At 44.7% G+C, this 65,297-nt stretch overlaps 2 protein-coding genes across 2 annotated transcripts; both read left to right on the top strand.

The window, feature by feature from the left end:
• Positions 1-1,772: 1,772 nt before the first annotated feature.
• On the top strand, positions 1,773-35,701 carry LOC8026656 (equilibrative nucleoside transporter 1). Its single transcript, XM_042287609.1, has 11 exons — positions 1,773-2,065; positions 2,670-2,842; positions 3,958-4,055; positions 6,035-6,085; positions 7,202-7,287; positions 14,003-14,051; positions 15,764-15,861; positions 22,239-22,334; positions 27,692-27,800; positions 29,957-30,042; positions 30,953-35,701. Exons 1-11 carry the CDS (start codon positions 1,814-1,816, stop codon positions 31,277-31,279), a joined length of 1,425 nt encoding a protein of 474 aa, XP_042143543.1. The 5' UTR covers positions 1,773-1,813; the 3' UTR covers positions 31,280-35,701.
• Positions 35,702-36,841: 1,140 nt separating this feature from the next.
• On the top strand, positions 36,842-42,511 carry LOC115309559. Its single transcript, XM_040218740.3, has 2 exons — positions 36,842-37,960; positions 40,542-42,511. The coding sequence occupies exons 1-2, from the start codon at positions 37,505-37,507 to the stop codon at positions 40,746-40,748; spliced, it is 663 nt and encodes a 220-aa protein (XP_040074674.1). The 5' UTR covers positions 36,842-37,504; the 3' UTR covers positions 40,749-42,511.
• The last annotated feature ends 22,786 nt before the right edge of the window (positions 42,512-65,297 follow it).

The following is a 65,297-nucleotide window of genomic DNA, read 5'->3' on the forward strand; positions in this document are numbered from 1 at the left end:
GCATCAGCGAATGTATCCATGCTGACTGCCAGACAAAACACAGCACGCAAATGCCCACTGTACATTTATTTGAAGAAATCTGTCATCTTCTTTCAGCGGGTGCAAGACTAGTGCTGCTGCACAAACGATTCAATACCTAAGTATTAAAACCTTGAGACAAGGAAACAAAAAGGGGACAACACACCATCGTCTTCAGCTCGCCTGCGTTTTGACTATTATTTCAGTTTCGATACCGTTAGTGACCCAATTCTATGATCTTTTTGCGATCTTTCAGTATTGTTGCAACAGTCGGCGGGACGATGCCACATTCTTGGGAAACCTCTACTTGTTTCTTGCCTCCATCTGCTTCGCGAAGAATGTCAACCTTATCTTGTAGCGAAAATTGCTTCCGCTTCTTCTTGCCACACGTTTTTACGTGCGGCAAGAAATTGCGGGTTCACTTCGCGACACAAGGAAAGAAAACAGCAGCAACACGGTGATACAATGGACACAGCGATCTGAAAATAACCTTAGCCGGGTATACGCTGCATAGTCAAACAGGATGGATGAATACCCAGTGTCTAATGATGATGATAGTCGTCAGTTGGAGGCGCCCATACCACGAAATGACCGAATTTCGCACTATCAATTCGTAATAGTGAGGTGTTGCTCATACATGAGAGCGCATAAATTACATACATTATTATGAAATCTTCGTTATTTTGAATTTTATGGTATTGAATTATTTCTACATTGCTAGTATAGGCATTTGTAAAAACAATTTCGAAACTTTCATAATTTAGAAAAATTTGTTAAATTGGCGTTTGTTGTAACGAGATTTCAGTGTAATAATGAAATGACCAAGGGCATGACCAGTTTTCCTTTCGAGGGAAGGTGGCAACCACATATGAAGAAGTTAAGTATAATGTGAAAGATCTGAGAATGGAATTGAAGTTTATTTGAATTTTCAAGGGACAATCTTTGGCACATTCATTCATACTAAATAGACAACTTCTCTAGAAACAATAAAAGTGTTAAAACATAAAGGTATTCATAATTTTGTAGTATTTTAATGGCTCTGATACTTCTTCAAAGAGCAAAAGAGTGCTGAATCTAATGGTATAGTGAACACTGTGCAGAACTTATTCAATGTATGGAATATCCGTGCACCTCCTTTATTTATATATACTGGCATAGGACATGTGCATTTTTTCCCTGTTCAGTATTTTTGTGTATATAGTGTTAGAACGTTTCATGTGCTTTTTTCTTTCTGCATTGTAATAGACCACCGGAAGTGTGTGTTGCTATTGGCATGCATCACCAGTAAATTATCAAAAATTTCCCGTCCCGTGCCGTGTCCTGCAAATGAAAACTGTGACAGTTAAGATGCTACACACTGCTGCACAGCTACACTCCCGTTTAAATTTAGTGGACTTGCTTCCCGCTAATTTTAGCTGACAGGGATCATGTGGCACTGCGACGTCACGTGACACTAAATTCTCGCTTAGTTTAGCAGAAAAATTTCTCCGCTAGATTTAGTGGGAAAAGTGCGACTCTATGTTGACCATGTCACAATGTCACAACACTTTGATCCCCCAAAAATGTATTAAATTTTACTGCTACATTAGTGGGCCATGAGATACACAAAAATTACATGGGATCCACTGGCAAAACCTTGCCAAAACAACATTTTTGAACGGACAAATACTTTCTTTTATATGGTGGGATAATACTTGTAAAACCTCTGTAGAAACAGAGCTTTGGCAAAGATGCGCAGGCCCTCTGTTATTCTGCAGGACCCCCCTCGTGAGGAGCGGCTGTCGCAGGGACGGCCATGGGGGACAAGCAGACGGAACTGGCCCTCCGGCGGCTGGACGAGGGTCAGGGGCTGCTCCCGCAGCCGGGGGAAGGGGAGGCCGTGGCCACTCTCCCGCTCTCGCTGGGAGAGCGCCCAGAGAGCCTCGAGGCCCTCAGCCTGGGCCTGAAAGGGAGCCCCAAGGACAGCTACAACCTCCTGTACTTGATCCTGGTGCTCCACGGAGTCGGGACCCTTATGCCCTGGAACATGTTCATCAATGCCAAGTCGGTGAGGGCAGCTGTCGTTGCGCTTGTCTGGATGGGACTAAAACAGCTGGTTCACTCTGTTTCACAAATGGGACTGAAGGGCAGGTTTGCTCTCTTTTCCTAAAGATAGTGAAGGGCAGGTTTGCTTTTTTTCCCTATAGCGAGTCAAATGATGGGTTTGCTTTCTTTCCTGCAAGTGAGTGAAAACATAGGTTTACTATCTTCCCCAATTGAGAATGAAGGGCAGATTCATTCTCTCCTTTAAAGGGCCCCTGAAAAGAAACTCCTTTGCAGTAACTCTTCTTTGCAGGCGGGAGTGGGGGACAGGTTTACTCTTCTCGGTAAAGTAGTGAAATGGTAGGTTTACTCTTTTCCATAATGGTAGTGAAGGGTAGATCTGAAGTTAAAGCAAGGGTGCAGGCGAGCTGGTTGGAGATCTGTGTCGTGTTTGTCCTCCTTGTCTTCATTCTCCAGGGTTAAAATTGTGGGTAGATCTGTTCCATTTTTCTAAAAGGTGTAAAACAGTAGGATTACTCTTTCTCCAAAAGGGAGTGACAGGCAAACTCGCTCTCTCGCAAAACTCCCAAGTTTCTGGAGACTTCATGGCCTCTGCATTTTTTCCCCAGTACTTCACAGACTACAAGCTGGCTGTGAACATCAGCAGCAATGTCAGCTATGAGGACGACGAAGATAGCCTAGAGCTGAAGGAATACAGCATCAACTTCCTGGGCTACATCACGCTGGCCTCTCAGCTGCCCAACTTGCTCTGCAACTTCCTCAACCTCTTCCTGCAGTTCGGGTGAGCGCCACTGGCTTCTGGGGCAGGTGTAGAGCTGTGGATGATGTGTTAGGGGGGGTGATAATTGTTGAAAGTATCATTGAAGTTTTAGTATAGGCCAGAATCTCTTGCGAGCCCAGTCCAACTTCACGCCTGCTTGGGCATGAAATACGTTGCAGTATTGCAGGGAGGGGCAGCGAAGCACAACCAAGAAAAGAAAAAGATGTTTTTCGGGCAGAAGTGCGTTCAAACAGAAGCGAACTCGGAGTTCGTCCTGTCTGTGGCATGCACCGCGGGTTACTTAACATCATGTTATTGCACGACCCATGGTGTCACATCACCCATGGCATTTTGTAACACTGCCACGTTACAAGACATCACAGACACCGCAGCTGGACACCGTGGTCACTTCCCAAGACGCCAGGTGACGTGACACTGTGACGCGACGCGATGCAACACTGCCACGTAACATGACCTCATGTTACACCATGGCTTGATGCTGTGGCCGTCTTTGAGGTCGTCCTAGACGTCGTCCTTGATTTCGTCCTAGACATTCTCCCCGAGGTCATCCTAGGGATCGTCCTCGAGGTCGTTCTAGAAGTTGTCCTTGAGGTTGTCCTAGACGTCGTCCGTGAGGTCGTCAAAGATAACAGCTTCGCTGACCCTCCATCTTCACGTGAAGTGGAGGGGTCTACATCTTTTTATTTATTTCTAACATACTGCCAGCCGCAAAGCCAGAGCAGGTCGGTTGATACTATGTTAAAAGCAAATCCACTCAAAGCATTCAAAATATTATCAAGAAAGCACACTCTATCACTCTATTGTGCTATTCAGAACATTTGTGAATAGGCAGCTCTATTCATTGACACATTCAATAAAAATAGTTCCTAAAAGTGTCAATTTTAAAGCGATGAGTCATAATGAATTTGTTGCTTTCTAATCTTGTTGCATTATTCACAGTTTGCATACATAACGTTTTTGTGAATATCGAAAAGCAAAGATCCTGTAGCGAGTTCATATCCGACTCTGCATTGTCTTGGTACTTACAGGCAGAAAGTTTGCATCGGACTTCAGTACGGAGACAATCTGAGATAGATGGCGATTGAATGTGAATCTTCAATTCCGCTTTCTTTCAGGCAACGGAGTCTCACCCCACGGATTGTCATAAGCATTCTCGTAGAGGTGACCATCTTCATAGCTACCGTTGTCCTTGCGATGGTGGACTCGACGCACTGTGAGTTTTATTTTGTCGCGTTTCCTATATTTACCATGGCATAAGATGCACATAGGTAAGGACTCTCCGCATGGCAAATGTTACGACGCGATCGACCAGATAAAGTCCTTTTAACGCATGCTTGAGTAGTCTTATACTTTGTGTCACTAGTTGCGTGCAGTACAGGTGAAGGTAGCGCCAGGCAAGGTGAGAAAGCGCAAGCACTATAAAGGCTGGGAACGAGAATAGAAACCTCCTCTCCTTTCTAACATTCCTAGAGCTCCCCCTTTCTCCCCTCCCTCCATTGCCCTCCTCTCCCATCCCGCGTTCCTAGCGCTTGCCCTTTCTCTCTTTGCCTGGCGTTGCCTTTGCCTGCACTGCACACAACTAGTGAAATGGAGTATAGTCGATAGCGTCTCCGGTGTCCAAGCAATGCAATAAAAAAAAAGAAAAAAAAAAAAGAAACAAACAAGGCCCAAAAATGTCTCTCATTCCCAAGGCACCCAAGCGCGCGCTGTTCCCACTTGGAGTGTCTGCTCTGACCTTGACGGACACTGGCTTGAACACCGCGCCGTAGCTTTCTCTGCTTCACTGCGTTCATATAACTGTTATTGCCGCCGTTGAGGCACGAAACTAGGGTCAATGACGAAGCAGTGTCTAAGCAAACCGCGTAACACAAGCTCGAAGTTCTACATGACATGGCACACCTAGAAAACTACCTTAAAGACTGGCCTGTCTCCCGTAAAGAAGCATGGGAAACCAGACCCGCAACAGGTTTTACCATTAGCCACATATCGAGGAGCTATCTGGTGGTGCCGCTTGCAACCAAGGCGAGGAGAGGACTTTACCTGGCACCTGCGACGCGCCTGGTGTCGACCTCCTATTTTTTCCTTTTCGTTTGGCGGCATACTCGGTGACGCCTTCTATCCGCTAGCCCCGGCACACCTCTGGTCCGGGTATATTTTTCTCATTTTTATGGGTCATCCTTTCACCGTAAGAGTGAATTGTGTGTAAGAGTGGCGTAAGGAACCACTCTCCAAAAATAGTGCGTAGGTTTAATCTCGCAATTAGTGCGAAACCTGCCGTCTAGTTGGAACTGGAAGCGTCTGAGGGCCATTTGCACACTGGCGCCACCATGCTTCAACTTGCACGAGAACGAGTGAAAAGAATGAATGAATGAATATGTATCTTGCACCGTGATATTCACTGACATGGTGAAGAACGGCAGAGAGGAGCTTCAGTTGTCCCGCCCCCAGTGCCAGCTTCTTATCTTTGACAATGCTTCGGCGTCTTGTGCACCTTGAGTGCATGCGTGCAGCCAAAGCATGGTGGAAGGCATGGGGCACGTGCAGGGTATATTCGAAAGATGCACCACGCCATTCTCACTCTGTTGGTAACTACAAATTATTTGTTTGGTTTCTCATTGTCATTTTGCCAATAGTTTTCGAAGGCTATCTGTCATAGCAGGTTGTTGTGCAGTATTGACAAACTTGGCACACTGTTCAGAACATTCTGCTACAGTTACTTGAACACCATTCTCAGTAACACTTTGCACACTGTTTAGAACATTCTGCTACAGTTACTTGAACACCATTCTCAGTAACACAGATATCATTAGAATGTATGGTACCATTCCACCGATGTCGGCAAGACAAACTGTAGTTTTCATTGTTGACAAGTTTATTTTACCGAGATCAAGGCTGCAGGTACCCACATCGTTAGCTCTTGCCTTGACGAAATTAGGTTTGGGTGGACGTCGGCTCATAAAGAAATTTTGTTTCCCTTTAAACTTCTGATCCAGGTAATGTCACATACTCAAACTTTCATGTTCTATCGCCATCGTGAGCGTCGCATTCTTATGGAGTTTCAGCCTTTGCGCAATTTGTAGCTTATTCATGTGGGCCGAAAACCCGGGTTTCGTTTTCTTTTGAACCCGGTAGTACTATACTTAAAGGCGGACGAGGAATATTGGATCGTTAATTACTCCATCTATTTTGCAGGGCCAATCACCTTCTTCTACCTCACCATGGGACTAGTGGTGGTGTTGAACAGTGAGTCACTGATTCCGTTCCAGCTTCTCTTTTGGGGGTGAATATAGAGAGCCATAAAAGGGGGCCTCCTGAGCTTATTGATCATCATGTCGTTTAAGACCTGAGGCTGTGGTGCAGAAAAGTGAAAACTTTTAGTTGAAGGAACAGACACGGGAGGGAACGCCTCAAACTCAGCTCCGTGGAGTTTGAGACATTCCCTTAATCTGTGTCTGTTCCTTCGACTTCTGTGTCTGTTCCTTCTGCACTACAGTCTCGGATGTTGAACGACACGATTAGCTACCACCAGCTTACCTGCACACTCAGTCTTTTCACTTATTGGTCATGCAGTGTTGATGTGAAACGCGCTTTTTGCCGGAGTTCATCGTTTGACCGCGGTGCTTAGGATGATTTTCTATTGTTCAACATACAGGGAGCAGATGACTGGTAGCATTGTTCATCTGTGTTTGCTAAAATGCACTGTCAACAATTGGAAAGAGGGTGCTTGTAATTTGTTTAGAAATTGTAGGTTTCAGATCAAGACAACTTTAGAGCTCTCCCCAAAGAATCCCGGCATGAACTACAGTATTAGTTTCTAGCTTTTTAATTTCTATAGAAATGCTCGACAGCCGCTTCACTTTACTCAAGTGTGCCGTGTCTTACCAAGCTATGTACTATACCTAGGGTTCCGGGTTTTCAAATAAATCCGATAAAAACTGAAAAGCACTCGCCAGTAAAATTTTCTTGTATTCAGATTTATTAGAAAAACTCCGAATTCGGAAATCACAATGGCCAAAAAGAAACAAAAAAATTGGCTGCGAAATTGACTATTGCTGGTCGTCTATGAATTGCAATAGCATTTGTCATGTTTACCTCCTTCTTTTGCTACGAGGCCTTGGGCAACCTTTAGGACGACGTCCTAGAGGCTAAGAACAATGTCTCGAACGACCTCGAGGATCTCTAATGTAGATTTGTCGTATGCTGTAGTGAGGGAATGCTAATGCAGTGGAGCACACTCAAATGCATGTGTGTGAACCAACCTTTAGGCTCCCCGCTGCATTGGCTTCATGCTTCTGAAAAAATTAGTTTCTTCGTGATTTGTTACTGTGCATGATGGTGGGAACCGTTTGTTCTCGGCAGTGGCATCTGGTGTTTACCAGAACAGCATCTTCGGCGTGGCAGCGCCCTTGCCTGGGAAGTACTCCAATGCCGTTGTTTTAGGCTCGGTGAGTGCATTCGACACTTTGGGTACAATCCTAAAAAGCTAAAAATACTGAAAAAAGAAAAAAAGAAAAACTTTCAGCCTTTCCACTCTCGTGAAAAAGGAAGACCAGCGAAGCTGTACTATGGTGGAAATGAAGTATTTATAAATGTAAGGATTAAGTTGTGATTGGGTAATTGGTTATGTGACAACCGTACTGTCCCCAGTTGTCTTTGTCATACCACGTCAACCGCCGAAGGCTCATGAACCAGAGTCGAGGCCCCACTAGTCGTTCCTCCACCACATCCTACCTCGGAAGGTGCTCCGGTACGGGTGGGTACTTGTAGCCGTTCACGGTCGCGAACCGGGGCACCGCGCCTTTGAGCAGGGAATATCGGCACGTTCTGCACGCCGGTTCTTTGTAGACGTCCGCCGGCTCAGTATACTGCCGCAAAGCGCACGCGCCCGTTTCCTGATTCTCTCGTCCGACACGCCGCCGATTGTGGATTAGTCTCCGACGAACCAGAGTAAGCCGCACCGGCGCATGTTACGCCAAACGGGTTCTCCACGAACTCCCTCCGGAACCTCGCCGTCGCACCCGGGAACTGTTTAGCCAGCGTGGAGTGCTGTCGTCGCCGGGCCTCGTGCTTGCGCTTGGCCCCGTAGCCCGCCGGCATCGTTTACATCGCTGGTTCTGTTCTCGGCGGCGGCTTTCCAGGCGAGCGATGCGCTCTTCTTTTGCAAGGGAGTCTGAAGCGATGGATGCAGTGGAAGTTGAGGCGACAGCGGCCTCACATTGGTTGCAGACCCATTCGCGCTGTTGCGTACGTCGCCGCTCTTTTTGCACCCAGTGTTCTTTCCCCGAAAGGGCACGCGCACAGCCCATCTGAGTCTAAACTGAAACTGGTAAGAGCGTAAGAAACAGCGCGCAAAACAGACGAGGACGAAGAAACACGTGACGAGCGCTGCGCTCGTCACGCATGTTTCTTCTTTGTCCTCGTCTGTTTTGCGCGCTGTTTCCTACGATGAATTCCCACCAAATGCGCCCAACTATTTATTCTTCTATGATAGCTGGAAAGGTTGCCACCACTTACGAGCGACGGCGGCAAACCGACTGGTTGTGTGCTTGCCGCCGTCGCTTATAGATGGCGGTAGCTGTCCAGAGGTTCGTGGAGGTTTGTGTCGACAAGATTTTGGTACCGGACACGATCCTTGGGAACCTAGGCCTTACCAGCTCCACTGTAACAATATATGAAGATATGTCCTTTGTGTATTTTAGGAATGTTACAAAATTGAGTGGCATGCGCTTAATGTCAAATGGGTTGGTACTTAACGGTATATGTATTTACTCATATAATGAATGCACTCGCAAAGTGAATGTACCTTGCCACAACGGGTACCAATATTTTTACTTTTTTTTTTTCGCTCACGTAATTAACGCATTTCCAGTTTTCGGCTCTTCGCGAGTCTCGAATTATGTCCAACTTAGCTAGCCACCAAGCCCACCAAGCCAATTTTCTTTTGCCGCCAAGCAGTCGGGCCAAGTCAAGCCAAGCCAAGCCACTCTCGTAAATGCTGCAGGTGTCTTCTTGTGGAACTGATCAACCGTGAAACCGAGTGGTGCGCACACTTGACAAAGCTTGGGTCGAGGAATCGGCCAGCCCCGGACATTCCTTGCCTGTCGTATGCATTGATATCAACAAACATGCCGTCGTCTGTGTTTTGCTTTCGGACAGTGAAATCATGAAAGTGGTTAGGCCTAAGAACGGTCACATTACTCTTGTGCTGAGTGAGCTTCGTAGGGCGCTTTTCCTTTGGCAAAATGCACGCCGAAAGCGCTTTAAAAAGGTTCTCAATTTATAAAACGTGGTTATTGTGCCGTCCCCCTACCGGCCGTGGGTGCACCTCCATCATTGGAGACGTGCCACAGTACCTTGCCGTGTCATATTGGCACCTAATGTGACATTTTCTGAAAGTGTGTAAATGCAACAATTTCACCCCGCATAATGAACACACCCCTCCAATATGTGTGGATTTTTCGGGAAAAAAAGTGTGTTCATTATGCTACTAAATACGGTATTTTAAATATTACTCTCTGAAAGTGTATATTGAACAGTTCCATTGATTCATATTTGCATTTCCAGGCTGTGTATAAGCGCTTTCTGAAACAATTTTCCTGTTTGCTCAGAATTCATCTTTTTGTTGTAACGGAAAGCCTTGTCCGCAATATCTCCAGATCTAGGCCTTGGATCTACGTGAATGTTTGTTTTTACATTTGGTGTTTCGTTAATCTAAGAGTTTTGCAAGACTGGGGTTTTTAAAGAATATGTACAAAATATTTTTTGTTTATGGCAACTGTAATAACTAATTGTTAATTATTAATTAAAGAATTTCAACGTGCAATACTTTTCTTAAGAATGTGCTAAAATTACAAGAATGGTTTTGTCACAGTCCATAATTCGTAGGATATGTTGCCACATATTTTCGTCATAGTTTGTGATAGGAATTGTGTAAACAGATGTTGGGCGGAAAAGGTTGCCACAAAGTTGTAGTTCACATAAAAAACTATAATACAAAGTTTGATTAAAACAAATTTCGAGGGCACCTAAGCACTTCTTATGAGTTGTGAATTTGGAAGCTTAAATGTCGTTATTCCGCTCCCTTAGCTCGTCTGCGGCGTACTAGCGTGGACGGCCACGTTTCGCTACTGCCGAGGTAGCGGCCGACGGCCAAGCGCGCGCTCTTGTGAAATGGCTGCGCCGTGCTGAGCTCGGTCGCGCAGCCTTTCTGCGGTTTGTCCGTGCAGGCTCTGCTCTCTCTTACACTCTAAAAAAAGTCTGTGCGTCTACACAACACCCGATTAGCCAATCACCGCAACTAACGGAGGCAGCTCAGCAAATGACGATGCCCAAACATATGTTTAGACCAAAAGATGCAGTCTGAGTTGTGACATTAAGCAAGCGTGATGTTTTGCATTACTTAATGTCACAACGCAGACTGCGTTTTTTGGTGTAAACATATGTTTTGGCATCGTCATTCGCTGAGCTGCCTCCGTAAGTTACGGTGATTGGCTAATCGAGTGTGTGTAGACGCACAGACTTTTTTTAGAGTGTACCAGCGGCCAGGCCGCTGCGTGCGCTGCGCCGCCATGGAGAGGGCTTCTCTGGTGGCGTTCTTTGGAAGTATGCTGCGCGAGAGCCAATGGGAACCTATCCATCAGATTTCTGCTACAGACGACAGGCTTCACTTCATTGGGACAGGGGAACGGGCCGTATGGTGCGGCTTCAAAACTTGATGACGTAGGTTCGCTCTATGGGACAGTTAATGCTTTCACATTAAAATATTGGAGCCATTTTTTTTGTCCACATAAATAAACTATAGTCGCCGACAGATTTTTCTAACTTCGCTGGGATCGAAAAATTGTCCGAATAATAGAGCAGTTTGGAAAAAAAAAGCAGGTAAAAAAATCTTGCCTTTATTACGTTAAGCGGGCTTAAAAAATCCACCAGTAGTGCCTTGCTTCAGGTTACGCCTCCGCTTGCATTCGGCCATTTTCCTTTAGCTTGATAATGACTGTTTTTTTTTTTTAGCGCTATGGTCGAGTAGTTTCTGCGCTTCTTATGCGACTCTTCACAAGGGCGGGAAAACGGATGGGGTCACAACGTCCAAGCCAGCGTAATCCAAAAACACGATTCACCAAGACGAGATGAGAGGTGCAAGTCCATGACTGCAGAATGGCGAATTAACAAACCAAAAGGGTACCAATGATGATAATGAAGCGCAGCTAGAGAGAAATCCGTAGCATAGCGTCACCTAGCAGTAAGGCTTAGCAGTTCTCGAGTAGCGCTGCCAAACCAAGCCAGACCGTGTGCAGTCTACATAAAATCTAAAATGGCGGCTTTTCGGCAATGTTACCCACTGATCGCTTACAACGATTTTGTTAAAAAAATCAAACTTTCAGACTTTAAGCTGTCCGAAACATCAATCGTGAATATGCACTATTTCTATCTCGTAGGTCACGGTTCCTCCTTTAGGTCCGAAATATTGAACAAGCCCGAAATATTGGCGTCTGAAAAATTGGTTGGCGACTGTATGCATTGCAGAATGCTTAGACTTTGTGTGAATCTGAGGCTAGCTCTGATGATAGAATGCAAAAGTTTGAAAACAGGACATCGCCAATATAAAAAAAAAATTTCCTGTGAGGCGACACTGCGTAAGCCCAATTCTCGTCAAACCAAAAAAATGGCAGTGCAGGTGCTTGTGACATTTATTTTGAGTAAAACATGCAACATATTTTGTGCTGGTAAGGGCACTATTCTGCCTTTGCCAGAATAGTGAATGAAAGGGGCAAACTTTTTTATCTTAACAGCTACTGGCTTAGCAGTAACAAAAGCTAGCGCCATCTACGAGTCGCGATATCAAGCATGTTTGCCGCCAACAGAGTACACTGACCTTATATTAGTATGCAAGAGACTGCCTTTTTAATTATTGCTTCAAGTGACATGCTACGCTGAAACTGAGAACTCCACTGGTGGGCTACACTCCAATAGTGTTCCAGAATTCTACGACTCGCATTCATGAATGCATTGCGAAGAAAATCCTGGATGCTTTTTTGGGCACGCCCAGCACTGTAGTTGGCACGGTATACCCAAACTTGTAGGACGCTCATTACAAGCAATCAGATTACATATAATTGACTACTCTTAGGAGTAATCTTGTAATAATTTGATTACAGTTATTATCACAGCAGTAATTGGACTACTTTTGTAAGTAAAATTACTCTTAACCATAATTTTTTTTTCCCTCAGGTTTCTGATAACGTCCCTTGTTTGTACAGTAGGCTCGCGATAATTCAAACTCGGATATTTCGTACTTCCGGTTAATTCAAACAGATCTGAAAATTTTGGTTGTCCCGCTATGTTTTTAATGTATTTATAAGCCACTTAATTCGAACGGCGTTTTCGCTTAATTCATACTTTTTTGTTCTCTCGGCCCCGTTAAGTGCGCTTCTTTCCGAGCACTGGTGCACCGCAGAGAAGCAATACCCGCGGAGCTTGTTTTCGCGAGGTTGCTTCTCCGCAGTGCACCGGTGCTCGGAAAGAAGCGCACTCAACAGGGCTCAAGCAGGCACACATTAGCGAAAAACGGCATTCACAATATGTGCTTCAGGACTGGCAATGATGATTAAGACAACATCGAGGATGAGGAACAGCTCACTGGCATCATGCTTTCTGGCCTTGAAGCACATAATGTGAACGCCGAGCTGGCGGAATATGCTAGTCTTGACGACAATGTGTGTGTTTGTCGTGATGATTCATTAGAGGACATAAGGAAGTAATGCCAGCACAGTGCAGCAGTGAGAGTGAAGATGATGATGCAGTAAGGGATGACCCACTACCAACTGTCACAGCCGCAGAGGCCTTTGAGCACATCGCTCAGCTCCGGAAGTTTCTGCTGCAAAGGAAGAGTCCCGTAAAGAGCTTTTTGCTTTGGCTGGTATTGAAAATTTTGTTTTGAGATCTCGTGTACTGACTAAAAAGTCCACAATCGACAACTTTTTTGCTGGATGAATAAAGTTAACGTCACAGTTCTTTCACCAATGTGTTATGCCTGTACTTGCTTATAATTAGGCCTATGTAGAGGAAACTGGCAAAAATTTGCTTTGTATGTGTAACAAATCATAATGTTGTCTAGTATCATATTTAGATGAATTTCTGATAATTCAAACTTCTGGTAATTCAAACTAAAATCTGTGACTTCCTGGAGTTTGAATTAATGAGAGTCTGCTGTACAAGTTTCCTACCGAGAAATCTTCGAACCCAATCTTTAACAGGAGGGGGGTTTACCAAAATTGGTGGACTACGAAGACAGGTCGTTCAAAATTTGGTGTTTTAAGCCAATAATGGATACGAAAGACACGTTTTCAAACCGACAGAAAACTTTGTCGTTTTGAAAATCTGAGGTAATCATCATCATCATCATCATCCTTTATTTTCCTCGAGGGCCCGTGGGGCATTATACAAGGGGCTAGTAATAAAACAAAAAGTACAACAGTAAACAAAAATATATCGCTGTAAGCTAGTCAGCTAGGTTAGATAGAGGGCAACAGATTCAACAAATTTAGTAGTATCATTTATAGAAACAATGTTGCGAGGTAGTGAGTTCCAATCCTCGATAGCCAATGGTAGTGTGGAAGTCTGGTGAGAAACAGTTGATGGTCGAACTGGGCATAATTTTTGTGGCTGGTCTAAACGAGGGAATATGTGATGGGGAGGTGATAGTAACGATTCTCTGAGGCGGGTATTGCAATAAAATATTCCACGAAGGAGAGCAGCGAAGGGGAAGTGAATGAAGGTTAGATTGATGATTGGCGTAATCCTGATATGCTGGTATATGTTGAGTAGTTATTATAAATAAAATGAAGGGCTCTTCTTTGAATGGATTCTAGATGATTTGTGAGGTATGAATGCCAGGGAGACTATATAGATGGAGGCATATTGTAACTTGGATCTTATAAGGGTACTAGACGCTAGTGGCTTTACGGAGGGTGTAGCAAGTTAGAGGTTTTAGTGCAAACATCCGAGAGTATGATATGGACGGTGCCAGTCTGTTCTCTCATTGTGAGTGATCACACGCGGCTGCAAGGCAGTCGGTCACACTCGAAACGCAAATGTGTCAACCATGCCTTCAGTGCAGTGCCTGTGGATGCTTACACTTGCTTTTGTTTCTTTGCATCCTAGAATATCAGCGGCACGCTGACGTCCCTGTTGAACATCTTCTCCATTGCGGGTGAGCATTGCTTGTTTGTGACTGACAGAGGAATTTCACCTCAGTGTTGGCCAAAGTTACGTACTATACACTAAAACCCGTTGGCAAGCTTCCTAGAATGCCTGGGGCCTTTTCTGGGCGCATCCGCTAGGTGGTGCTTGCTACGCTGTTGGCCCAGCTCGTACAGAAAAAAGGCGATGGAACCAATGTAACGTTAGACGCACGTTGACTGTGGTGAGAAGCGATTCTGTACAGTACTAGAATCTCGATAATCTGAGTCTGTCAAGGATGTGGAAAGTATTTGTACCTTCTGAAAATCATATCATCCAAAAGAAATCCAAAAAGTAATAAATATCCATACATGCTTGGTTTGTGAGAACAGATGGCTCTGGACGAGAAACTTGCTTCAATCCTAAATGCAGTGCAATACCGGCAGTATTGCACTGCCTCCGGGATCGGCCAATTTTTTTTATTCATTCAGCTTTTTCTACTCTAGCCTTAGGGCTAGAATAGAACACCCTGTAGCTCTCTAGCCGTGGTGACTGGGCCTGTGGCAGTTGTTATTTCTCATGCCGCAGAGGCTGGCTGTGACTACCGCGGCAGTGAAGAAAGATCCTTCGTGGCTTAACGATGTGTGATCTGAGCCAGTTGAACGGAATATTGGAAGTTGCGGGGAATGCTGCGATGTTGTTTACCTCAATGTGCCTTGATATTTTTAAAATTGAGAAACTTGACCTTCTCCGAAGTCGGCGCTTTTGTTCGTATAATTCACCGCGTCATGAGGGGGCACGCCACAGGAACCACGCTCTATAAATTGAGATTTATGGAGCGTGTTAAATTTTTGGCTGGGGTGCTTAAGAAATTCAAACCATCCCGAAATATGAATCAAGCATGATCGTATCATTGATATCTTACTAACGTAATATCCTGAGGGATACCCTGCCTCCCCCAAAGGTAACGCACTTCTATTTTTGGCTTGATTTGCTTTTTTTTTTTTTTTTAACACCGAAAGATGGCTTACTTTTAGCAATCATAGTGTTTGGATCGATGGTGACCTCGACGTAAATGCAAGTAATTAACTATGGTAGGACATAAGCAAACATTGCTGACTAAGAGGTACAGTCATCTTTGCTTTATTGTCCCTCGCCACAATTACAAGTTCTGTGGGGAAACATGATCTAAAAATAGTTCTTTTTTCAACCTTTCTTAATTGTACACCAAAACTTGGCCCACTCAGGATATTGTGGCAGTGGTGTTTATGCCGAATAAGGTTTGCATAAGAAGAGTGTCGTTTGAAAACTGTCCATCTCCAGTTCTCTTGGGAGCAATGCCGCCAGTGGCTCTATAGCATGTCAATTTGCGTCGATTACAACAGTGAAGGCAATGGGCCCCACGGGCGCCCATTGCCTTCATTGTTTCGTTATCGCCAGCCAAATCGATCCCACACACAAAATAGCGCAGGATTGTGACGCACTCACTGTGCGTGGTTGGTTTAGTCTTTGATAGCCAACGCAGAAAGGCCGTGAGTGCCGTGGCGATGCATTTTTGCTGCTGCGCAACTGACTCCACCCGATCGAAGACCTGTCGAAGAGACTCGTGCTTACCTCGTATAAAAACATGCTCGTACATCCTAGCCATTCCAAGCTTTCGCCGCTCGAGCCGTTGGTCGCATTGACTTTTCTATCTCTGCTTCACCCGGTTACGACGCTGCAACTCGACTTGTCCTGTTGCAGCTTCTCCGAGTGCACGGACGGCGGCCATATACTACTTCTTGTCGGCGTTGCTGGTCCTGCTCCTGTGCCTGGACTCCTACTTTGCACTCCCGCTGCTGGTAAGAGGTCCTGCCGGTAATGGCTCAGCCTTTGGGAGTCGAGGGGACCTGTGCTCTCGGCAACTGGGTGTCGGTGCAAGGCACTTGCCAGTTTTGCTGAATGTCAGTTGCGGTTTCCAGAGAGCCCTCTTGGAAGTGCCGTGTACTACTGTAGTTTATTAAACCATGAATATACTCCATTTCATACGTAACATACAAAGCTTTCCAATCTGCTGGTGCAAGCATCGGGCTTAGTCTCGTTAATCATTTACTTGTGTTTTTGCGCAAACGAAACCATAGGGGAAGCCATGCACTTGTGCCAGTAGCTTTGACAGAGTTGTACAGTCTAAGCTCGTTATAACAGACCTTGATTTTGACCAAGATTTTGGTCTGTTGTAAAAGGACTATGTTGTATGCAGATATGAAATTGAGTCAATGGTACGTAGAGGAAAACCAACCGAACTTCACAAATCGGTATGTTATATCCAAATGTCTGTTGTAACCAGGTCTGTTGTAATGAGCTTAGACTATATATTGAGTATGAAATGGAGTGTTTATTTACCTAATCCTTGCAAAGACTAATTTGTACTATCACTGTCACAATTTATTTGCAGCAAGGCAAGAAATGCAACTTGCACATTTCATCATTTGAAAATTTAATGTCAAATGCTTGATGGTACAAGTATTTTTTATCAATTTTTTCATAAAATATGTGCTCTTGCAGTTGCAGAATGGAAAAAACTATTTGAAAACGAGCATCATGTATAAACTTCAATATCCCCCTTTTTAGTGTTCTTTCCTTACCTGTACTCTATTACAGTGTAGACCGCATATAACGTATGTCGCGGGAGTCCCGAAAATCCGCACTATAAGCGGTACCGCACTATAACCAAAACATCAATTTTTCAAGCCAAGATGCATGCCATCAGACAACTTACCTTTGTAAAAGAATTTATTTTATGTTAGATGAAAAATAAAGCTTTAGTTTGAGGAAAGTCTTTATTTCACCAGACTAGTACACTTCTCTCTCAAGTGTGTCACACATTTTGAAAGAAATGAGCGACTTTTACCTGGCGCAGCCTTCTGACGGCGTCGCGGGTTGCGGACGGATGTTGCGAGCGTTCAGGATTGCTAACCCTAATCACTTTTCTCCAGCGATGAAAACGTGCGAAAATTCGCATCCTTTATACGGTACGCGCCCGTAATACCTTCAACTGGAGCACAGGCATGAAATGCTCCAAATAAGAAATCCGGGCGATGTTCGAAAACACAAATGCTTAGAAAGCACCACTATAGTCGAAGTAAACAAACACAACGACACGGGCGTTTCTTCCGTCTTGAGAGTGCCGCCACAACATCGCCGCACGAGTAGGTGGATCTTCCCTTCTAATACGTGCTGGGTTATCATAGCGACACGCAACGAAAATTTACAGTCAAGGATAGTGCTTTTACGCGGAACGATGAGCTTCTACGCCGTCTACGTCGACGATCAAAACCGACGCCATGTTTGCGGATAGAAGCAGCCGGCCCGCGACCGGCATGCAACGTGCGCGAACACTTCTCCTCGACCTGCGATTGGTCTGTCGTTGCGGTTGTTTTCCAACGCAGCGGAGGGACGCACGCACGTGAACGACATGTGCGTGCGTCCCTCCGTCGCTAGGGCAACTGAAGCCTCTCTCTTCGCTTCATTGAGCAACGTCCTTGCCCCGCGAGTGCCGCTTACGGCTCGCGCTGTTATCTAGTGTCGCACAGGGAAGCGTGCTCTCTGCGTGGGTCAGTCAGCGCGGTCGCCGGGCTGTTCCGAAAACCGCACTATAACCGGTATTTCCCTTCGCGCGCCTGCATTTTAAGCGGTATGTAATTACATGGAGTTCTATGGGAGGCGAACCGGTGGTTTAAAAAAACCGCGTTATACCCGGTCCTGCTCTATAAGCGGTTACGTTGTAAGTGGTCTATACTGTACTACTATTGTAGAGATCAGTGTGCGTGGCCTTGAATGTTGAAGTACTCAGTGAAGGCTGCAGATGCAATTCTTTGTTTGATCAGACTTTAAAACCTTGTGTCGCACTTTCTATGCTGTGGCTACTAATTTACTTTTCCCTGCCTGGCCCTTCCATTGCTTTTTACACACAATCTGTACCGTAAAATACCGGGCGAGCGCCCACTCAAACTTTGGAGATAATCGCGAAAAAATGGGGGATGGGCGCTTGTCCGGTCATGACTTTTACACATAAATGTACCGTGCATATTTTCTCAGGTCCTACGAATTTGGTAATGGGCGCTTAATGTGAAATGGGCGGACACGCGGTATTCTACGGTAGGGCTAGGTTTCATTAAAAGTCGTGCCAAAGAAGGCTGACACAAAAGTTTAACATATTACATTTAGAAAACTTGTACTCTGCTAAATGTAGCCGGAAACATCTACCCTCGAGGTTTAGCCGGTAAATTGAATTGTACACCTAATTTAGCAGAAGGGATTACATGACTTCACCAGGCACCAGCCACGTGACACTGTTGCAGTGGCAGTGCCACTGTTGCTCGAGGTGCCCTGTGTCTATAAAAGCAAAGCCCGAAATAAAATTAATGTTCTTTTATCTATTTATCTATCCAGGTTACCTCGCAGCACCTCAAAGGCATCATTGCAGGGAGGGGATGCTTATACATTTTCAAAGTTACAAATATAAGGTAGCTTGGCATGAGCACATGCAAGTTTCACTTATATAATGCTGATATAAAGGGGAAGAAAATTGTATGGCGAATCGCTGGGCAATTGTGTTGAATATGTGAAAAGTTCTTCCGTCACAAACGCTAGTAAAATCCAGGCATGTCTTCTCGAGCTGTGCCTCCAAATCTCTCCACTCTTCTCCACCTCGTTGACTCATTTACCCATTGACTTTCCCCGTCGTGTCGGCCTGTGTCCACAGATGAGGAATGACGGGTAGCGTGTAAACTGAATTTGCGTACAGGTCACGTGACATCAATTTTTCCACTAAATTTAGCAGGGAAACTAAATTTGTCTATAGGTCACGGGACATGAGGTCATAGGACTTTATTTTCCTTGCTAAATTTAGCGGGAAAATTGAATTGGCGTTGAGGTCACGTGACATCAATTTTCCCGCTAAATCTAGCGGGGAATTGAATCAGCGTATAGATCGCGTGACCATGTCACGTGACGTCAATTTTTCTACTAAATTTAGCGAAAAAATGGCGTCGTGTGGTGATGTCATGCGACGTCGCAGGTCACGGCTTCGCGAGATGCGGCGTGACCATATCAGGAGCAGCTAACCAAAGAATGTTTTACGTTAAAACGTAAACATGAAAGAGCGCGAATTCAGACATCAATATATACTCAACAGATGATTGAAAATCAGTGCTGTAGAGGTCGCGGAAACAGTTTCCTTTGGTAGCTTGTATCATTCACTCGTCGTAAGAGGAAAAATATTGGGTTTGATGACATCCGTTCTGCACAGATGCTCTCAAACCTCTTTAAGGCGGTCTCGCCTTCCGGATGTGAAGTGGGGAGGCAGGATGTACTTTGTTTTGTACAAGCCAATGTAATTATGAAAGGTGCTGTGATACAGTTTTAATGCTGGACTGTGCAGTCACGGTGTTATGTCATAGTGTTACGTAATGCAATGTGTAGTGATAATGTTACGTTATAGGGTTGAAACTACCAACACATGTACTGCTAGTAGCTACCAAAGGGTTTTACAGCCGCGGCGGCGATCTCTAAATCGGGAAGCGTCACTGCCCAGTAGCATGGTCTCAAATATCCACGGCTGTGTTCGCAACGTTTAGTCTACAGTACTGTGCAGGCTCTTTCCTTTTTTTGAAATCTGTGATGCTTCTTTTTTTTTTTATGTATATATATTCTCAGAAAGTGTTTGTGCCCTCTCCTATCATAGTCCCATGAGGGACTGATAGTATTTTGAAATATAATAAGCAACACTTCTGTCGGGCCAGTGATAGCTGCACTGTCTATCTTTCAAACATATACATGGTGTTCCTCAAAACGTGAGCCAAATCGCTCCTGCAAAAAGTATGCACCGCACAGAAAAAATGTTAATGTCTTATCGGTTTCTGCCAATGCACCCATTTGAGAAAATTAATAATGTTTGGTATTTTTTGTTTATTAATTAGAGTAAATAAATTTTGGAAGTAGTGAATTTGTATGTATGGTTTCAATGAGAAACTTCTTGAAAATCACGGAAAAACACTAAATCGACTTATTTTAAAAATGTAGAATTTATGTACAAAATTCAACTGCATCCCCCCCCCCAAAAAAGACCGCATCTCGACGTGGTGAATGATGTTGATTGGGGCGAAGCCCTGGTGGTGCTGATGATACTGATTTTATTGCTCATAGGTAGTGCTGATGGTACTGATTTTTTTTATTGCTCATAAGTAGTGCTGAGCTCCGGGTTGCGTTTCGACTTCATTATTACTGCTTTATGGTCGGTGAAATGCAGAGCCAGTGGTTCTTCTAGCGGATCAGCTTGGATCCGCTAGAAGTTTTGGGAACACATCTCTACCTCTTAAATCAAAGGTCCATGTCAGAAAGAGAAGGTGTGGTATGGAACGTGGTTATATGCGCATTTGAGCATTTGACCGCAGCGTCCTCTCGTCTATAAACATTGAGCCAATGCATGCAAAGTTTAACGCGATTATATGCGCATTTGACCACAGCACCCTCTCCTGTATAGACATTGAGTGGCTACATGCAACGTTTCATCCATGACATCCCCAGCTCTTGAGTTACTACCACATCTCAGAGCCCCCTACTCGTCCCGCAGTCGTGGCCGAGTGGTTGAGGCGGTGGACTAGAAATCCATTGGGGTTTCCCCGCGCAGGTTCAAATCCTGCACGGGGAGACGGACGGACGGACAAGGCTAAACCCTAAAAAGCTTCGCCCCTAAAAAAAAAAAAAACGCTTAATTCGGGCATGTTTTGAGGTTTCGGTTTTTAATTGGAGCACAGTTTTGTGCCAATGGTCCTGCCCCGTCGTTGAAGTGTGCACTTGCCACTTCGCCTCCCTTATAGGAGGGAAGGAAGTGTGGCACATGTGCGTCGCGTGCCTCAGCCACGGGAGGCAAGACCGCGGGTGCAAAGGTGCGCTCCGATAAGAAACCGAAAACTAGAAACACATTCAAATTTAGCGTTCTTTCGGAATGTTGTAAAATGCTGTGTGTGCCTTCTACATTTCTGAATTAAGTTGATTTAGTTGCTTTCGATGATCCCCGGCAAGCTTTTGAATGGAACCATACTTATAAATTCCCTAATTACGGTATACTGAATGTTATTTATGTTCCTAAAATGGGGCCCTTTGGCAGGGACTGATACGACATTGACCTTTTTTGCAGCGAAGCTGTTTATGGCTAGGGTCCCGGGCATTTTTCGTGGCGGGCAACGGAAACTGTCATAGCTTTGTTATGTCACGGCTTCGTGACGTCACAAAGTCAATGACGTCACGAAGTTGTGTCACGTGACGTCAATTTACCCGCTAAATTTAGCGGGGATATTTTTCCGCAAAATTTGGCAGGTAAATTTTTTCGCTAAATTTAGCAGAGAAATTGACGTCTGTGTCGTGTGCTAAACAGCTTCGCTGGTCATTGACCTTCACAGAGTGAAATGGCTCATCATTCTTTTTCTGTGCCATTCATACTTTTCGCAACAACGATTTGGCTCCCGTTTTCAGAAACACCCAGTAGAAGAGAGGATGTGCATACCGGAGAAGGACAGAGTCTAAGAGCGTTAAGTAGTAAACACTAAAGAAGCTGCAATGTCTTTGCCCAGAATGCCCCCCTGTGCCGGCAAGGTAGGAAAGAGTCCTTACTTGCCGGGCATAAGTTCCTGAAGGCTGAAACGGGAAAGCTTTGGAAAGTGATCCCGACAAACACGTTGAATCCTTGTCGCAACCATTGTGCGAGTCCCCCTCTTCAAAGGAATGTAAAGTCTCCCTGCCCTTCGGTCATTCCCACATTTGAGAACACGAGTTCCCAGGTTAGAAGGTGCAGGGCATTATTTTATTGAAACAGTGATTAACTGCGAAATGCAGGAAAGTTCATTTTGATGTCATAGCTTCTTTGTGATTTGCCAAATCAGGCAAGTGTTGAACTCCAAAGGCATTTCTGCATTCCTCTCTAGACACTGCCTAGTATTGTCTCAACATCCTCCAATACGAGCAGTTTGCCTCCTCTCGAACGATCCAGACAGCCTGCAAGCTGGCTAAACATTCCTTCGCATGGCCATCTTGGCCATGGGAAGGGCGATGTCACATTCTCTCATGGTGTGATCTCACAATGTCCATGCTGCAGTGCCACGTGACTGCATTGCAATGCACATCCCGTGTCTCTTGACTTTATCGTTGGAATTAAAATGCAATGATGTTTTTCTTCCAGCCTTTCTACAGGTACCACCAGCAACTGGCCAACAGGGCGGCAAGGACTTCGAGCACCCGCTCAAAGGCACCCCCCTACTGGCTCGTCTTTAAGCAGGTGTGGTCTCTTTCTGCCATTCAGTGGCCGCCTGTGAGCAGGGATGAGTAGACTTGTCTTCCTTACAGTCGAAGATGCACCTCAGCACTTTCAAGACGTGTGTTTGATCTTCAAATCGTCCTGCCTGCCTAGACCAAAGCATCAGATTAAAGATATGCATACCCCCCCCCCCCCCCCCCCCCAAAAAAAAAAAAAAAAAAAAAATTTTAATGGGTGGTGCAGCAATTTTGAACTTTGGCCAGTTAATGGAGGGAATTTAAGAGCGATAGGCATTCATCAAGATTGAAAAGTTTTGAGAAACAATAGAACAATAGCCTGAAGACTGGAACATGTCCCCCTCAAAAAAACGAGCCAAGAAACAGAAGGAAATTTGACTTCACGAAAATAACAAGGTGTAAAGTTGGGCGAGTTGGTTGATAGTTATATTCAATGGGTTTAAACAGCCTGAAAAGACGAAGGACCAGTAAAAGGAAACACACAGACTCAGCGCTGACTTACAACTGAATTTTAACTTATGCGCCATTCAACAAGTAAACTTGAAACCAAATAAACATACAAGCAATTGGCCCGATAGCACGTCATCTTCCCATCAAGTTGACATGCAGCTACATGTATTTACCCGGCTTTCCGATAAAATTTATCTCATCGCTAACCAGGGCAAGTGACGGAACACTTATGCACATGCCCGCGTTATGGTTGGCAATAAAAAAAGTTTCGTCAATCTCCTGAGCATACTTAGGTCTATGTCGGGCTAAAATCTTAATTTCATTAAACAATGGAGAGCATGTACATCTGTCACAGTGGCCCGCTAAGTTGCCAGACGGGGAGGAGCGTAAGGGCAGAGAATGTTCCCTCGCCCGGTCATTAACACATCTCCCAGTCTGCCCAATGTACACTTTTCCACAGGACAACGGAATTTGATACACCACCCCACATGCACAGGCGATAAACCGGTTGCGGTGCTTAACTTGACATTGTGTACTTGCGCGACCACCTTTATTCACGGCTGCAAAACAGCTGCCCCTGCAATTTTTAGATCTCAATCTTCGATGTGAGCCCTTGCATTTGTGTTGGGCCTATGAGCCTAGATCTAAGAAGGGGCCGGCTCTTAGTGCATGAATCCGCACACTCTGAAGCAGTGAAAAGGGTCATTGCACTGCCCAGTCTCCGCACCGCCTTGTTTAATTCGTGCCACCATAGGTGTGGTGACAGTTTTTTGTTGAAAGTCAAAAGGTTGTCAATCGCTGGTTTCCCTTTGGGGGTTGTCATGGGCATTGTTGAATCCTTGGTTAAGGTGTTTAGAGGGCCTCCTAGTACTGAGGCAAGACAAAAACCAGCGGGAAGACCTGTGGTCTTGCCGTATATGCACATGGTGTCCCACGGTGTCAAGAAGGTTGCAAGTAGGTACAACGTGCCAGTTGTGTTTTCGGCTCCAGTTAAGTTTGGGCAGCTGTGTGCAGCGTTGAATCGAGGTGGTCGCGCGGGTACACAGCGTCAAGTTAAGCACCGGAACCGGTTTATGCCTGCGCATGTGGGGTGGTGTATCAAATTCTGTTGTCCTGTGGAGAAGTGTACATTGTGCAGACGGGAAGATGTGTTAATGACCAGGCAAGGCAACATTCTCTCTCCTTACGCTCCTCCCCGTCTGGCAACTTAGCGGTCCACTGCGACAGATGTACATGCTCTCCAGTGTTTGATGAGATTAAGATTTTATCACGACATAGAACTACATATGCTCGGGAGATTGACGAAGCTTTTTAATGCAAAAGCGTTAACTCTGATGAAGCGAGTTGACGTCATCAGCGAAAACGGCACCTAGTTTCTTTTGGTTCCATTGGCTGGCGCGCGTTGACGGGGCTCCCATTGGCCGCTGCGCTCGTCAGTTTCCACGACCGCTCACCCCATGGCGCTGCATGTCCATCAGCTCGCCGTTAACACGGAGCGTCCAAAGTCACCAGGGGAGCTCGCTCGCTGAACGGCGACGAAAAGTACTGTGTGTGTCTTATTGCCTCTGCCCGATCGGACCGCACTCCGCTCGCTCGCCGAGAAACCAGACGAAACCCGCTGTCATGAGGAGTTTTATAAATACAGTTCTCTTCGTGGTCAGCCGCTGGCTTGGCCTCCTCAGTTGGGGCAACCGCTGCTGTGTTGTCGGTCTGCCTCGATGATGCAGGTCCAGCTCCGCAATGAAGGTCTGGGTCCGCGACTTTGTGATGAGGAATCGTCTGCCCTCGAGCTCTGCCAGATTCGACTGTTGTTACCGGGGCTGTCACGTTCCCCCCTTTTAGGGGCAAAGCTCCTTAGGGTCTAGCCTTGTCCGTCTGGCATCCGTGCTCACATCGATTGCCATCCCATCTGTTTTCTTAAAAAAAAGTGAAAGCCGTTTACAACTCCCTGTAACGCCGAATTGGAGCGCAGCTCTTGAGGAGGAGGAGGGAAGGGTACTGAGGGGAGGGTAGACCCCTCCTCCTCCTCATCCTCCCCTCATTCTTTAATATGTTCAAGGGGGTCACCTGACCTCGGGGGGAGGGGGTCACGTGACCTTGGGGGGGGGGGTCACATGGCCGGGGGACCAAGTGACCTCGGGGGGTCACGTGACCTTGGGAGGGATCACGTGACCTTGGGGGTCACGTGACCTTGGGAGGGATCACGTGACCTTGGGGGTCACATGACCTGGGGGGTCACGAGGGGTGACCTTGGGAGGGGTCACGTGACCTTGGGGTGACCTTGGTTACGCCGACGCCGCTCAAGCGAGAAACGGGCGCCTAAGAGCTGCGCTCTAAAAGAAAAAGTGTTTGCACAGTCAACAGGATTCGAACCTGTGCGGAACCCAATGGATTTCTAGTCCATCGCTTTAACCACTCGGCCACGACTGCGGGACGAGTAGGGGGCTCTGAGATGTGGTAGTAACTCAGAGCTGGGGATGTCGTGGATGAAATGTTGCATGTAGCCGCTCAACGTCCATACAGGAGAGGGCGCTGCGGTCAAATGCGTATATAATCGCATTAAGCTTTGCATGCATTGGCTCAACGTTTATAGACAAGAGGGCGCTGCGGCCAAATGCTCAACTGCGTATATAACCACGGTTCATACCACACATTCTTTTTCTGATGTGAACCGTTGACTTAAGCGGTGGAGATGCGTTCCCACGGCTTTTAGCGGATCCAAGCTGATCCGCTAGAAGAACCACTGGCTCTGCATTTCACCGACCATAAAGCAGTAATAATGAAGTCGAAACGCAACCCGGTACTCAGCATATGAGCGATAAAAAAAAAATCACCACTACCAATGAGCAATAAAATCAGTATCATCAGCACCACCAGAGCTTCGCCCCAATCAACATCATTCACCACGTGGAGATGCGGTCATTTTTTTCTTTTTTGTCCCTTGCGCCTCGCCGTGTGCCTCTCTTCTTCCTCGTCCCCTACGGTACGCAGCAGACGAAACAGGGAGCAGACGATCGGCTTGCATGCTTTCGCATTCACAACTCTTAAGAAGTGCTTAGGTGTACTTCAATCTTTTTTTTTTTGCCAACCATGATGCGGGCATGTGCGTAAGTGTTCTGTCACTTGCCCTGGTTAGTGATGAGATCAATTTTATCAGAAAGGCGGGTAAATACGTGAAGCTGCATGTCGGCTTGATGGGAAGATGACATGTTATTGGGTCGATTGCTTGTATGTTTATCTGGTTTTAAGTTTACTTGCTGAATGGCGCAGAAGTAAAAATTCAGTTGTAAGTCAGCACTGTGTCTGTGTGTTTCCTTTTACTGGTCCTTCGTCTTTTTGCTCTGTTTTAACCCATTCAATATGAGCGCGAAAATAGTTTCAAACTATATAAAAAAAATGCCTAATGAATACATATTGTATGGAAATTGTGAATACTGTAAAGAACTTTATTTTCATGGGGTCGAAATTTCGCGAAATGGTGTGGTATACTATGTATTTGCTACCATAGGAAAACATTCCGTGGCCTATTTTTTGCGAATTATGGGTGATTCGTGAAATTTGCGAAAATTAAGTTGTTTACAGTACCCTTTCATTAAAATCATAATTGTTATTTTTTTGTATGCCAAATTTCTTTTCTTGAAAATATAGTGTGAAACAATCTGCACATGTTCAGACTTGTGGCTCATTTATTTAATTTGTGCGTTTCAGCCTTAATGGGGCACTAAACTCCCCAGAAACATTTCTTTAAGTTCCTGGATAAGTGACATATGTCGTAAAATAAATTTCCCCCTCCCAAAAACAAGCAAACAATTTTGAGCTCAATATTTACATACCAAGACTCGTTCGGAGTTGGGATTAGTTCCGATATGCGCTCCAAATTTGGGGTGAACATCTCGAAAAAGCGCTTTCCGGAACCACTTTTAACTTAAAATACAGTCTTCAACAATGTGGAAGACCCGTTCAACAATGCAGATTCAGGCGGCCGTGCACGATTCGCCTTCGACAGGTCCACACTGCACGAGGCAAGCAAATAGACAAACTTTTCTTCTATGCTCGCCATCGAAACATAAAGTGCCCAGGGCCAACATGTGCTTAGCTCCACTGGATAAACTGTCTGGGCAAAGAGGCCTTTACTATTGTTGGGTACTGTGCCTTGTAACAACAATGTTGCGCAAAGCACGTTTGTTTTTCAAGGAAAGCTTACTTTGTGACGAAAGGTTGTACCCAGGTAGCGCAACGATTTTAACTTCAAAAAGATTTGCAGCTTGTAGTTCTTACATTGTTTGTTTCGGCACAATTGAGAGCCGACGCACCATCTTCCACCGAAATGCTGCGCATGTGCAAAGAAATGAAACTTGTTTTTTTCTTCACAATCTGCAGCCGCGTGTGGCGGTTGTCAATACTATGGTGCGACATTATTTGGAATGCACAAGCTTTTGTGGTGCTATCTATTGGAAATAAAGAAAACCATTTTCTCTCCGTCCGTATCCGGATAAACCTGTAAAACAAATGATTGAAGCTCTCGGCAGCACCAAGGAATTCCTTGTGGTCTGGACGTTGTTGTGACTAAGCAGTTGAGCAGCGTACAGAGCTTGCAAGCAATAGTCGGCATCTGGGGAATGTCCGGCTCATACCCTAGTTATGCATCAATGGGTTGCTTAGAGTTGCTAAAATTGCACTTGAACTGCGAAAAAGTCTTTGAGGGCGGCGGCAGTTGAGGAAATTTGGGAGCGTGGGGAACCTTGGAACTCGGTTAGAGAACTCTCGAACGAACGAAGTGGAGGTCGAATGTCAGTACCGTAATGTACCGAAGGGTAGTAACAGGGTGGGAGTGTCCTTTTTTTTTCGGTGTGCATGTTAAATCGTGGTGTTCTGGTGAGGCCATTATTTTTCTCTGTCTGCTTCTGCCAGGTGTGGGCACAGTGCCTTAACGTGTTCCTCATCTTCTTCGTGACCCTGGCGGCATTTCCGGCAGTCGCGTCCGACGTCAAGGTCTTGGACCCCAACTTTTTCCTTAATGGTGGGTGCATGAGTCGGCACAATTGTCATACGTCTGGGTGTTCGTTGAAGTTCTCTACGTTACACCAGTGTGCATCTGTCACTCTATTTCTGCCTATTTCGCTCACCATTTTTGTTCTGATCAATTAGTGAGTCTTTGCTAGGAATGTTCTACTATGTACTACCTCTTTTAATAGTAACTTGTAACACTAGTTTTACTATTTTCTCTGAAGTAACAACGAAAGTAACGACATTACATTGTCGTTACCTTTCAGTTTCTTGAGCATTAAGATATCACTGAACAAGTAAAATTTGCGCACTTTTCAAAATATTTTTTAGTCATTTTTGAGTGCCACGTTTGCCTTGTTCCAACTCGCACAAACTTGCACTTTTGTGATAAACGGGAAGCATTTTCTACTTTTTTATTTGAATCATAGTCTGAGGGACAGTAACTTAAAAGTAATGCCGTTACTTTTCAAAAGTAGCTAGCGTAACAAATTACTTTTTTATTTTGGTGACTGTCCTGGCAGCTTTGCTGCTTTTATGAATGTAATCGAGTGTAACGGACTTTTGAAAGTAGCTTACCCAAGGCTGATTAATGACCTCCCACTAACAGCCGAGTTGGCAGCAAAAACATCTAGAGCCTCTAAATATGCTGTGTGTAAGCCATCTTGTTGCTTAGAATCATTGTGGCCAGCTATCTGAAACTCCACCTGAATCCACAGAAAGCACTTTTCTATCCTCTAGAAACAATAAAGCAGTCCATATAGAGTAAAACGGTATCGCCCGAGCTCCCTGGCACCATATCGTAAGCTCGGGAAGTTGTATTATGAAGCCGCAACTTTAACCAATAGACCCTTTTCGAAATTTAGACCGGCAACTTTGATCACTATCATCATCGCGGCATATGGCATCTGTGCCATAGTTCTGGTGGCCTTCTTGGGTTGGTGCACTGATCTCTATGTCTATTTCGTGGATCGCGTTTGACCAGCTCCGCCTATGGACCGAAATGCGGTCACTGGCGGCCATCTTTAGGTTGAGTTATATCATCTCTAGCCATCATAGTTATATGGTGGACAGCGCAATGGCGGCCAGGTGCCATAAAATAGCCGTGGATCTAGTACACTGTACCGTGGGAGATATTTCGTGCTTGATTCAAGTTGTTCGACGACGCAGATTCTTGAAACCCGGCGCAAACGGTAGCCTCATCTTTGAGGACCCAGAGAAAGTTCTACAAAAGCGCAGCACCGGGGGAAAGCAGCGCAGCTCGCATCGAAAGCAGACTCCGTACCGGCGTCTGCTTTTGATGCTAATTTTGATGCGACTTTCGATGCGAGCTGTGCTGCTTTTCCCCCGGTGCTGCGATTTCGTGAAACTTTCACCAGGTCCTCATAGATTGTGCTACCGTTCACGCTGGGTTTCAAAAACATGTTTCGTCAAACAATTTCAATCAAGCACGAAATATCATCCACCCTATTTTGACGGCAACCTGCCACCACACCTGCCAAAACGTTGTCTGCCATGGATGGATTACAGTGGCTGCAGGAGCTGTACCTTGGCTAGAGGTAATATAGCTCTACCTAAAGATGGCCGCCAGTGACCGCATTCGCAGAGCGGGCAAACGCGATCCAGCAATTGTCATTGAGATCAGTGGGTTGGTGCATATGATATGCGAGGCCTGTACGCTCGAGGCATCAGTGCGTACAACACGATGCACGAATTAGATACGACGGCTGCTTAGGCGTTTATATCCGAGTGTGGTCCAATCCATCTCTCGGCGCAATTTTGCCTTTAAAGCCTTTTGATGGCTGAAATTGGATTGAGACACTCGCGGGCTGCCACATCGTGCTGGTCAGTTCTTTTGTTCACACCACTGAAACAGATCAAGAAAGAGTTATGAGGTGATCAAAGTGACAATGCCCGACGAAATACAGTTCCATAACTGCCACTAGTTTGTCATAAGTGAAACTGCTTTTTGAGCCACCAGATGGTGCTGAATATAGGAAAGGGTTTATTGCTCCCACTTTTCCTTTGGCCACGAGACGTTCAAGGAACGGGCCGTCGACACTCTAGGTGTAGTTGATTTAGCGACTCTAGGAAAGGTGCTGTTACCATCGGCTCGTTGCAGGAGCCCAACCGTTTCTCAATGTGTTGCCTCAATGTTTCCCCGGCTTGCAGAAAAGTACTTCACAGCAGTGGCCTGCTTCTTCGGCTTCAACTTCTTCGCCATGCTCGGCAGCATACTTCCCATCTGGGTCCGCTGGGTGAGTCCCGTTTCTGTGCAGTACAGTTTTTCGTTGGAATTTTTTACTAAAAATGTGTTTCTGGGCCGGTTACAAGAAAGCGCCGTGCAGGTTCCTTCGGTGCCCGCCGAGTGTCTTGACAAACTGTGCGGCGGGGTCAAGTTTGTCTGTGGCTGCAAGAAGCAGTCATGTCACGTGACGTGGTTACACGACGTGACGGCTCCCGTTTCTCTGCGGCAGAATTTTTTGTTGGAAGTTTTTTTTACGAAGAATGCATTTATGGGTTGGTTACGAAAAAGCGCCGTGCAGGTTTTTTCTGTGAACGCTGAGCATCTCTACGGACTGTGCGGCGGGGTCAAGTTTGTCTGTGATTGCAAGAAGCAGTCGCGTCACGTGACGTGGTTACGCGAAGTGATGGCGTCGAGCAACTCAACTTTACGGCACGTAGCAGGGTGCTACATGACACCGTGGTGCCGAGCGATATGGTCATGTGATGTTGCAGCATTGAGTCGTCACGTTACGCGACGCTATGACTCGATGCTGTAATGTCACATGACACTTTGATTTGACATCGTCGTGTCACGGTACATTACTTGATACCATGATAAATGGTGGGACATTGGGTCACTTAAAGTCACGTAATTAATTGCGGTGTCCCAATAAAAAAAATGTCACAAAAACCCAGTGTTCCCAATCATTGCGATTCTGCATACTAAGGTTTATTCGACTCGTTGAAATACAGCTATCAGTTTTTCGTTTCTCTATAGAGCTTTTGGGTATTTTAGACTCCCTAAAAGGTGCTGGAGGTAACACGTTACGAGTAACGGTATTACATGGTGTCAAGTAAAGGTGCCGAGAGAAATCGCGTCACTCGCGTCGCATCGCTCGGCACTTGACGTGCGAAATCGCGTCACCCGCCTCCTTTTCGCAGCCGGGGCCAAGGTTCCTGTGGGTCCCAGTCGTGTTGCGGCTAGTGTTCCTGCCGATCTTCCTGCTGTGCAACTACCTGCCGAAGGAGCGCCAGCTCCCGGTGTGGATCGCCAGCGACTGGGCCTACATGGTGGCCATGGCCGTGTTTGCCTGGTCCAGCGGCTACCTCAGCAGCCTCGCCATGATGTACGCGCCGCGCGTCGTGAGGTCGCCGCAGCACGCGCCAGTTGCCGGCATGATGGCCGCCTTTTGCCTGGTGCTCGGGATCTTCGTTGGCGGCAATGCCGCTTTCCTCGGGCCACGGATCGTGAAAGGGGACTGGTTCTAGCAAGGCGTTTGTGCGCCGCATTTGTCAGGCGTTCTCATTGTTTGTTTGCAGGGTTGGAGAAAAGGAACGAACGCAAGGACTGGCTTCGAGATTGCCGAGTGCTTGATGTACGTTTGGAAAGTTGACGGTGTTTTACGCAAATGTGTACGCCATGCTCGGCGTCGACTATCTCACATTCGTGCAACACGTTTGTCGAGCATTCTCGTTTGTTTGTGAGCTCGTGGAAAAAGAACGAGCTTAAGGACTGACGTCGAAATTGCCAAAGGCAGGCAGTCCCGAGTAAATAAAACGGCGCAAGAAAGGACGCGGGGACAAGCAGAAGGCACACAAACACGGCAGTGGCTATTGACTAATTTTGGGGTTTTTTTTTCTCACAGCAAAATTCATTGACTTAAAAGAAGTGTGCAATAGTTACTCTTTCTGATGGTGAATTTTAACTTGCTAATTAGACTGGCACATTTCTTTGATGGAGGGATGCCCTGTCTGGTTCTCTCAGTTTTTCCTTCTTTTTGTCGTCATATTCTCTTTAGAAAGAAAACGACGGTCGATGGTCAGCTCTGTGTTTGCGTACATTTTCTACTTGTTCTTGCACCCTCCTTTGCACTGTTTTATTTATTCTGATCATTCAACTGTACACCTTGCTACTGGCAGTCCTTTTTTGTATGAATGTGCACATTAGGTTTGTTCAGCGTTTGTTCAATTTCGGTGAGCTTGAGGGAAAGTGAGATGGTTATGAGATTGATTGCCGAAATTACCTCTCTTGCACAGTGTGCACTATATGTTTTGAAGCTGTCAGTGCTGTTTCGTGCTGACGCGTCCACTGTGCTCGACATAAGACTTTTTGTCCCACATTGCCAAGGTTACCACAGTTTCTGTGGCACTCCAGTGCTGTCGAAGCTGCTTGCGTGGGTATGTAGCTTCGTCTGGTGTCTCCTCTGCACGAGAGCACGTGCAAATGAGATGCAAGACAGTCACGCGCTCTCTCAATAGTATGGAAGCTACTATGCTTTTGACAGCACAGTGCAAAAAGGTGTTGACGCCGAGTATACGCTTGTTCAGCATTTGTTTAATTTTTGTGTTCTGGAGGACAGATGGGATGGTTATGAGAGTAACTGCCAAGATTACCTCTGTTGCGCAATGTCCAATTTCGAAGCTGATGGTCTTGTTTCATGAAAATCAGTGTTTGTTAAATTGTGGGTGTTTGTCTCTTAAACAAGATCAAGTGTGAGGGCAGATGGGGCATTTGTGAAAGGGGACGTGAAGAGTACCCCGACTAGCTTCTGACATGTTTTGAAGCAGGCGATCATGTTTTGTGCAAAAATGTATGTTCAACATGTTCCACATCTTCCTCCTTTGGAAATGCTGAAGTGTGAGCTAACGTGGTATGTGTGAGAGGTAATGTTGAAAATGCTTTGATTGTGGATAGCTTGTTTTTTTTGTTTTTTTTTTTTGTGAAAATGTGCATTTGTAGCTTCAACTTTTTCCTTTTTAACATCCTTGAGTGCAAAAGCTAATGAAACGTGTGAGTTAATGTCAAAACCACCGAATGCTGAATTCCTGGTGTATGTTTTTAAGGTCACTGCCTTACTTTTGTGAAACTGTAATTAACTACTGCAACATTTGCCCCTTTCAACATGCTTGCAGGGTTATTGTCAAAACGACCCTGATTGTTAAATGCCTCATGGGAATTCCAAGCCTTTGTATGTGCACTTGTTCAACATTTGCTCCTTTTCAACCTGATTAACGTGAAGATTTTTGGAATAATAATGTTCTTGGAATATTTATGTCCGCCCTTTAGAACATGTTTGAGTGTGACGATTATAGTGGTGGACTTGTTCTCAATGTTCGTTCGCTTTTTGCCTTTTTGAGATTGGGGGTAATGTTAGGCTTCATGCAAGTAATTAAGATTTTTGGTGGGATTTTCGCGAGCGTTTCCAATACCAGTCATCTGTTGCTGAGGTTTGTGCGGGTCTTCAATGATGTTTGTTGGGGAGCAACAAAATATCCAGGTGCTGGTTGCACGAGGTTTGATATGGGTAGAGGCTTATAGTATTGCACTCGTATGCACAGTGATTCTTGAGAAACTGGACTTTGCATTGCCTATATTTGTGTTCTTTTGTTTGAGTATAAATGTTCTCTTCATTATACCTCTGCCCATAGTGCAAGGATGTAAAATTGCCCCAAAAAATGAAACAGTATTTTTTATCCTTTTTTTTTGTAACTACTATTCTGATATGGATGATGACATATCACACTAAGGTCAAATCTTGATATAGCTTTTGTTTCTCTGGGATCTCTTAGTGATATTTTCACTGTATTTTTATCTCTTCTTTTCAATGTAGAATTTTTTTTTTTTTTTTTTTTTGAATGGTGGAGTAGAAACAGCTGAGGTGGCTCCATATATGTTGTCTTATTACTTGACTTGTTAAAAAAAGAAAAAAAAGTACTTGATTTCCTTTGAACCGATACTAAGCCCCAAGGAAGTTCTATCAAAACTTTGTGTTAATATTGAATTATTTAGAGGGGGACAGTTTTGTATAATTTAAATGTTTTGTCGAACCAACTGTGTTTTTAACATGCTATATTTTGAGATAAGATTCCTTTCAGAACAACTACAAGTTGAAGGGGTTGATGTGTGAAATATGGTTTGAAATGACCCAGTGCAATGGCCTACTACTGTAAATGTAGCAAGAAAAAGTAATATTTTCAGTGGGACATGTTTTGGCTTGAAGAATCAATCGCAGCCCCTCATAAACTCTCTGATGCTCAAAGGACCAGTGGTTCCATGCAAGAAATTGTTACTTTGTGCTGCAGTCGCGACGGAGTCTAGTGCTCTTTTGATACTGTTGGAGCAGAGCTCTGCGCCATGCACAGGCTTTATCTCGAAGGGCTTCCAAGCCGAGATACCTCGGAATTTGCGAGGAATGTAGAGTATGAGATTATCATAGCATTTCTATTTTTTTGTGCTCAGTGGTTACTAGTTAGGGTTGGAGTGTTGAATGCACCAAGCATGCAGAAATTCCCAAGTTGTGGTAATACTAGGCAATTCCTTCGAGGGAGTTTGAAGTAGAATTGACCACCGTTCAGACACGCATATACTGGGGATGTATGGTTCTAGTCCAGTCTAGTATTGCAGGGCTGCTGCTTGTGACATCGATTGCGAAGTTCCTGTAGCATTCAAGCAATGTCTAAACTGTCCGATTTCATTCGTAGCAGTGTTGAACTGTTTAATCCAGCGTCGAAATGTTGCACAGAGATCGACCGGCATGCCAAGCAGGCCGCAAGATAGCAGAGCTCTGCTCGACCAGCTACAGTTTCTACTATAATGCTCGGAAGAGCTGCCCTCTCATTGTTTACCTCTTTAAAAATAATGTGCCGAGGTTGTTGCGCTTTAGGCCTTGTTCTGTCTGTGTGTATATTTGTGTTTTGTTACAAGGTTTCTTTTGTCTTACCAAACGTGCAAAATCGAGCACGTTGGGTGTGTATGCACATTTTAAAACCATAACCCCACCATGTGAATGGCTGGCCAATCAATTTGGTGTGCATTTTGAGGCAGTTTATGTTGGCTTTGTGGGATGTCTGGTGCGGTGGTATGTGTAGGCTCAACTATGTTGCATTGGGTTTGCAACACTTGGGCTTTGGAGGGTGAATCATTTTAGTCTGACACCAACCTATAGGGAGTATTCACTGGCCGTCATAGCTGAGCTCGCTGCTGCTTCCTGACCACGGAAGAAGAGAGAGAGGGGAGAGATGCTTTTGTACGAATTTTGAGTGGCAAGTTAATCTTCTATAATCTTCTAGAGGGAGAATAGCGACGTTTGGAGAAGCCTGGGACCCACAAAAGAGAGTCCCGGTGATAAGAGGATTTCTTCTTCCCCTCTTCTCTTGCGGTTGCCCGAGAGCTGACCGGAAACTCTTTCCGGGCATGCGCTGTGAGCAGTTACCTCAAATATGGCGTCCAGTGAATACCCCCTATAGGACCTTGCAGTCTCGTTTTTCAGGACTGGCTTCGGATTTTTGCATAAATGTCTAATCGAGTAGTTGGTGGTCGCAAGGTTACAAAATTTTATTGAGTTTGATGCGTTGTCTAGTAAAAATGAATACTATAGTGAGGTAGCTGAGCCTTCTCAGAACATTCCACAGTGTCTCCTAGAGTTTGTGGAATCAATTAGCGTAGGTGGAACAATAAAGGTCAGATTAGGTTGACTAAAGAAAATGGCCGTCAGATTAAGGTGACCCGCCCTTCAGTTAGGCCCAACTCACACAGACAGTCTTTGTCAATTATTCTAATAGGCCTAGCTCTCTGGAGATGTAATTCACCTTTTGGTTGAATCTTGAGTCATACCAGCTGTGTTCTCACTTCTCATTTTGATTGGGCTAGTGTTTCATCCAGTTTGGAGATTAAAGACAACTCTGCGCACATGCCTCGCGTCTTTGTCGTCATGTAGCCTAATAATTGCCTGGATTATGTATAGGCACTTTGTTTCAGCCTAAATCCAGACGCAACCGATACTACGAACGCGAGTACCTGGCTTTCAGTGTCCCTGCTAAGCATGTGCGCTCATGCAGCGCAAGCACTGCTCAGGGCCACATGCTTGAGCTTGTAGCATCGGCTGAGTCTGGTCTTAAGCTGAAACAGTTTAGCCTTGATTTAACGAAACCCGATTTTACGAATTTCCTGATTTAACAAACAAATTCAGATTCCCCGCACAGCCTATGCCCAAAAATATGTCTTTCTCAATTTTACGAAGTTCCCGATTTTACGAAATAATTATGGGTCATGGTGACTTTGTTAAATCGAGTTTCAACTGTATAGTTATCCAGCCAGAACAGACGAGCATAAGAAATATTGCAAAAGTCAATGTTTGATACTTGATACAGAGATGAAATCATATATTATTTCAGGCGATAATCAAAAATCTTGGGAATTCGCACAAGCCTACTGTAACGATCCAGTCATGTAGTGTGCTAGATTTATTTTCAGTATTAATAAAGTGAAAATGACGTAGCAATCGCATCACTGCGTTGATGAGAAATTCAATACAAATGCAATATGTATTGGGGAGGAGATCGGGCCGTGGCGCCCCAAGTGGTTCATTTTAAAACTACTCTGATGGGGACAACAAATGGAGGGTGGTTTCATATGAAATCAAACATATTGTTGGGGTGGGTCTTTTAGATTTTTTTTTTTAATATATATTTGGGCGGTCTCATTTGGATTCAGGCTTCCAATATTTATATTTTGTGGCGCATATTTGAAGAACAATCCTTTTTATTTTAATGTCGTGACATGTTTAGTATCTTAGAAAACAAATTTCAAAGAAGCAAAGGAGAACGACGATGTTTTGACGATTGTCATGTGTGGCATATTTTAATTACTCAGTCTCAAGGTGTTCAAAAGAAATTGTCTATATTTTATATTGTGATATACATATATGCAAATAGGTAAAAGGTTATAAGTACAATTTATTATTAGTCGTTTTAATTTTTGTAAAAATCCCCAAACATGCCTCCGCAAAGCACTGTGACCTAAACATGTCTCTGCAAAGCACTGTGATTTTTTTTTTTTTTTAGTTACTATGTTTAGTATCGCTTTTAAAATAATACTACGTGTAGAACCTTTGACTGCCTTTCACATTAAGCGAAGTTTGTGTCTTCATCATGTATGAGTACTAAGAAAAAAAGATAAAAAGGCTTTCACTTTTTGTTAATTTTTTTTTTCTTGCGTTGCGTTTCATACATTTGAGTTTTAAGCCTTTAAATATGCTAAAAAGAGCTAATGCCGATGGTGGGCTTATTTTTTAAAGGCCATCTAGGAAGTGCTTCCTCCGACGGGCGTCGGAGGAGTGGGACCTGTGTGCAAATCGTTCCTCCGACGCCGGAAGTGACGTAGTCGCGTCGGAGGAAAGACGCCTGTGTGGAAATCACTCCTTCGACGCCGGAAGTAACGTATCATCCCCGGCCCCGGATGTTGCCTTTGTTATGACATGTGGCCGACCATGTGCGTCTGCCGCTGTAGTCTTCTGTGGTCGGGTCCTGGCCGCGCTGCTGTCGGCTCCGGTCACGCAAGCTATTTTGACTGATTTTTCGCACTCTTTGAAGCGTTTTGTTTAGCATTATCTTGTTCTTTTTAGCAATACATTTTTCCGTATCTAGTGCTACTCTTTGTATTTTAGCTTTGATCGCACCCCCAACGTGCCTCGAGTTTTGGTAGCCGGCGATTCGATGGTGAAGTACTTGCCATTGAATAGTCGGTTGGCTGTTGAGGTTGCGCCGTTTAGTGGTATTAGAATCGAGCACTTGTTTTCCCAGGTGTCTGAGAAGCTACCCGATTTTGATGTTGTCACCCTACACGTTGGCACTAATAATTCCCATATTAGTGCCAGCGTCTACATCGACAAATATCGTCGTCTAGCTGCCGAGATCTGTGAACGCAATCCAGTGATGCAGATCGCCTTTTCTGCCGTTCTTCCGAGACGGGAGAATAGGTTCTGCTCATTGGAATGGCAGCGTAGTCACGCTGCAGAGATCGAGGCTTCGAATGACCGTTACCGAGAGGTGAACTCGCTGCTGCGAGAGTTGTGTCGCAGGGAAGGGTTCACGTTCCTTGACGGGCTTGCTGACGAGTGGCACCAGTGGATCCACCGCGACGGCGTCCACCCAAACCGGATCGGCAACAAGGTATGCACACGTGCGTTATGTCGCTGCACTAAAGAGCGCGAATATAAGGCGGCTACGATTGCAAGGCTCACCGTAAAAAGGGGAGCTGAAAATTGACCTGCGCACGTGGCGAGCTAAATTACTGGTTCGATTCAACTGGTTGACAGAACGGTGCCAACTCCAGCAGCGAAACACGGCACAACTTGGAAGGTTGACCAGTCTTTATTGTCAAAAACCGAGAATGAAAATAAATAGGTTCGGTGACGTTCACGTTTCCGGATTGAAGGAAGCACAGCGTAGCTCTAAGGACCGCTTCAGTTGCCTTGTTAGCTAATTGCGACGATTGAATCGCCCTTTCAGAGCGAGTATTAGCTGCTGGCGTCTGTCAGCATCCGTGACGACGTCCCTAGCTTCTCTCCATCGCGTGAAGAAAGGTGCTCACCCGTGTTTCCGCGTTGCGCAGGTGAAGTCCTGATAGGATGCGGTTGCGCTCCCACCTTACAATCAAACAATTCCAATTGCTTGTGTCACAACAGCTGCCAGTTCGGGTAGACTTTCCGCCATTTTTACCATTGTGCTCTCCGCGGCTGTTTTCTCTTCCGTCTGGTTTCTCCCTGGCTGCCCTCCGGTCGTTGAACTGCATCTTTCTGCCCTCGAAGTTCACCGTTGGGTCGCAAGAAGCGCAGATATGGTTTTGACATTTTCATAACGACACGTTTATCAATACACCAACTTTGGCGATGGTTTCCCTTCTCTACCGACCACTTACGCCACCTAGCCATTCTGTTTTACCATTTAAGCTTAGAATATTTAAAGGTGAAAGCTATATTCACTCCGCACTGCAAAGAAAGTGAGGCTATAAAACACCCTTGCCATCAGTTAACAAGAAAATACCTAGTTTTCTCTCGCCTTCTGCCACCATTCACTTAATATTTGCTTGGTAATCTCTACTGTCTTGAAATCCACTGTTCCTTCGCTGTTTCTAAAACCCAATGACTTTATTAAATCTATGTTCTCTTTGTATCAAGTGCTCAGCCGTCTCGTCCTCCTCTCCACAAGCAGTGCACACTGTATCCATTTCCTGGTACTTCGCTCTGTGTGTTCTGGTTTGCAGTTCACCCGTCCTCGCCTCAAACAACAATGAGCTTCCCCTAGAATGGTCATAAATGCTTCCTTTGGCAATAACTGTTTTGTTTAATTTATAGCTTTCCAGAGCCGTCTTTGTCTGCATTCTCTCTAGCCACCAATCTCTTTCTGTGACCTTAACTGACACCTGCTCTTCCTAAGTCCACTATAGCCTTAAAAACTGTCCTCCTAACTCCCTAGTGCACTGTCTCCAGTTTGTATCTATACTCCTCATGTATAAATAGCTGAAAACCTTTTGTGCACATTGCCACCCATCCATTTGCCTCAACCAATCCTCAAATTCTATCTTGCTCACCGCTTCCCTGCTCTCAAATGACGCCCATCCCATGTCTCCTTGTACTAGCTCCCTGGTTTGGTGTTTTGCAATGTGTCCCCAAAGCCAGCCTACCTACTCTGCACTGTTTTGTTTCTAGTCTCGCATGCACTTCGGATTTCACGCATAGCACTGCATTTCCAAAAGTCAAGCCAGGCACCATGACCCCTTTCCAAATCTCTCTCACCACCTCATACCTGTTGTAATTTCAAAGTGCTCTATTTTTCATTACAGCTGCATTTCTGTTGCCCTTACCTATTATATACTTTTCATGCTCACTGAGATATTCTGCACCATCACATATCCATACTCCTAGGTACTTGTATTTACTAGCTTTCTCAACTGCAATATTCTGTACCTTCAGCCTCAACTTCATCATCGTTAAAAATCATGATTGGTGGTTTTTCACTGCGTCACATGTGCCATCTGTCGACAACGCGCAAAACTAATCCGCATGCGTGTCACAACGGCCTGCTGGGTCCGATTTAAAAAAAAAGGGAGTAGGTCTTTGCTTCAATGTTTAATACATTTTTATACAGGTACATAAATGTTGATTTAAGTAAATATTTTTTATGCCACTAATTATATTGCAATTTATAAAAGGATATGTACATTAAAATTTGACATATTTTTTTAAGTACATAAATGTATACCTAGTAATTAAAGGTTTATCCATTTCTGTAAATCTATATATTTAAGTTTTTTTTTCCTTCACTAGCAAAGATCAATACACCCCCATCTTGTCGAAATGGACACGGCATGTGAACCCTAACAGGGAATGGGAAAACAATTGAAACTTCCCCTGGGAATCCCTCCAACCAGTTAACTCCTTAACTGGTCCCAGTTACCCCTACCCGTTCCCCATCTGGGCATAGTCAAGCCAGTTGACCCCTCAGCTAGTCCCAGTTGCACTCCTATTGATAACAGCCAATTCCAACTTGGGACCAGTTAGTTCCAGTTGTAACCAGTCGAGATGCCAACCGGTCCCAGTTAGACGTTTTGGCATAGGTGCCTTGTATGTAAAGCTAAAGGCGCAGCACCTTTTCTGTGAAATCTTCAAGGCAACATCTTTAACAATTTGAACGAGTGAGGTGACTGCAGCTGACAATCAGCTTTGGTGCTAATGTCAAGTACCGTGTGCAGGTCCTCGCTGGGTTCATGGGCCAGCAAGTACGGAGCATCCTGGAGAAGATGGCCAGGGCCAAGATCCAGCAGGACCACAAGGAGGCAATGCCAGGGACCCGCTCGTGGGACGGCTGGACCATCAAGGGTGCCCTATTGACCGCGCCATGTTGTCTCTTCAGAATTCTCCGACTTTTCCAGCAAAGTTTTGTTAATCTGACGACATAGTCTTTCTAAGAGGCTGGGGAAATTATAGCAAAACGTTTGTGGGCCTCACATCTGGTAACAAAAAGGCTCCAAAAACAAGGCCCCTTGAAAACTGAGCAAGTTGCTACTTGTGTAAATTGGCTCTGAAGAAACCAACAACTAGGCGCTGCACAGTCCGATGATTCTTTCCGAGTCTGAAGTGCTTCGAGGGAATCGGAATTTTGTGTTATAATGTGAATAAACTGTTCTGCATTACAAATCGAGTTTGATGTTGTTTACTTACATTTGGGGGGGTGCCAATTTGTCTTATACCTTAGTAGTTACGTCAACACACTGCATTTGATATCAATCCTGCCCCAACAATAGCTAGCGCACATGGGCCCCTTTTTTCCTTTCTGATCACTCCTCAAATAATGCCCGGTGCTTCTCTGCGTGCACCAGAGCAACGAAAGAAAGCTAACTGCGAGAGCACTGGCTTTTCTCCGCAGCGTAGAGGTTACCAAAAAAGAGCTGGTGCTTTTCACATGCACCGGTGCGATGTGGGAAAACTTACAGCGAGCGCACGAGTGCTTCTCCGCGTGTACTGGTGCAACAAGGAAAAGCTTAACACGAGAGCATTGTCGCAAAGTATTAAGCTTGATACTAGCATTGTATTGAGAACACCACAGTTTGCAGAGACGTGGTTCATTACTCCGACAAGCTGGAAGTGCGCTGTGGAGGCATTTGCTTACAGCATTTTCAAAAAAATTTGTTTTACTGTCGAAGGATGTATGGCCATATCAGTAGATTATACAAAAACTTTCCAACACAAAGAATGGAAAGAAACTACAGTGGACTGCTTCCTTCAACCAGCAATGACAGTGATGAATTTTGTTGCTGGTTGAAATAAGTAGTAGTCGTCTGGAGTTAGTATTCTATTCCTTTTATGTCCAAAAGTTTGAAACCAACACTTTATTCTTATTTTCCTGCTAATCCTTAAATGAATGCTTTTCAGAGGCTGCTGGCCCAGATAGCTAACAATTTCTTTGTTTGCATTGTTCGGCCAAGCATCACAGCTACCAGATAACTGGGTTCTAGTTGCCTGGTAGAAAAGCTGTTTTCTACCAGGCAACTGCACGTGCCGTCTCGATTTTCTTTCTTGAATGGCATGGGATTGGGCCTGGGTGCCATACTGCAGGAAACAAATGATCCGGAGCCCAGGTACCACTTCCAGAAGATGCAAGGAAATTCCTTTTATTGGGAGTGACAATAATAAGACATTAATATTTGGCTCACAAATTCATTGCCTTGGTCGACACGGGAGCCACAAATTCCTGCACATCACATGCAGAGTAATTACTACGGGCAACGAACACCTATTGCACATGGGTAATAGCAAAAAGTTACAGCCTATGCGATGTGGAATGATGTTACTGCTTCTTGCAGGCATGTCCACCGTATTTAAAGAAGGAGTCTGTAAAGATGTCCACCGATGCCTTTCTAAACAACTACAGGCAAACTAGAGCAGAACTGTTTCATGTTCCTTCATGTGTAACCAGACATTTCGTATGCTTTTATGTGTGCTCACTGTGCAATACCTCACGTCTCTCGGATTCAGTCATATGATGCCATCGCTCCACCTCGCCTTTATATATCTGCATCTGTTGCAATGTACCGTCGCCATTTGGATAATCTTACATTTATTTGTTTGTTAACTTTATAAGTGTGTTTAGGATTTTTTTTGTTTGCTGGTTTTATTGTTTGTTTTGGTGCACCACGGGGCATCCAAGATAAAGACTGATGACACCCAAAATAAAGATGATTATTATTATAAACCTGTTGCTGACCCTCCTAATTCGAGGGCCACAAATGACAGCCCTTTTTTGCCAGCTCTATCTACTATCGCTGTAGCGCTGCCAAATCATTATTTGCAAAGAAAAGTGGTGTAAGATAATTCCTTGTGTCTCTGCGGTACAAGGCAGTGTTTGCCTTTGTCTGATTGACACCTACACAGAGTCGCAAATACTTTTCCAGAAGCTCTTGTCTCCACTATAATCAACTATATAAAGAACATGACATTACCACTCTTTCTGAGCATTTGTGCTACTCACTTATCTACACACTTGAAGCATAAAAGCAGCAATATTACAATATTAGTAAGTTAGTTATAAAAACATTAAACAGTTTGGTTCCTGCATGGGACATCCTGATTCAATCGACTTATAGATTCAGTGTCCATCCGATCGATTCCAGAAAAGCAGACCGTACCGAATTTCACCTGCAGGATGCAAAGTTATCTAATAGTATATCAACAAAATGTTGGAAAAAAATTGTTCAGCCCATCTTCATCCCTTGGCCATCCCCCATTGCCCTCGTATAAAGAGTTGAGGGCTCAATGTCGCGTGCTGCAAATGAAATGATTGGCAGTGGTCATGCACTGACACACATATCGACAGGGTGGAGGATAAAAATCAAGTTGATTTAAATCGAAATCATGATTTAGACCACAACTTTAATCATACAGGTAAATTACTTTTAAAATGTAATTTAATTACAATTACTTTGCTCCAAAAGTAGTTTAACTACAGTTACAATTAGTACTACCTGAGAAATAATTCATTGCAATTACAAATTACTTTGCTGATGACATCATCAGTGATGATGACAATGCTAATGTCGGTGACGTCATCAGTGACGTCACTGATGTCATCATCAGTGTTGATGATGCAAGGATTTCCGGTTGGCACCGGAAATCCTTGCAAAAGTAGTTGTAATTGTGCCTCAAAGTTTGTAATTACTGATGCTAAAAAGCAAATAAAGTACAATTGCAGCTCCCTTTAGCAGGAAGTAATGAATTACAAATTACCAGAAAAGTAATTAAATTACAGTAATTTAATTACTGTAATTAAATGACTACCCAAAGTATGATTTGAATACCGATGTTTCAAATCAAACATTTTGATATATTAAAAAAAAAACATTAATTTTACCACTGGAACCTCAACTATTTTATTGTTTTCAGGTGTATTTATATTTTCATTCCATGTAAAATAATTATCAAGTAATATTGATATGGGGATAACGAGCAAATATAAGACTTCTTCGAGGCACAAGTAAATTGTAGGATTGAACGCTCTCTCTACTTTTCAGCTCGTTCTTCAGGTATAGCAAGACAAGGGAAAGGGTAGAGTCAACAAAAGAACTGCGTGCGTGAACAAGCATACAAACTCAAATACCAGCAGAGAGAGGTATAGAATCAGGCAGACAGACTAAAGTATATGTCTGTGGTTGATCTTGCATATTCTAGTGTATTTATTATTTTCAGAGAAATTATATTTCTCTCAAAAAATTATTTTGAGAAAACAGTTTAAATGTAATCAATGAGTTTTTCTTTTTTTAATTTCGCCAGTGAGAAATCTGTAATTTGGTTAGTTGTAAAGTCATGTTCAGTCAATCAATGTGGCCTATTGCCATAAGTGCTCTTCGGAGGATTAGATTCGCGCATGGATTTCTTGCAATAAATGTAGATAATGAAGAAGTATTTCTAGGTCGCTTTTCCGCAGTACACAACTTCGTAAGGTGAAGCGCACTTGCGGGTTTTTTGCTTTCCTGCAAAACTCGGTGTTTCAGGGAGAAGCACGCTTATGGAACGTTAGGTCTACTGCTTTCCCATCTTACTGCAACTGACAAGTACATTTGCTGGTTCTGCGCTTTCCCACAAGGAAAATACGTGCAAGGGGAAGCGCACTTGCGAGTTACTTGGTCCGCCGCTTTCCCGCCGTACAGCAAATAGAAGGGGGAAACCCTCCTTCCAGGGTACAAGCTCTTTTCTGAGTTTCAAACTGTTCCACAAGGCACATTTTCGTAGGAAGAACCGCTTTTGCGGGTCGCGCTATTCTGGATAGCGTGCGTTTTTAATTAGAAGCACGCTTGTGGGCTTTTTACTGCACAGATGTCATAGAAAAATGTCCTTCCACTGGCAAGCAGACTTCCAAGTTAATTGTATTTGTTCCTTGAAACCTCTACTTCAGCAATGTTGCTATTGTGATGAAGCACATGTTTCCTCCCAATTATAAGGTTAGTACAAATAAATGGTGTACAAAACACGTCTTAGCTTCAGCCAAAACAGATCTGTACCCAGCATACAATGTGTATGTAAAAGAAAACACATGGTGGTATAGATTTGAATGATTAAATCAATATAAAACAGTAATAATAATAAAACTTTGTGGTGGAGGAACACTTCAAATGTTAAAATGTAAAGTTGCATAAGTAACGATGTACTAGAATAATGCTTTCTTTTTATTTCTTGCCTGTTTAATAGTTCCTACACTTGGAGAGTTCATTTAATAATTAATAATCGCCATAATTCAGTACCATCTAACCTCTGAAACAATAATTACATTCAGGAAGTCATCTCCAGCTATCCCATACTCACCAGTTCAATCGATCATTCCCTTGCACAGACACATAAGCTACCCTAGCCTCGCATAGGACTCCAGCTCGACTGACTCAGGCTTTGCCCTTTCATACATAATTTTTTCTGAATAATCATACAAAATTTAAGGTTTCATCAGCAAATTTTAATGAGAAGGAGATGGTGGTCTTTGTGTGAAATATGATTAATAAATGAAAGATTGTGGAGGGAAGGTAAAAAGAAAGGATCAACCAATCTATGGGGGGAAGAAGGTAAAAGAGATGGAAGAATAAGCAGAGAAGGTACTTGGCCCCACAGCTTCATGAATTCTTTCAGAGGGGTCAAACGATGGTGTTCCCTTCAGTCAAAATCTCAGACATAATCTCCTACACCCGCTGTAAATGGTTTGGCTCTTTGCCTATCATCTGTGTATTGCTTGCTGTGCTTCTGGTAATCAGCAATGCATTGGCGGAGTTGCTGCATCTCGATGTGAACGGGCTCGTCAAAACTTGGGAAGCCCACGATGTCCATACGGGTACGCATTTTACGTCCGTGGATGAGCTCAGCGGGGGAGAGCTTCGTCGCTGCATGTGGTGTACTTCGGTAGACACCCGGAAACTCAAGGCCTGTACGAACGTTGGCTTGTTCCTGCAGGATAGTTTGGACGTACTGCTTAAGCACTCGGTTGAAGCGCTCAACCTGACCATTGGCTTGTGGATGGTATGTCGGAGACCGATGGTGGTAAATCCCTCTGGACTTCAGGAACTCCTGGAATATGCGGAATTCAAACTATGGGCCATGATCAGAAACAATCACCTTCGGATACCATTCTCGGTTGAAGATTCTAATGAGGAATTCACATACAGCTTCAGCAGTAACTTGGTTACAAAGAGCTACCTCTGGCCGCTTACTGAAGTAGTCGACTAGGGCGACTGCAAATCTGAATTGCGATGGAAGTTTGTAAAAAGGTCCGACAATGTCTATTCCTATTTGTTTCCATGCACCCGATAGGAATGGAACTGGTTGTAGGGGTGCCGCTGCCGTCACAGCTGTCTTGTCGTTCGTCTGACAGGTGTTGCAGTCTCTAATGTAGGTGTCGACTTCGATGTCGACTCTGGGCCAACAGAAGTGCTGGTGTAGACGCTGCTTCGTCTGCACAATTCCAGGGCGTGACGCATGAGCTAGATCAATGAGTCTATGCCGTAGCCAAATAGGTGGAACCAACACTTCACCACGTAGTAGTAAGTCATCCACGGAGGAAAGCTCTTCTCGCAACTTGTAGTATGTAGATAGTACTTTATCACATTGTTCCTCGTGACCCCATTCAGTGCAGATACACTGGATTACTCGAGGCAAATTAGGGTCTTGCCTGGTTTCTTTCTTGATTTCTTCTTGATCGATTGTGCATAGATTGCGTACCGGCAAGTGAATTCTTCCTTGTCGTCACTAAACTTGCTGCAATCCGAAGGATTCGGAGTAGGCAGGCGTGACAGTGCGTCTGCTACGACACTCTTGTTTCCTTTCTGGTAATGTACCTCGTAGTCGTACCTGAGGAGTCTCATAGCCCACCTGGTTATCCTCATTGGTTGTCGACCGGATCCTCGTGTAGAAAGCAAAGTAACGAGAGCCTGATGATCTGTCTTGAGCGTGAAATGGCGCCCGAAGAGAAAAAAGCGCCATTTCTCGCAGGCCCAAAGGCACGCCAATGCCTCTTTCTCCCCTGCAGAGTAGTTGCGTTCGACGCTTGAAAGTTTTCACGATGCGAACGACACCGTTCGAATTCCTTCCAGATGTACTTGCTGCAGAACCACGCTTCATCCGTAATTAGATGCATCCGTTGTGACGACGGTGGGCAGCACCACGTCAAAGTCAGTGGATTGCTGTTTCGTATCAGATCCTTCACAGCAGTGAATGCCTCTTTTTGTGCCTTTTTCCATTAAAAGGGAACATCCTTCCGCAGGAGCACGTCCAGAGGCTCCACGATGGTCGCAAAGTTTGGTACAAACTTGACGTAATATGCGAGCAGGCCGAGTAATGATCGTAGTGATGTTATGTTTGTGGGGGGTGAAGCCTGCATGATAGCCTCAATATTATCTTCGCATTGCTTGATTCCCTGCGGTGTCAGCTCGTGTCCTAGGAATTGAAGCTGCTGGACTGCAAAAAAAAACATTTGTGCTAGTTTAGTTTCAAGCCTGCATCTTGAAGGCGTGAAAGAACTTGCCTCAGGCGGGCATCATGCTCTTCTCTTGTGCGCCCGAAAATAAGTGCATCATCCAGGTAGACGATGGTACCTGGAGTACCTCAGAGTATGTAGTCCATCATTTTTGAAAGGCAGGGGCGGCGGATGCCAGCCCGAAACATACTCTGGTGAACCTGAAGAGACATTCATGTGCCACAAATGCCGTTAGGTCTCTGCTTTCCTCTGCCAGGTCCAACTGGTGATATGCCAATGAGAGGTCTAGCTTGCTGAAGATGTGGGCACCGGAAAGCTGATGAAAAAGTTTGTCGGGGCACGGTAGAGGGTGGGAATCCAAAACTATTGCAGTGTTCGGCTTGCATAGGCCTACACAGAGCCGGATCTGCCCATTCTTTTTGCGGGCCACTACGATGGGAGACACCCACTCCGAAGCATCGATGCGCTCGATAACCCCGGAGTGTTCCAGCTTCACCAGTTCCTCAGAAACTTTCTCCCGCACTGCGAAAGGTAGTCTTGGTAGCTTTTGTTGGAAAGGAGCGACGGAATCTTTTGTCTTTACCTTACAAATCCTTTCGCATGACCTAATCCCTCGGAGAACAGATGGGGGAAGTCTTGTGTGATCTCTGGAAGGTTTCTCGCGGAGACCGTTGCCGCCTGTCCTCCGGTGGGAGGAGCAAAGTTTAGTTGGATGTCCAATGCACAAAAGGCGTTTAGGCCCATGACAGCCACGCCTGTTCGTACGACGTGAAATGTGCAGGTGCTGCGTCTTTGGCACCGGTGCGTCGAATTTCCCCAGAACGGGAATGTCTTTTCTGGAGTAGTCCAGAAGTGTTGTACTCAAACATTCCAACTTGTAAGAGTGGAAGTGTCTTCGGTAGACGTCTTTTGGCAGGATTGAAACGGATGAACTCGTGTCGACTAAACGTTTGGTGGGAACATGTGCCAGATGTATCTCGCACGTAACCGATTGTTTGGTAACGCTGGTAGTTAGCACCTGAACTTGGTCGTGCGCTTGTTCCACTCTTCGTACATGGGATTTTGCTTGTGAAACTCCCTGCCTGCAAACGGAGGCGAAGTGTCCCTTCTTGTTGCATTTTCTGCAAGCTTCATTCTTTGCCAGCACTTAGGATGGTCCGCCATGTGGTGCGGTGATCCACATCTGTAACAAGTGCCGGACGACTTGCTGGGACTTGCCCTCGAATTTTTGGCTTTTATTTTTGCCACTTGTGAACTGGATCCCTCTTCCGTCAAGAGCTTGGCCTCCTTCATCGCTTGCTCAACTTGAGAGGCGATGGCAAGAGCAGATTCTAGGGAAAGTTCAGACTCTAGGAGGAGTCCTAGAGTCCTGTCGACTGCACCAATTGTGTTTTTAATACGAACGCCTATGTCAGACAGTACAGAAAAACCAGCTGCTCCATCTCGTGCTCCGTTTGTATCCCCCTTCCTCTTCGTCCTCGTCTACCAGCAGCCAGGATCAGCTTGTAGACACAACAGAGAGTATACGCTGCTATTTAATAGAGTTGCAGGACGGTGAGGGCGAAGCGCTTACTGAATGAGTCGAGTATCACATTCGTACATTCGTCCCCTTCTGTGTTCCTGGGTCTCGGGTTTTATTACCATGTATCACATTCTACTCTGATAACACTCTACGCATTCTACTGCAGTGACAGGGCCAGGCAACATAAAAGACCGAGTGGTCCGGTCAGCTTTAACCGTGAGTGTGTCATATGGTGGGCACACCTTTTCAGTACTGCTCGGTTTGATCGAAGGCGCAAGTGTCAACACCTACACAAATATCAGCCTCAGAAGAAAAAACTAAATCTGGTTCTATATAAAAACAAACACAAAGAACAAATGCATAATATGTAAAATTAATATGCATGATTACAAATTGAGTTAAATCTGCAGTTACAATTCTTTGCTTCAAGTTGATTCCCAGTTAGGTCTCCATTGGTTCCCAACTGGAACCGGCATATCTCAGTAGTAGTGAATCCAAGTGGACGCAGTTTCAAATCTAACTGGCGTACCCGCAACGACCCCCTTCCCACCCCCGTTCCCTCCCGGGGTTCCGCGGGAGGTCCCGGGGGTCGCTCCTATCCGTTCAACCTTTTTGCAGCTGGGTTACGCACAGTTACCACCTGTAACTGAGAACCTTAACGTAACTCAGCTGTTGGCTCGTTGAAAACTACTCATTAGGTGCGATAATCTTTGCAACAGCGAACACCCATCTAAGCGCGCGGGCGCACTCGGCCGGCCGTCACTACCGCCGGTCACGCTGGTGCAAGAAAGCATTGAGCGTTGTGCTATGTTCCGCTCGCTGGCAGTGTAACGAAGGCTACGGGCACGAGATCAGCTGCGAGACGTTTTTTTCACAGGACGAGCGCCCGGGCTGGAGGAGCGTGCAATGTACAATGCAAGGGACAGCCGATTCGGAGCACACTACCGCACGCGACGCACGCGCTAGGGCCACGGCAGCCACGCCCACAATAATAACGTCACGTGACACAAAGACAATAAAAATGTATTTATATGCATTAATACTATTTTTATAACTCACAACTTTTGTCAGGCTGCGTTTAAAAAGTTGTAAATAAACAAATGTTGTGACGAAAATGTTTAGTCACGTGACCTTTTACTGTAAAGCTACATTAAAATCGAACGGGTTTATTTTTATTTGTACTTATTTTCAAAGGCACATTATATTCTGTATGTAGTAATGATTTATATTAGTTATTAATAATTAACAAGGTGACGTCACTTCCGTTACGTCACTTCCGGCGTCGGAGGAGTGATTTGCACACAGATGTCACTCCTTCGACGGGCGTCGGAGGAAGTGCGGCCAATAATCTAAGAGTTCTTTAGTGAATAAAATGAAATACACTATTGCTTGTAGATAAGAGAGAGTAAGATACATTTATGAATATCACAATCAAGATAATGCACACTTCAAAGGGCGTTATACGCTGCGTACGATTTAGAGATTTTTGTATGATTTAGAGATTTTTGTTTTATTTTTTGGTAATGTGGAAGTAAAATGTAGAATACGATGAGCTTTGAAAATTCGTTACTTCCAAAGTTCACGGTTTTCTGCTTTCAGGCGACTTCTAATCATTTCAGCGATTCTCGGAACTTTTTTTTATTGAGCTACTTGACTACGTTGATTCTTGTAGGATAAATATCAACTAAAAAAGTGCTGCTAAAGTTTCCTTTTGAGTGGTTTGCGATATATTTATTTACAGTGGGCGATTAAGTTTTAAAGTTCGAAGGGGGGGGCGGGGGATCTCTATGGGGGGGGGGGGGGGGGGGGGGGGGGGCGCCAAAGCGGGGGCGGCCATATTAAAACCGCTTACGTTGCCAGCATAGGTTTTGCAGCGAAGAAGTTGCTGCTATATACGGCGTACTGAGTTTTACTTTCTTTTTCGTTTTGGAAAGAGAATGTATTGTTGTGTTACATAAGTCCTCCTGCATACAGACAACCAAGTTTAATTATATTTGTCTTGTTTACTTGGTTTGAAACCCTAAAAACGGGTTTTTGACGACTTATTGCTTCCATCATTTTGGAGTACGCAAGGCAGTTATTTCGCTGCTCTGGTTTCGGTTACAAAAGCAAGGCAAAACGCTCGTAGTTCCCGCCCTCAGTACACGTTGGACACCTTCCACACTTTAACACCGGATAACTGGATGAACAATGATTTAGATTTACTTCAGAGGTCACTTTCGCCGCTTCCTCACCGTCGAGCAGCCGGATCAGCTGGCGGCAAGCCGCGGATGAAAGGCTTGAGCATCAACAGCCTAGAGCAGGGGTCTCAAACACTCGGCCCGCGGGCCGCATGTGGCCCGTGATTCGCTGGGACGCGGCCCGCAGGCAACCGGCTACGAGTCGCGGTTCCCATGTCTCGAGCGCTAGAAAAAGTATGCGGCTCCGTGATTTCTTCTCGCCGATTCATTTTCGCTCGAAAAGTAGCTCTGCTCTTTTAACGCATTCACATAGGTTATACTTATCTATGTTTATTTGCCCTATGTTTCGCTTTATTGTTTTGCTTCCCAGCTTTTTTGTAATGTACAACTGTTCCGCTACCAGGCCACAAGCGCGAGCTTTTCGTTGAAGGGTGCATCTCGGCTGCCCGAACTTTCGACCAGCCGGAGCAACAGCCAAAAATAAAGCTACGAGCTCGGGATCCTCGACTTCAAAAAATGTCACAATTAAAAGACAAGTATTTGCTCAGTGTTGTAAGAAAAATCGTAAGGAAAGCAAAAACTGCCAAATTAACCGATTGCTTTTTTTTTTTTAGATATATGTTTAGAGCTTGAGAACGCCAATGTGCTGCCATTTTATTAAAAATGGCAGCACATTGGCGGGGCGGTGTCATTTTAATTCTAGCTATCACATCACGGCAGGGCCCAGAGTAGTCACAAAACACATGAAAACGAAACACCTCACTGGAAAAACTGATTTTACAAAAAGCATAGAGAGCGAGGTCTCTTCTCTATAAATTTTTTTATTTTCTTTCTTTCCTTCGGGATGGTGCCACCAAGCGGCTTCCCGACCCTTCTTCCCTGATGCGATGCCGATAGCTTTTATCGGGAAGGTTATGATAGGGAAACCTTGCACGAAAACGAGCCCAAGGCCCGTGGCTCTCTCGCTGTTTCGTGGGAAGCCGGGAGGAGCTATACATGGTCTTCTGAACGCGATAGGAGCAAGAACACATTATTTTATCATCGTCGATCTCTAGACCTTGATTGGGTTGTGCTCTTAACTTTGCCGCTCAGTGCTTGGTCAGATGACTGGCAGTCTCGCGAAGGAAATAAAGAAAAAGAAACAAATAAATATTGCTATATCTACAAACTGTTTAGAGGGCTGTTCAATGTGAATTTTGCCCTCATTGTGCTCCTAAATTATTCCTGGGAGTATTATTGCCACCATAACTGACTGCCTCGAACATGACACACACATTGCACTTGTCATAAAGCCGCAGTCGGAAGGTACTGTTCTCTAGCATCTGTAGAGGCGAAAAACTCCAGATAAATTATTTTAGAACCCACCTGTTGTTTGCGGAGTAAAATAAAACTCTAAAATGAAGAGTGACATAAATGCATAAAAAGGATTATGTGGAGTTATCAACATGAATTTCGCTTTTAAAAATCTAGGCTTCCAATATAAAGTGTATTTTACTCAAATGTTTGACAATATTATACTTTGACATTTGTAACCTAGTATAGATTACGTAGCGCAGGGGGTTTAGGCTTGAGGCTCCAATCATGGCACCGGCGAAAATTGTCTGAAAACCCACTTTTGGCAGGGTCGATTTTATAGAGTGTTTATAACACTTGGAATTGCAAACTTGTTATTATACGCCTAAAGACATCAATGTCTTTTATTCGACTCTTTATTAAACGTACCTTAGATTCTTATAATAAAGTATAAAATAGGCAGCTATAACCGTTTAGCCTCGAGGCCGCCTCAAAGCCCATAAACCGAAAATCGGCATTTGCTCTTTTATTAGCGTATTTAGAGGCTTAAGACTCAAATCTAGTGCATATGCCTCTAACGAAATCGAATCCCAGACAACAGCTTACCGGACAAAAGCTCACCGGACAAAAGCTGCACCCAGTTTTTCACAGACCCAGACAAAAGCTCACCAGGAGAAAATTTTATGTTGGTCTTAACACGAGTACGGACAACTTAGGTGCATGCGTGCGGCACTAAAATGCAACGATAAATTTAATCTGACAGGCGCGTGGTTTGTTGCTTAGAGTAGAAACAAGTTTATTTATCGATTGGTTAGAAGGGCATGCAGTCCCCTACTAGCTCCAGCAGTCTTGGTAGATCTCGGTGTACCTGTAACCCCTCGCAAATATTTTTTCAGGCGATTCTGCAGTCGCAGAGTGGTTTCTCGCACCTGCTTCATTGGGGGCTCACCAATCCGGGCTTGTGTCAGTGCCATGTGGCAACGAGCGCCGGATTTTTCTGTAAGCATTCAATCAGCCTCCAGACGCTTGATTGGGCGTGGCCGACAAGCTTCTGGAACTCGGCAATCCATCCTTTGCAGGTATTGATCGTCCGGTCTTTATCTTGAAGAGTGGCGTCGTACATATTCCACCGCTCCGGGGAAACTCTGGTCGTCGCCGGCGCAAAGTCAGGCGAAGGGGAGACTTCGCTCTGGGTGCCGCCGCAGAAGGAGCAGAAGCAAAACGGAAGGGGCCGTTGACATATGTGTAATCAAAGTATTCCAGCAGGTCGCCGATGTCACCGATAGACTTTTCCCTGATATAGGTTAGTCCTTCGGGCACAAGCTGTGGTAGAAAGAACACCAGCCTATCCAAAAACCCGCACAGCTTTCTAAATCGGTCATCTGTCCCGCACTTGTCCAAAAGGCCCAATTCGCAACCCAACGGTTTGTATACATTACAGTTTTGCTTCAGTTTCCCTTTCACATCACATTGAGGTAATAATTGATTACGCCGTCATTTACGGCGTACAATGACGGAAACAATTTAATTTTCTCAGCCATTCACTTCAAACATTACCCTGAACCCCAAGAAAACCCATGCATTAGTAATGAAGAGACATTGTGCCTAACCTTTATAAGCGCGTCTAGCTTTACATAAGCACAATGAAAAAGCGCGGTTACCGAAGGGTGACTTCGCTTCTTTGGTCCCAAATCGTTGCTCCTCTGCCTGTTATGGCTTATCTGACTACACCTTTGCATGGGATGGGATGCCAGTTCTCCTAAAAATGGTGCAATTGACCTTTTTCAGATATTTCTGGGCGCATGTGCCAACTCTGTCAGATAGGAGAAAAGGGAACGGCGCCATTTTTGGAGGCTCGATCGTCTTCTCAGTCGTTCAGGCAGCGCTGGTTCGGCTTGACTCCCTTCGCTATTCTTGCGGCTTGGCTTCATTAAGTCGTCATGCCTCACCACCGCACAGCTGTAGGTTGCACAAATAGCAGCAAAAATGGTCAAAATGCAAAATTTGATAAAATTCGAGCAGCCTTTTGCGGGTGGTGCTCGAAAGCACCCGATGTCAAACACCCAGCTCTTTTAGCCCCGTTTTACAAAAGCCCCCGTTTCAAAAGTCTATTAGGCGAATCTCCCGTATCAGGTGGCCAGGTCCTTAACTTGACGGCGAGACATTCTGCTTTTAACTAAAAAAACAGTAAGTGTGCACGAGAGCTTGTGCAACAGAATCATGACGTACACCCGGTACTCAAGTAAATAACTGGATAAAGCTTTTCATTTTTCAAGAGTACGCTACACATATTTGCGTATCGCCACGTTAAAAAAAAAAAAAAAAAAAAAAAAAAAAAAAAAACAGACATTTAAAGCGCACGAAATGATTGAAGCCTAACGGAGACAGAACCCTGGCGTTGGGGACCCGTGAACTCCCTGTTTGCAGGGTTCGTAAATATGCTGAATTCAAAGCGAGATTGTTTCCACCATACCGTTTCGTACTTTTTGACGGTGTAAGCAAGCCTTCGCGATATCGAGACCGCCCAGATTTCACCCCGTCCGAATTTGTTTACACGTTCCTGGGTACGGTGTTGCCCCGTGCGCTTGCGGGGTACACAGGACGGCGAAGTGGCGGAACGCAATAAGTTTGAGTAACTTAGGTGCTCAAGGAAAGCGAAATCAGCTGTTTGTAGTGGCCGGGCCTCATAAGGGAGCTCACAAGCTCCGCACAAGTTGAATAGTTGGGTCGGGATCGAAACTGGTCACCATTACTTTTCTTACAAAACACTCTGCCTTGGAAGCCGACTAATTCTTCAATTGCTTGCGCGACGCAACACCGAAGTGACGATTGAGCGACTTCAAGTCGACTATAGGAACCGATGCGACGTCGGAGGTCTATCCATCTTTGAAGGTATAAAAAACGAACGAGCTCGTCTGTATCGTATACAATAGCTTTCGTTCATCCTCCAGGATCGTCCTCAGCCTTTTCGAAGCAGAGATGGACGCGAAGCGACGACTGGTCCGGCCCTGGCGCGGACGACGGAGCGACGGTCCCGTAGCCACCAATACTGTTTTGAGCGATTCCCGCAAGGGCGCGCAACAGTTGTGGCCAAACTCTGAAAAAGGTCAATTTCCATCGCGTCAACACTTTATTCCGGCTTGTGTTTCACCCGGGTAGCAAAAAAAAAAAAAAGTAAGAATAATAATAAAAAAATTAAGTGAGCTTTTGTACGGGTGTGTGAAAAAACAGGTGACCTTTTGTCCCGTTAGCTTTTGTCCAGTGAGCTTCTGTCCGGTGAGCTTTTGTCCAGTGAGCTTTTGTCCTTTTACCAACGGAATGTATGCTGGCTAAAAGAAAAGTGTGAAGAGAACGTGCTGAAATTGAACATAAAGTGAAAACCTTCTTTGTTTCATAATTTATTTCTCAGTACCCGTACATGATCAAGACACAAACTTTGCATAATGTGGAAGGAAATGAGAGTTTCTACACGTGGTATTATTTTAAAAGCGATACTAAATATGGTCTACTAAAATAAATTCCGCAGTTTAGGTTGCGGTTGTTCGTAGAGGCATGTTTAGGGATTTTTACAAAGATTGGAGCGAGGAATAATAAATAGTACTTGGAATGTCGTTTTATCTACTTGTATGACAATAAAGATTATAGACGCTTTTTTTTTTAATTATTTGGCGACAGAGTGATTTAAAACGCCACACACGAGAATCGTCGAAACCTCTTCGTCCTTTCCGGATTCTTTGAGATTTATCTTCTCAGAAACTAAACCTGTCAGGACGTTAAAATAAAAAGGATTGTTTTTCTTGGAACATGCGCCACGATATATAAAACGCTCCCACGTAGCACGAGAACGTTCTAATAACATTCCGGGAATGTTCAAAAGAACATAGGTAACACTCTTGGAATGTTGCAAATTTACGTAAGCACATTTTATCAACGTTGTCAGAATGTGGCGCAGGCACTTATCGCTACATTCGGGGAATGTTTTCTAAGGGACATCCTTAGAACGTTCTGAGAACGATATAGTACATTACCAGGGCGTTCAATCAACATTGAAATATCCTAAGAAGGTTCTGAGTACGTTCTTCGAACATCCAAAGAACTTCTGTAACTTTCTTGAAATGTTGCAAATTTATGCAGGAACATCCTTTTAATCTCCTCAGAACGTGGCGTGGGTACATCTTGCTACATTCAGGGAACACTCTCTGAGGACTATTTACAAAGATTCCACAATTACGACTTGCTTAGGCAACATAAGCCTCACGACATACATGGATGTGATAAAGCTTTTTACACTCGATATTTTGCAATCAAGACAGTTTTTTAAAAGGCGCAAGCACAAGCTTGCGCCTTTTAAACCACGAACTAATACCGCGTCTGTCATTAGTACGTGCCTGAGCACGTACAGTTCTCCTACCTGTCACTTGTCAACTTCTTTCATTCAAAATGTGCTGTACACATAACCGATTACTCACTCCGAGCTTAAGAACAAATACTCACGGTATCCCACATTCAAGTGGGAAATACCTTTTTCAAAGTTTCAAATCCCAGACATAAAAATCTGGTCCATTCAAAACTGCCCCTCCAGATACGCAGTGAGTGCCAAGTTCATTATCAAGTTTTGAAAACCGGCGCGTTCAGTTGCGGCTTCGGAGTCAAGCTCGGAAGCACCGAGTCCAGAGACGGTGCACGTAGAGTCAAAGGAGCTAAAGATGACGTCATTTCCTAAGTGGTGACGATTTCCTGCGAGAAAAATCCAAAGAGCTCTGACCCGAATCCCTCCGTTCGGAGGCAAGGGAAACGCTACTGAACGCGGCCAATTGATCCATTATGCTAAGTTTACAGAAACTCCACTTAATTTGCATATTTTTGGCACAACTGGCATATAGTGGATGGTGTTTCGAACCACAGGTTGCGTGAGAGCTTTGTAAAGTTGGCTTCGCTTGCGAACATTCTAGTGATGTTCGCAAGCGAACGTTCCAAGAATGTTGCGCGTACAAATGTTTGAAAGGGAACGTTCCGAGACGAGAACATTGTGCATACGAATGTTCACCAACGAACTTTCGTAGAATGGTGAGCAGCTTACCTTGTAGGGAATGTTCGCATACGAACGTTTGTAGAACGTTCCGAGTGGTGTTTTAACGTTCCTTCAACATTCAGAACACCCAGGGAATGTTCGCACAAAATTGCATGCTACTTGGGATGCATGCTGGCATTCGTAGTGTGTGCGCGCTCTCGCAACCAATACCTCCCGATCCCTTGATTTTCAAAACAGTTTTTGTACACCGCAGGCTGAAGCAAAACATCATGCCATCAAGGAACTTGGCCTACGGACCTGCAAAACAGGGCGCCACCAAAAGTGGGAATCCCAAGAACGTCGCCTGTGGTACTAAGGCATTGTGCGGATACGGTTGCCCATATCTTTTTATAATATTTTTCATTTCAAGTAATTGCTTGAGGGGGCACGACCGGACGACTGGCAAGTAACTTATGTGATCCCAGTGCACAAAAGGGATCCAAGAAGGATGTTACAAACTGCAGACCAAGTTCTTTAATATCCATTTGTTGCAAATTGCTCGAGCACATCTTGTATAGCGAAATAATGCAGCACCTAAGTCTTAAAAAAAAAAAAATTCTGGAATTTTTTTTTTAACACGATCTTGTTATGTCTATTCACAATTCTTTAACACGATCTTGTTATGTCTATTCACAATTCTTTAACACGATCTTGTTATGTCTATCGATAGGGGGGATCAGGTTGATTATGTATTTCTTGACCACGGAAAAGAGTTTGGCACTGTATCGCGTTCGTTTTTACTTCAGAAATTAGAAAGTCTCAAAATAGACACTACCGTTTAAAAATGGATACAGTCTTATTTGCTCTCCCATCAACAATGTGTTGTTTTAAATGGTGAAACGCCCCACTTCGTACCACAAGGGTCGGTTTTAAGGCCATTATTGTTCCTAATATGTATTAGTGATATTAAAGGAATACTACAACAAAATTTTGGCGCTCATTTTTTGTCTATATGCGTTCAAAGGAGCAGCATCACATCGAACATACCAATATCTTGCCAAAAAAGTCACGAAAAGGAATTTTAGAACGAATTAAACGATTAGCAAAGAGCACCTGGTGGATGTCGCTAACGCCTCGCTTGTAATGCCCGTCCAGGAACCTTGACAGCTAGTGACGGAGGTTGTCTCGCCTCCGGCCACGACGAGAGAAGAGGAGCAGGAGGAACTCCCCTCTTCCCGAGAATGCCTTTTGTGTGTCGCAGAAGTCGCTATTATCCCCCTACAAGATTATAGAAGATTAACCCGTCACTCAAAATTCGTACAAAAGCAGCCGCTTCGGTGGCTGGAACGACTAGGCCATCCTCTCGACGTCAGCCTCGCCGTAGCTTTGCTCGTCCTGAGACGACTTACGTCACGATTGCGTTGGATGTCACGTGGTCTCCGCTGGGCCTTCTCCGAGCGCTTGCCAGAGTGGGCCGTTTATAACGAAAAATACAGCCACCAGGCTCAAAATACAAACGTGCGATTGTCATTTACGGATATTGTGGATCATATTCCACCTATTTTTGAACACAACGGGAATATTTCAAATTTCGTTGAAGTATCCTTTTAATATTGATATTACATCCCAATTAAGATTGTTTGCCGATGATTGCGTCGTTTACAAATGTATAAAAAATGAGGAGGGTTTTGGGCAGCTGCAGGCTGATCTAGGTAAAATTGAACACTGGTGCAATGAGTGGGGAATGCAACTTAAAGTAAAAAATGTGTTCGTGTCAGTTCCACTCGTAAGAAAAATAATGCAAACTAAGTACAGTCTGAACAATGAGCTGGTAGCGAATGAGAATGAAGTAAAATTTCTTGGAATCACTTTGTCATCTGACTGCACATGGGCTGCGCAGATTAATGATGTTATGGACCTGGATGCTACGTCGAGGCCCACTTGAAGTGTCGTCATGTGAACTGTTGTTTTGTGTTCTGGTTTCTTTTTTGTTTGTTATTGTTTGTCCTGTGTGATTTTTTCTTCAATATAGCGTGTACGTGTGGCGGTCGGCTAGCAGGCGCACATGGGTAAGGGTTGTAAACAGAGATGGAAAAATTGCTTTCAAAAAGTAATTAAATTACATCACTAATTACTTTTCTGAAAACTGCAAAAAAATGTGATTAAATTACATTACGAATTACTGCAGACGAAATGTAATGACATTACAATATAATTACTTTCCGAAAGCTATAAAATTATTTTGAAATTACTTTTAAATACCTTGAAGCAGTAATTCACGCTCATTTTATTTACCGTATACACGAACACAGTGTTTACAAAACAAGCCCTCGTGTGCCCCCCCCCCCCCCCCCCCCAACGCGTGTGCAGGAACCAGAACCGGGAGAAGCGAGGCGCTGCGCATACGGATGGATGGATGGATGAATCCGGCTGAGCCCTTTGGATCGGGCAGTAGCTTACGCCACCTAGCCATTTTGTTTTACCATTTAAGCTTAGAACATTTAATTGTGAAAACTATATTCACTCCGCACTTAAAAGAAAGTGACGCTATAAAACCTCCTTGCCATCAGTGAATAAGAAAATACCTAGTTTTTTCTCGCTTTCTGCCATCATTCACTTAATCTTTACTTGGTAATCTCTACTGTCTTGAAATCCACTTTTCCTTCGCTGTCTCTAAAACTTAATGACTTTATTAAATCTATGTTGTCTTCGGTAGGCATAGGGTAAAGCCCTTTACAGTAGAGTATTAAGTGCTCAGCCGTCTCGTCCTCCTCTCCACAAGCAGTGCACACTGTATCCATTTTCTGCTACTTCGCTTGGTATGTTCTGGTTCGCAAAACACCTGTCCTTGCCTCAAACAACAATGAGCTTCCCCTAGAATTGCCATAAATGCTTTCTTTGGCAATAACTGTTTTGTTTAATATATAGCTTTCCAGAGCCGTCTTTGTCTGCATTCCCTCTAGCCACCGATCTCTTTCTGTGGCCTTAGCTTTCTTCTTAACTGAGACCTGCTCTTCCGTAACTCCACTATAGCCTAAAGATTTTCCTCTTCATTTCCTAGTGCGCTGTCTCCACTTTCTGTCTATACTCCTCATGTAGAAATTGCTGAAAACCTTTCGTGCCCATTGGTCCCCATCCATTTGCCTCAACCGATCCTGAAATTCTATCTTGCTCACCGCTTCCCTGCTCTCAAACGACGCCCATCCCATCTCTCCTTGTACTCCCTGGTTTGGCGTTTTGCAATGTGCCCCCCAAAGCCAGCCTACCTACTCCGCGCTGTTTTATTTGTAGTCTTGCATGAACTTCGGATTTCATGCATAGCACTGCGTTTCCAAAAGTCAAGCTAGCCACCATGACCCCGTTTCCAAATCTCTCTCACCACCTCATGCCTGTTGTAGTTCCAAAGTGCTCTATTTTTCAGTACAGATGCATTTCTCTTGCCTTTGCCTATTATACAGTTAATAGCGCAGTGCCGACAGCAGCGCCACCGCAGTGATGTCACGTCAAAGGGCTGAGTTGGTCTATATTTACCAAAACTCAGATCTTCCTGTTTACAACGCAACAACCTTATGTGCCTCAAAGTGAACCATACTGAGCAGTGACTTTGCTGGAGCACGCAACATAAGTTTTAAATATGATGAATAGCTTTTTAGATGTGACTCAGAAAGACAGTCGACTCACCGGTTTCGCTGTTCATTCAACGGTGAAGGTTCTTACTTAAAGGGTGATATGTTTCCGCCTTCCTGATTTAGAAGTTGTAGTCCGTGTCATTTTGTTAAGTCGGGCAATGGCAGCTCGTTCTTATAAGGAGTCGTCGCGTGAAACGTCTCCCTTCCGCCTCTGACGCAATCTAATTCTATTCTCCCGAGAGCACTATACTTGGCGATAACTTTTTTGCCAATGCAGTGGAGAGGAGGAGGGCTCGCGCACAGGCTTTATTCAGCACTCAAAATGGGAGAGGGAACGCGTGCCTGTACCATCCAATGCATGCCAAGAAAAGTTGTCGCCGAGTATAGTTGACCTATTCTCGCTCATTCCTTTCAAGGAGAAGTTTTCCGAAACACCCGAATAGTCCAAGCTTTTGCGAATTGTTATGCGAAAAGGCCCAGATGATTGCTAAGCAGAAGCATGGCCAGTTGGAGAATGGCGCGAGTTTCCTAAATTGTGTACTTTCCCAACAAACGGAGCGCGACTTCCCAAGAGAAGGCAGCGAGGCATACCGCGAGCGGCACCTGCTTTGCTCGAGGACGCACGAAACGATCTGGGGCTTTGACAAGGCATTTGGAATTAACAATTTATTTCGGGCGTTTGTTGTTCACAATGGTCGAAGCTTGTGGTTTGACATTGCTTGACGAAAGTACAAGGCTGGGGATCTGTTTGTTCTGTCCTATCGGGTTTTAAATGATGTTTAACCACGGCCGGACTGGAAGCGCGCGCTCTCTTTCTCTTCTTACGGCCTTTGCAATCGCCCGGGAGTCAATGGCATTTTTTCTCCGTATGTAGTTCACTTGCTTGCCACCAGGGGCGCAACCACCTCGCCCCACTTCACCCCACTCGGAGAGTTCCTTTGAGCTGCTTTGCGCTGGTGTTCGAGCTTCGTAGGTTGTTGTTTTGGCAACGGTTCCTCAGAATACTTCTGATTAGCCATGCAAAGACGGTCACGGACAAAAACGAAAAATCAGCTGGATATGTGCACAAGCCCTCGAGGAAGCACTTTAGGCTGCAATATGCACTGTGCGAAAATTGTACAGACTACTACACCCTCGTCTAGAGCAGCTGACCGACTTCATGTGCTGCCTATGAAATGATGATGCAGACCACGGCAATAGATAGATTGGGCATGCTTACATTTCTCGAGAGTGTACAAATTATTCATAATTTAAAGTTCCTCCACGTGGAAGAGGTCCGTCTCTTCCTTTTCTTGGGTTGCAACAGAATTCATGGAGGTAATATTCGCTGTCTCTACTTACTACTTTTTACTCCCAAATCTCTCGGAGATGTGCGTCAAATATTCACCGTTTTGGGCTCATCAGAAGCGCATTAGATAGTGGCTGAGGGTCTAAACGTAAGCATCAGGCGTCAAAAGCACCCAATCGTAAATTGTGTCTGCACTGTGTGGGACCCTGCTCGCAAAAATCATGTTGATAGCCTAAAAGAAAAAAAAAAGGAAGACGTTTACAATTCTCTGTAACGCCGAATCAGATCGCCGCTCTTGAGGAGGAGGGGGGGACGGTACGGAGGGAAGGGTCATGTGTGACGTCACGAGGCTAAAAATTTTCCAGCTAAATTTGTCGGGAAATTTTTCCGCTAAATTTAGCGGGAACATTTTTTCTGCTAAATTTAGCGGGGTATTTTTTTCTTCTAAACTTAGCGGGGAAATTTTTCCGAGGTTACGAAGATCGCAAGCGCAGTACGGGAGCCAAACGATGTTACGGACAAAAATATACAAATATTTCAGTTTCTTTTTTTTTTTTTTTTTTTTTTTTTGAGGACCACATTTGGTAACGAATGAACCGCATTGACACGTTCGTGCGACCTCAGCCGCACGGCCTTTTTTTTAAGCCGAAGTAATCGGGGAGCTACAAGAACGAAAACGACGGCAATAGTGCCATTGTTTCAGCAGCTCTTGTTCCAGCGGCTCTCATAAAGTTGTGGGGGTGCTTGCACCTGCTCATACACTATACAAAATATGCTGTGTTCACTGCAAACATAATGACAAAATTTTCCGCGGACAGGACTCAAGTATGGTTCAAGCATTTTTGCTTCATACATACGAATGCTTAGAACATGTCTGCAACCAGTGCTTGTATGACAGGACCACATCAGACAGTGTCTGTACTATGTGGGCATTCCCTTGTATGAAGTATTAGCGCTGTAAGCGCAGATTTAGCACCATATATGGCGTGCCTGCTTTGTACAACCCAAGCCTCGGAAGACATTGGGGAAGTCGGAGGCCATTACACTCAAGTTGTCACAGAAAATTTCAGAAACACAATTCACGAGGCCAAGAGGTTCACTGGCTTGAAGATCGAAAATTGCTTTCAACAACAGGTCTCAGTAGAATTGCTCAAAATGCTCACCTTTTGCTTGTTCCCACATCCTCAATACGTAACGCTCATAAGTTTAGTTTTTCTTAAGAGAGCAGTAGCCTGAAAATTTCTCTACGAACGCTGTGTGGGTTTGCCCTGCTTCCAGCTTGAAGGTGTCGTAGACTTCCACTGCGTTTTTTTTTTTTTTTTTCTGATGACATGGAGGAACGACGCAATTTTTTTGTCCATCCTTCCTTTTAGTAGGTGTTTCCGTCGCTTCCATGACGATTTCCAGCCGCTGGTGGAATCGTCTCCAGTTTTCAGCGATGTTGCCTGTAAACTGGAGCGGCTCCGGTGCGCGCGTCGCGATTTCCCGCGGGAAGCAGTGCCGGATGTAAACGAACGCACGCATCACTTCCGACGAGGCTGTGATTGGCACCGCCGTCCAGCGACTCGTTTTTGTGACTTGAAAAATCGGTCAGGAAGCAATTGCCCCATACCGGTCGCTAGCGACCTGTTTTGGTCGCTCTGCGACCAAAAATTAGTCGCTAGTCGCTGGTCGCTCCAGCGACTGTCGCAAGTGTGAACGGGCCCTTATGCCGGGACTCACAATAAGCTCAAGAAGGGGAGCGCACTACAGTCACCCCAGGTTGCCAGCACAACTATATATATATATATATATATATATATATATATATATATATATAACGGGCATGGTGGCGGGAGGCCGAAGGCGTGGGTATAAAATTGAGAAGAATATATATATATATATATATATATATATATATATATACAACACGGGCACTTCACGTCATCGTACGTGGTCTCCGAGGAGGATATGAGCGAATATGTGCAGATGAATGAACCGTACTTAATCCAATGAATTAAAGAATCCAAGTTTTTCAGGAACCCGCCGAAAGCCAAAAAACGGCGGAGCCAGGATTTGAACTCTGGGCCTCCCAATATATATATATATATATATATATATATATATATATATATATATTCATATATATATATATATATATATATATATATATTACAGTTACAAAACAAATTGTGTTAGCAAAAAAATAAGCCTTTCCACTTTGGTGAAGAAGGAAGTGCAGCGGGGCTGTACTATGCGCCGCCATCTATAAGCTACAGCGGCAACCAGACAACTGGCAAGCCGGTTATCTGGTTGCCGCCGTCGCTCATAGATGGCTGTAGCTGTTCAGAGCGTTGTGTCGAGATTTATTTGCCCACAGACAGGAAACTGGGAAAACTAGCCAAACAGCCCCGCTGTAAGAAAAAAAAAATCTTTACTTGAGAATAATAATAGGCCATGAGTGATCTAGTTCCTGCAAGCGCTCACTTTGGTTAGTGCACTAGGAACAAGTACATTACCTCGTATATCGAGCGAAACAATTCCAACTTGCACTGACTTGCTTCCAATTCTGCCCAAGGCAGCAACCCCAAAATCGCCCTAAAATGTTTACGATCAATGTTTGTGTTCTGTGTATGATTAGACAGCCAAAAACCAGTCGGCCTCAACCGGCGTCTGGTGTCTCAGCTGTAGATGTGTAGTTTAGCCAGTGCAGTACCACTGCTAGCGTGGGGTCTTGAACCTGCATCACGTAGTAGTGACACACGACCGCACGCCAGTACGAAGCTCGCACATATCGAAACGGGCGGGAGTAGGATGCCTTAATGTTCTTCTGTTTAGGGTGATGACATCGTTTGTAGTACCTGATGCCGACAGCACGCGCTCCAAGGGAAAATACAAAGAAATCGCAGGAAACAAAACGTCACCGTAGCACGGTCAGCGCCACGAGCGCGTCCAGAAACACGCTCTTTCACTTGCTTGAGAACCAAAAATAAAAATAAGCGTTCGAAACAAAATGGCCAGATGTCATCACCCCTAAGCAAAGGGCACATGAAGGCACCCTAGGGGGGAGTGGGCACTAATACCCAGGATGACCGAGTT

This window comes from Ixodes scapularis, unplaced genomic scaffold (assembly GCF_016920785.2).
Source record: "Ixodes scapularis isolate PalLabHiFi unplaced genomic scaffold, ASM1692078v2 ptg000022l_1___fragment_2___debris__unscaffolded, whole genome shotgun sequence".
Classification (NCBI taxonomy): domain Eukaryota; kingdom Metazoa; phylum Arthropoda; class Arachnida; order Ixodida; family Ixodidae; genus Ixodes; species Ixodes scapularis.

Excerpts from the sequence above, each read along its gene's own strand:
- LOC8026656 (XM_042287609.1), top strand. The coding sequence starts at position 1,814 with ATGGGGGACAAGCAGACGGAACTGGCCCTCCGGCGGCTGGACGAGGGT. Across the intron at positions 22,335-27,691 it reads ACTGGCTCGTCTTTAAGCAG|GTGTGGGCACAGTGCCTTAA; the intron begins GTGTGGTCTCTT and ends TGCTTCTGCCAG. Across the intron at positions 27,801-29,956 it reads CCCCAACTTTTTCCTTAATG|AAAAGTACTTCACAGCAGTG; the intron begins GTGGGTGCATGA and ends CCCGGCTTGCAG.
- LOC115309559 (XM_040218740.3), top strand. The coding sequence starts at position 37,505 with ATGGTGAAGTACTTGCCATTGAATAGTCGGTTGGCTGTTGAGGTTGCG. Across the intron at positions 37,961-40,541 it reads CAAACCGGATCGGCAACAAG|GTCCTCGCTGGGTTCATGGG; the intron begins GTATGCACACGT and ends TACCGTGTGCAG.